The sequence below is a fragment of the Musca vetustissima genome, unplaced genomic scaffold, assembly GCF_032173495.1.
Source record: "Musca vetustissima isolate MV318-11 ecotype Yass unplaced genomic scaffold, APGP_CSIRO_Mvet_v1 utg37958, whole genome shotgun sequence".
NCBI classification, from domain to species: Eukaryota; Metazoa; Arthropoda; class Insecta; order Diptera; family Muscidae; genus Musca; species Musca vetustissima.
In genome coordinates, this window is record NW_026881217.1 from 39,429 (window position 1) to 106,927 (window position 67,499).

The window sequence follows — 67,499 nt, forward strand, 5'->3', positions numbered from 1 at the left end:
CCATAACCAATATTTCGATGAGGCACATTTTCACCATGTTAAAGTGTATACACCCTCATTAGCCATAAGGCTGAGGGTGTAATTATCCATTAAAAATTTCTGAAATTTTTATTATGGTTTACATAATCCGTTTTTAGAAATATCAGTATGGGTCCACTTTTTGGTATGTTCCCTATATTTTCATTTCTATTGGATACTCTCCACGGGTATCCAAAGTTCGGTCCGGCCGAACTTAACGCTTTTTCATTTATTTTATTTAACTTTATTTTTGGAATTCCCCCTTAATCCAATAGGTGATATCCTCCGTCATATATATTCACTTTATATTGTTCACCGGAAATACTCATCAATATTTCGTGGTCTTCTCTTGTTGGATGGCTGACTGACAGTTTCTTTGTTTGTTTCCATCTCAGTGTTTTTAAGTCAATAAAACTTTTGTTGGTGGTTATTTTTCGTATTTATCAATATATTTATATATGTATGTGTGTACATTGTTATTGACAGTGCGGATGAATGTTTTCCAAACAAAAACAGATTTTTTTGTTTACCCCGGTGAAAAATTACGTTGCAGTGGTTACTCGATGTGTGGTTATAGGGGGCTTTTGTGGGTATCTCTCTTTTTGCCCTCCTCTTCGGTGTTCGGTTTTTCGTATGTATTTTTTTTAATATTCATCATTATGGCAATTGACGTCATTTTATTATCTATCATTGACCTGAAGTGCACACTTATGTTGTCGTCGGTTGGTTGGATGGTTCGATGGTTGGTTGGTTGAAGGGCATTCATTGTTTGAAGAAGGACTTCTACCTGGTTATTGATGAAGTGCAGAGTGGCAGGAATGCGATGCATTGATTTTTGTTGTTGTGGGAGAATTTGAATAAAAATAAAGAGTTCCCAATAAAGGTACATAGATAACTGCGTATATTTCATTATCTTTATTTACTTTATCAATAATTTCGAATTGGGGGAAATGTTGATTATTTTTTATTGGCTGGTGTGTAATCGGAAAATGGTATAATTATTTGAGTTATTTGAACAGAAATAGAAATTATGAGAAATGCGGTAAATTATTTACATGTTATGGGGATTTGATGATAAGGGAAATTCCACAAATGAGAATCGGATAATAATAGAATTTCCAGGCACGCTCCAGAAGCATGGATTCGCAAAGAAAAATTTCTTTCATAGAGCTTGAATTTTTGTAAACCATTGTGGTTTTAATAAAATGTTCTCAAGGCCTTACGTGGATTTTTAAAGAATATTTTTTCAAGGCCTTAGGCAAGGTGTGGATTTTTTAAAGAAAATTTTTTCAAGGGTCATCATACAAGGCGTTGATTTTTTAAAGAATATTTTCTCAAGGCCTTAAGCTAGGTGTGGATTTTATAAATAATATTTTTTGAGGCATGGATTTTATAAAGAATATTTTTTCAAGGCATGGATTTTATAAAAAATATTTTTTTAAAGAATAATTTTTCAAGGCGTGGATTTTTTAAAGAATATTTTGTCAAGGCCTTAAGCAAGGCGTGGATTTAGAAAATAATATTTTTTCAAGGCTTTAGGCAGGACGTGGATTTTTTAAAGAATATTTTTTCAAGGCTTTAGGCAGGACGTGGATTTTTTAAAGAGTATTTTTTCAAGGTCTTAGACAAGGCGTGGATTCTTAAAGAATATTTTTTCGAGTCCTTAGAAAAGCCGTGGATTCTTAAAGAATATATTGCATGGTTCTTAGACAAGGCGTGGATTTTTAAAAGAATATTTTTTTCAAGGTTCTTAGACAAGGCGTGGATTTTTAAAGAATATTTTTTCAAGGCCTACTTAGACAAGGCGTGGATTTTTTAAAGAATATTTTTTCAAGGCCTACTTAGACAAGGCGTGGATTTTTTAAAGAATATTTTTTCAAGGCCTACTTAGACAAGGCGTGGATTTTTTAAAGAATATTTTTTCAAGGCCTACTTAGACAAGGCGTGGATTTTTTAAAGAATATTTCTTCAAGGCCTACTTAGACAAGGCGTGGATTTTTTAAAGAATATTTTTTCAAGGCCTACTTAGACAAGGCGTGGATTTTTTAAAGAATATTTTTTCAAGGCCTACTTAGACAAGGCGTGGATTTTTTAAAGAATATTTTTTCAAGGCCTACTTAGACAAGGCGTGGATTTTTTAAAGAATATTTTTTCAAGGCCTACTTAGACAAGGCGTGGATTTTTTAAAGAATATTTTTTCAAGGCCTACTTAGACAAGGCGTGGATTTTTTAAAGAATATTTTTTCAAGGCCTACTTAGACAAGGCGTGGATTTTTTAAAGAATATTTTTTCAAGGCCTACTTAGACAAGGCGTGGATTTTTAAAGAATATTTTTTCATGGCCTACTTAGACAAGGCGTGGATTTTTAAAGAATATTTTTTCATGGCCTACTTAGACAAGGCGTGGATTTTTTAAAGAATATTTTTTCAAGGCCTACTTAGACAAGGCGTGGATTTTTTAAAGAATATTTTTTCAAGGCCTACTTAGACAAGGCGTGGATTTTTTAAAGAATATTTTTGCAAGGCCTACTTAGACAAGGCGTGGATTTTTTAAAGAATATTTTTTCAAGGCCTACTTAGACAAGGCGTGGATTTTTTAAAGAATATTTTTTCAAGGCCTACTTAGACAAGCCGTGGATTTTTTTAAAGAATATTTTTTACAAGGCCTACTTAGACAAGGCGTCGATTTTTTAAAGAATATTTTTTACAAGGCCTACTTAGACAAGGCGTGGATTTTTTAAAGAATATTTTTTACAAGGCCTACTTAGACAAGGCGTGGATTTTTTAAAGAATATTTTTTCGAGTCCTTAGACAAGGCGTGGATTTTTTAAAGAATATTTTTTCGAGTCCTTAGACAAGGCGTGGATTTTTTAAAGAATATTTTTTCGAGTCCTTAGACAAGGCGTGGATTTTTTAAAGAATATTTTTTCGAGTCCTTAGACAAGGCGTGGATGTTTTAAAGAATATTTTTTCGAGTCCTTAGACAAGGCGTGGATTTTTTAAAGAATATTTTTTCGAGTCCTTAGACAAGGCGTGGATTTTTTAAAGAATATTTTTTCGAGTCCTTAGACAAGGCGTGGATTTTTTAAAGAATATTTTTTCGAGTCCTTAGACAAGGCGTGGATTTTTTAAAGAATATTTTTTCGAGTCCTTAGACAAGGCGTGGATTTTTTAAAGAATATTTATTTAATTTAAATTTATTGAAATCTGAAATCTGTAATGTTTTTATCATCAGAAACGAATATACCCCCCATTAAAAAAAAATTCTCAGGAAGAGGACACTCAAAAACCCATCATCACCCCGTATCGTTTGTTTATTTACAACAACATCATCAGCGACAGTCAATGGCAATGAATAAAATAATATAAGAATCTGTAACGACAACAACAACAATAACAACGATAATGGCACGAGGACAATATTGGCCATATCGGCTAGTGATATCATCGCCAGCACGGATACGCGTTACGGACGATGTTAATAAAATATGGAATAGAGGAGGACGAGGATGTTGGTGATTTATCGGAAATCAAGACGGCTAGTTGACAGAATAATATCTATGCTTTTATTCGCCGGAGTGTGGCCTGAAGAGATCTATTTTTATGTTGATGACCATAAAAAGCAGGCTGAGCAGCAGAACCAGGAAAAATATTTCGGTTTAATGACAAATGCCAGCTGATAAATAGAATCGACTAAGAAGAAGAAGAAAAAAAAAACAACACGAAACATTTTGATTTATGCTGGAAATTAAGGCAGACATTTACAAAATAAATGTTATCGATGTAGTTCAGCGGATGAATGGGCTATTGGCTCCTTTTGTCATTTTGATTAGGGAAACGTCTAAAAATAGCATAGCCAGCAGACATTATGTTTTTCTATCTGGCTCATAAATCAAAATTCTGCGATAGAATTTTTGTTAATGGTAGCAATTTTATGGACAGATGCTTAGATTTTTTACTTCGAACAATGACTTGAATAAGTGGCTGTAATGTTGTAGCAGGAAATAAAACGGGAAGGTTGTAATGGGACAGATGTTTATCTTTGTGGTGCTTTAAGGTCCTTAATAGGCGTAGATTTCTAAAAATATTCTTTTAGAAATCTACGCCTATTAAGGACCTTAAAAATATTCTTTTAAAAATCCACGCCTTGTGTGGGTCCTTGAAAAAATATTTTTTAAAAAATCCACGCCTTGTGTGGGTCCTTGAAAAAATATTTTTTAAAAAATCCACGCCTTGTGTGGGTCCTTGAAAATATTCTTTTAAAAATCCACGCCTTGTGTGGGTCCTTGAAAAAATATTCTTTTAAAAATCCACGCCTTGTGTGGGTCCTTGAAAAAATATTCTTTTAAAAATCCACGCCTTGTGTGGGTCCTTGAAAAAATATTCTTTTAAAAATCCACGCCTTGTGTGGGTCCTTGAAAAACTATTCTTTTAAAAATCCACGCCTTGTGTGGGTCCTTGAAAAACTATTCTTTTAAAAATCCACGCCTTGTGTGGATCCTTGAAAAAATATTCTTTTAAAAATCCACGCCTTGTGTGGGTCCTTGAAAAAATATTCTGTTAAAAATCCACGCCTTTTGTGGGCCTTGGAAAAAATATTCTTTTAAAAATCCACGCCTTATATTACTTACTTACTTAGCTGGCTTGTGACAGAACTTTAGTTCCATAAGCGGAGCTTAAAAAAGATTTCCAGGCGCGTCGGTCTTTTGCGCAGGTTTTCCAGTTTGAAAGATCATATACAGCAATGTATTCCACTCTTATTCGTGGCCTTCCTCTTCTGCGTGAACCATCAGTTGGTTCGCTTTTAAAGTCTTTTGAGCTGGGGCATCCTCATCCAATCTCACAACATGGCCTAAGCAGCGTAGTCGCTGCAGCTCAATACGTCTTACTATGTCCATGTCCGAGAATAAATGGTACAGCTCATGGTTCATTGGACGGCGATATTTACCATCTACGCAGATCGGCCTATAGATCTTCCGGAGATTTTTTCTCTCAAACAAGAGCTGCCTCATTTGATTGCGCAAGTACCCATGCTTCAGATCCGTATAACAGCATGGGTAAAATCAGCGTCTGATAGAGTGTGAGATTGGTTTGGTGAGTTTGGTCTGGAGAGAAGTGGCCTTGTTCTTAAAGTGCTTATTCAGATCATATTACCATCTCTTGGCCAACACTATTCTCTTCCGAATTTCAGAACCGAAGTCATTAGATTTATGTATGGCGGTGCCAAGGTATATAGACTCTTTGACTACATCGAAGCTGTAGTCCTCCAGTTCCACAGTTGGTGCGAGTCAACTGGATGTCTTTCGCGTTGATACCATCAGCTTGTTCTTCTCGTCATTTACTACCAGATCCACTTTGTCAGACTTCTTCTCAATTTGTTCAAAGGTGGCTGTTACCGCTCGCAATGTTCGACCCATTATGTCGATGTCGTCGGCGAGTAACATGTGTTGTTTGATGTACAGTGTGTCATTTCTGATCACCTTTGGCTCTCGTATGACCTTTTCGAGCAGGATGTTAAAAAGATTACACGACAAACTGTCACCTTGTCTGAATCCTCGTTGGGCATTGAAGGACTCCGATAGGTCCTTTCCGACTTTAACTGCTGACCTTTGGGCTGTTATAGTTATCCTGCATGGCCTTATTAATTTCGCAGGAATGCCGAAAGCATGGCTTTAAACACCTATGAACGGATAAGGTTGTCAAATGCGACTTTATAGGCAACGAATAGGTGGAATGTGTCAATGTATTTTTCGTGGGACTTTTCCAGAATTTGGCGCAGAGTGAAAAATCAGGTCAATGGTGGATTTGCCAGGTCTGAAGCCATATTGGTATGGTCCAATAATGTCATTGACCACTGGCTTCAGTCGTCCACACAGTACGCTGGATAGCACTTCATATGCGATGGGAAGGAGACTTATTCCTCTATAGTTGAGACATATCGTCTTGTCTAATTGTTTGCGAACGGGGCATAGGATGCTGAGATTTTAATCATTGGACATGCATTCCTCTAGTCAAATTGTACAAATGAGCTGGTGCATGCTCCAGACCAGCATCTGACCACCGGTCTTGAATAGTTCGGCTGGTAACCCATCGGCACCTTATTGTTCGTTAGCCGATTAATTGCCACTCTGACTTCATCTTGGCGGTATACACTCGATACCATCATATCTTATTGGTTCTGGGATATCTTCTTCATCGCCTCTATTTGATACCAGAAGCTATTCAAAATGCTCCTTCCAGATCCTCAGCACGCTGTCTGCATCTGTCACCAGATGTGCCTGCACCAAAGCCTTCGGTTTGCTATTTTACTCTTTGGTAAAGTTTCCGGACTTCATTCTGACTCCTGTACATCTCGATTTGCTCCCGCTCACGTTTTTCTTGTTCTTTTTTCTTTTTTTCTGAAAATACGTTTATCCTTTCTCCTTTTCTCCCGATAATTCTCCATCACATTACGTGTTGCTACTGTCTGCAGGGTTGCCCTATACGCTGCGTTTTTCACATCAGTAGCATTACGACACGCCTGATCGTACCATGGGTTTCTTGGTGGTGGGTCTTGGTACCAAAGTGTTGCTTTTGCTGCAGTTTGTAGGGAGTGGGCAATGTGCTTCTATATTATTATCGGGACAAGGATTCCTTTCGTCAAGCAGGTGGGTAAGTTGAGCGGAGTAGGCTTCTGATATCTGTTGTGTTTGCAGCTTTTCAACGTCGAGTTTCCGTGTTAAAAAAGATCGCACCTTTGCTGCTACATATAGATGGGTGCGAACCTTGGCTGTTTCAAGCTAGTGGTTTGAATCGATATTCGCTGCACGTATCGATCGAACGTCTAAAACACTAGATAAATGAATTTCGTCTATCACAGCTTGATCGATTTGATTTCTCGTTGTTTGATCCTGAGAAATCCAGGTGGCCTTGTGTGTATATCGAGATGCTTGAATCTGGTGCTCCTAACTACCATGTTTTTTGCTGCCACGAAGTCATCGGATGTTTCTTCATGGACGTTGAATTTTCCGACAGTGGGATCAAAAATATTTTCCCTTCCGATTTTTGCATAAAAGTCTCCTAGCAGAATTTTAATGTCATGGCCAGGGCAGCGATCATATGCTGTTTCTATGCGCTCGTAAAAAATGTCTTTGGTCAGCTCATCTTTATCTTCCGTCGGAGCATAGGCGCAAATGAGACTGATGTATAAGTACTTCGCTTTTATGCGGATTATAGCAATTCGCTCATCTACTGGAGTGAATCTGGTGACGAGGTTTTTTCTTCTCATGTTAACCATAAATCCGCATCCAAATTCATGTCTCGTTTCATGGCAGCTATAATACTGGGCGTAAGCATCTGAGGATTTTCCGAGCACTTGATGAACTCGCTCACATCACTATTTCATGAAAGGGTGAAGGAAGAAGCTATCCCAGTTGACACCGCGGGGAGGCCTGTATTCACAATGGAGATGAAAGAGGGATCAAAATAAGCCTGGCTTTGCCTCACCAATCGGTGCGTGTCTATCATCGTGCGGTGTCTATCATCGAAAATTTCGTTAATTAAGATGCGGAGATCATCGCTCTTATTCTGAAGGAACTATTAATTATGGGGCGGAACAGGTGTATCTCAAGGAGTCTGTAAAGACGAGTAAAAGCTCGTGCTGTCTTTAGGCGAACTGAATTTCATAGAGTCTTAATTGATGATCCAAAGGGAGCCAGGGGGTTCATCAGTCTTTACAGATGAACTAAATGGAGTCTTTATAGAGTAGTTGAAGCTCAGAGACTCTTTGTAGGCGAGCTGAGCCTCAAAAACATTTATAGTGTTTATGGATGAGTAGCAAATAGTCTCTATGGACGAAATGGAGGTAGTCTTTATGAAGGGACATTTTTAGAGAGACTCTAATTGTCATATAACGCGAGCTGAAGCTCAGGGAGTCTTTATAAACCACCTGAAGCTCAGAAACGGGGAAAAAGACACTATAGACGAGCTGCATTGACTCTCTATAGACGAGCTGCAGGGACTCTATATAGACGATCTGCAGGGAGTCCCTATAGACGAGCTGCAGGGAGTCTCTATAGACGATCTGCAGGGAGTCTCTATAGACGAGCTGCAGGGAGTCTCTATAGACGAGCTGCAGGGAGTCTCTATAGACGAGCTGCAGGGAGTCTCTATAGACGAGCTGCAGGGAGTCTCTATAGACGATCTGCAGGGAGTCCCTATAGACGAGTCTCTATAGACGAGCTGCAGGGAGTCTCTATAGACGATCTGCAGGGAGTCTCTATAGACGAGCTGCAGGGAGTCTCTATAGACGAGCTGCAGGGAGTCTCTATAGACGAGCTGCAGGGAGTCTCTATAGACGAGCTGCAGGGAGTCTCTATAGACGAGCTGCAGGGAGTCTCTATAGACGAGCTGCAGGGAGTCCCTATAGACGAGTCTCTATAGACGAGCTGCAGGGAGTCTCTATAGACGATCTGCAGGGAGTCTCTATAGACGAGCTGCAGGGAGTCTCTATAGACGAGCTGCAGGGAGTCTCTATAGACGAGCTGCAGGGAGTCTCTATAGACGAGCTGCAGGGAGTCTCTATAGACGAGCTGCAGGGAGTCTCTATAGACGAGCTGCAGGGAGTCTCTATAGACGATCTGCAGGGAGTCCCTATAGACGAGTCTCTATAGACGAGCTGCAGGGAGTCTCTATAGACGATCTGCAGGGAGTCTCTATAGACGAGCTGCAGGGAATCTCTATAGACGAGCTGCAGGGAGTCTCTATAGACGAGCTGCAGGGAGTCTCTATAGACGAGCTGCAGGGAGTCTCTATAGACGAGCTGCAGGGATTCCCTATAGACGAGCTGCATTGAGTCTCTATAGACGAGCCGGATTGAGTCTCTATAGACGAGCTGGATTGAGTCTCTATAGACGAGCTGCAGGGAGTCTCCATAGACGAGCTGCAGGGAGTCTCTATAGACGAGGTAAGGGGCTTAATAAACAAGCTGGGATGAGCGTTTAAAGACGTGCCGGAGAAAAGGTTAGAGAATTTAACGACATGATGAGGTTATACGGAAGAGATTCCTCTAGCCATATAGTATTTCATTCCCTGGTTCTCGGATCCCCCAAAGAGTACATTTTTTATCAATGCTGATTATATGTATATGTATATTTTTGTTGGTCCTTGCGGGCATATTTTAATTTGTTATGGCTACTTTTTGGCAATAGTTTTTTGAAAAAAACATTTCCTTGTCCAACATTGCAAACATTTGCAAAACATGGCCCACAATCGAAAACAAAGCATATAACTAAGACATAAAAATGTCTAAAAATTTATTGCAGTCATAATGTGTTCGTATCTCTGTTGCGAATAGTTCATGGCTTTGGGATGGCCATAATAACTGCTGGTCTGTGCGCCCGTTCGGTGATTGGTTAAGTAAGCCTTTTTTCCATGAACAGCAGCAACAACAACACCGAACCCCCTGAAAGCCTAAAATGTTGAGGTAGCAAAGATGACTACCAAAAAAAAAAAAAAAAATAAAAACAACAACAACAACAACGAAAACAAAAACAGAAACAAATCCTGGCATTACCGAAACAACCATGTTGGCCATAGCAAATGATATGGTCGACATCCTTCTTTAAGCCATAATCTGGGTTAACCTTCATATTGCAGCGGCAGCAGCAGCAGCTGTTCATGGTAGTAAACTTGTGGGTTTGTGGGAGAGTGTGTCTATGGCTGTGTATTGTGCGGTCAATGTATGTGTGCGCTTATAAAAATGAAAATAACTAAAACAACATCATAATTTTATTTACATTCAATGAGTTTTCTGTTTTTGTTGTTATTTTTTTTTTTTGGTACATTTGTTGGCCTGCTTCTCCTCTCATCTCCTCCACAAAGTTCTCTCTAGTTTAGCACCCACTTGTTCTTTTATTTCCTCCAAAAAAGGGGTAGATTACCATGGCCACTCGGTTTTTTGTTGTTCTTGATGTTGGTGTAGGACATTTGTTTTTCTATGTGGCAGCTGTTTGTTTGGAGTGTTCAATGTTTAGATTAAATTTCAATGACGTCGTTTGTTATGATTTGGCCTTTATGTGGCCGGAGGGCATAACCGGCCTTTTTTGGTATCTCAGGCTAGGGAGAAACCAGAAACACTACCATCACCAGAATGCCATTTGCCAAAAATAACAGCAAACAGCAATACTTTGTTTTGCCTTTGTTGTTTGTGTTGTATATTATTCACCATTGTTGGTGTTGTTGTCAAAGTGTTTCTGGCTATGCCTTTTTGATAATAATTTTTGGCTTTACGATTTCGCATAAATTTATTTTATTTCATGGTGGTCTGGAAACACAATTAGAGCAGAGCCAGAAGAATATTGGTCAGGGAAAAAGAAACATTTAAGGCCTTGAAAAAATATCCTTTAAAAATCCACGCCTTGTCTAAGGCCTTGAAAAATATTCTTTAAAAATCCACGCCTTGTCTAAGGCCTTGAAAAAATATCCTTTAAAAATCCACGCCTTGTCTAAGGCCTTGAAAAATATTCTTTAAAAATCCACGCCTTGTCTAAGGCCTTGAAAAATATTCTTTTAAAATCCACGCCTTGTCTAAGGCGTTGAAAAAAAATCCTTTTAAAATCCACGCCATGTCTAAGGCCTTGAAAAAATATCCTTTAAAAATCCACGCCTTGTCTAAGGCCTTGAAAAATATTATTTAAAAATCCACGCCTTGTCTAAGGCCTTGAAAAAATATTCTTTAAAAATCCACGCCTTGTCTAAGGCCTTGAAAAAATATTCTTTAAAAATCCACGCCTTGTCTAAGGCCTTGAAAAAATATTCTTTAAAAATCCACGCCCTGTCTAAGGTTAATTGACTTCGCGGCAGCAAAAAACATGGTAGTTAGCAGCACCAGATTCAAGCATCTCGATATACACAAAACCACTTGGATTTCTCCCGATCGAACAACGAGAAATCGATCATGTTGTGATAGACGGGAGGCATTCATCCAGTGTAGTAGAATTCGATCGATTCGAGGAGCGAATATCGATGCGGACCACTTCCTTGTAGCAGCCAAGGTTCGCACTCGTCAATAATGTTGCTGCAAAGGTAGATTGCACCTTTGCAGCAACATTACACGAAAACTCTACGTTGAAAAGCTGTAAACGGAACAGGTAGCCGAGGCCTAATCCGCTCAACTTACTCACCTGCTTGACGAAAGCACTTCTTGTCCTGATAATAGTATAGAAGCACAATGGCAAAGAATTGCCCACTCACCGCCAAGAAATCTATAGTATGATCAGGAGTGTCGTAATGCTACTTATGTCAAAAACGTAGCGTATAGGGCAACCCTGCGGACAGTAGCAACACGTAATGCGATGAGACAGATACAGTGTGATGAGAATCTGGAAGGGGCATTTTGAAAAACTTCTGGTATCAAATAGTAGCGGTGAAGTGGATACCCCAGAACCAATAAGAGATGAGATGATATAGAGTGTACACCATTTAGCCAAGATGAAGTCAGAATAGCAATCAATCGGCTGAAGAATAATAAAGCAGCAGGTGCCGATGCGTTACAATCCGAAATATTCAAGAATGGTGGTCAAATGCTGGTAAGGAGCATGCTCCAGCTGATTAATACAATTTTTCTAGAGGAATGCATGCCTAATGATTGGAACCTCAGCATCCTGTGTACCGTGTACAAAAAATGGGCTCCCATACGTCCTTTCCGACTTTTCAATACCCAACGAGGATTCAGACAAGGTGACAGGTTGTCGTGTCATCTTTTTAAAATCCGGCTTGAAAAGGTCATACGAGACGCAAAAAGACTCTGTACACCAAACAATATATGTTACTCGATGACATCGACATAATGGGTCGAACATTGAGAGCGGTAACAGCCAGATTTGATGAAATTGAGACGGAGACTTCCAGTAGACTCGGACCAACTGTGGAACTTGAGAACTATAGCTTCGAGTTAGTTAAAAATTTTATATACCTTGGTACCACCATAAATAAACGAATGACATTATTTTTGAAATTCGGAGAAGGATTGTTATGGCCAACATATGCTACTATGGTCTAAGTAAGCAGCTTAGAAGTAAGGCCACTTCCCACCATACCAAGTTCACACTTTACAAGACGTTGATACTGCACGTGCTGTTATATGGATCTGAAGCATGGGTACTTGCGTAATCAGTTGAGGCAGCTCTTGTGGGGTTTGAAAGAAAAATTCTGCGAAAGATCTACGGGCCGATCTGCGTAGACGGTGAATATCGGCGTCGAATGAACGACGAGTTTTACAATTTATTGTATTGAGCTGCAGCGACTATGGTGGCTAGGTCTGACTGATGGTTCCCGTAGCAGGCGAAGGCCACGAATCAGTTGGAAAGACCAAGTAGAAAACTTGAAAAAATATTCTTTTAAAAATGTGGTTCCTTGAAAAATATTCTTTTAAAAATCTACGCCTTGTGTGGCTCCTTGAAAAAATATTCTTTTAATAATAATTAATTTAAAAAATCCACGCCTTGAAAAAATATTAATTTAAAAAATCCACGCCTTGAAAAAATATTAATTTAAAAAATCCACGCCTTGAAAAAATATTAATTTAAAAAATCCACGCCTTGAAAAAATATTAATTTAAAAAATCCACGCCTTGAAAAAATATTAATTTAAAAAATCCACGCCTTGAAAAAATATTAATTTAAAAAATCCACGCCTTGAAAAAATATTAATTTAAAAAATCCACGCCTTGAAAAAATATTAATTTAAAAAATCCACGCCTTGAAAAAATATTAATTTAAAAAATCCACGCCTTGAAAAAATATTAATTTAAAAAATCCACGCCTTGAAAAAAAATATTAATTTAAAAAATCCACGCCTTGTGTGGGTCCTTGAAAAAATATTCTTTAAAAAATCCACGCCTTGTGTGGGTCCTTGAAAAAATATTCTTTAAAAAATCCACTCCTTCTGTGGGTCCTTGAAAAATATTCTTTAAAAAATCCACGCCTTGTGTGGGTCCTTGAAAAAATATTCTTTAAAAAATCCACGCCTTGTGTGGGTCCTCGAAAAATTATTCCTTAAAAACTCCACTCCTTGTGTGGGTCCTTGAAAAAATATTCTTTAAAAAATCCACTCCTTGTGTGGGTCCTTGAAAAATATTCTTTAAAAAATCCACTCCTTGTGTGGTTGGTCCTTGAAGAAATATTCTTTAAAAAAATCCACGCCTTGAGTGGCTCCTTGAAAAAATATTCTTTAAATAATCCACGCCTTGTGTGGTCCTTGAAAAAATATTATTTAAATAATCCACGCCTTGTGTGGTCCTTGAAAAAATATTCTTTAAAATCCCACACCTTGAAAATTTTATTTTTCAAAAATTGTCCCACTGTTCTGCTTCCTCGAATGGGTATCACACAATTCTCACCCAACATCTGTTTTTGTTTGTTTCACATGATACAACTTCATAGCACTTTTATGTCAGCATCATCATCGTGTTTGTGTGCGGACGTATATGTAAGTGTATTTGTTGTTACACATTGTATAGCTGGGGTGCCGTTCGTTGCATGGCAAGGATATGATAATAATTTTGTTATTGACCATGTTCTGTTTCCGTAAGCCGCTTTCTTTTGCCAAGAGTAGCATTGCGGTTATGAATGTGGTCCAACAACAACAGTAGCAGCAACAACAATAACAACAATGCGGCATGTTGTTAGGGTAAAGGATGCTGCTGTTGTTCGATTCTATTTTTATTGTTCTATGTGTTAGTGGGGTTGGTAGTTCTGCATACGCTTAAAGGAAAACAAAAGCCTGCACTTATGAGACAGTGTGTGTGTGTCCTGCCGATGTTGATACTACTGCTCCAGTGCTCCACATTCATTATTTGTGTTGGCATTGTTTTTGTTCTTCGGATTCTGCCTGCAAAAATAAGCATGTTATTGTTTTCGCTCTCTTAGCAGGTGTTCATTTTCCGGTAGTTTAGGCGCCTGTGCGGTGAGGCTGAGAGCCCTACCGGCCACGTGCTTTTGTATTCCCAAAATTGAGTGAATTTTTTGAGTGGAAATTTTTCCCAATGAATTTTCTCTCTCTGTCTCTCTTCGAATAAAAATTCATTGCTGTTTAGTCCACAACCTACCATAGGCAAAACCAAGTCATTACCATTCAGTTCGCTGCCATTTGCGGTTTTTCATTTATTTTTAATTTGTTTTTCGCCATTTCGAGCCGTCGTCCCAAAAGTCATTGAAATGACAAAATTGTCCTAAATACGTGATTTTCATACCAAGAACCCCGAAAATTTGGCAAAAGGATATTTCTGTTTCGAGGGGGATTGAATTCTTATCCTTGTGCGAAATATCAATAGATTTAATATTCTTCGAATGTAGGACATGCGAAAGCTATTAATTGAAGTGATGCGGCAGCCTTCAATATTTTTGTTGACATTTTTTTTTGGGTTTTCAATGAAATAAAGAAGATATTTACGCTATAATTTTAGGGAAGGGGATTCTGGGAAATAGGGACGGGGGATTTTAGTATCCTAAAATAACTCAAATAGCCGTGGATTTATTAAGGAAGATTTTTTCAAGGACCCATACAAGGCGTGGATTTATTAAAGAAGATTTTTTCTAGGACCCAAATAGGCGTGGATTTATTAAAGAAGATTTTTTCAAGGACCCAAATAGGCGTGGATTTATTAAAGAAGATTTTTTCAAGGACCCAAATAGGCGTGGATTTATTAAAGAAGATTTTTTCAAGGACCCAAATAGGCGTGGGTTTATTAAAGAAGATTTTTTCAAGGACCCATACAAGGCGTGGATTTATTAAAGAAGATTTTTTCAAGGACCCATACAAGGCGTGGATTTATTAAAGAAGATTTTTTCAAGGACCCAAATAGGCGTGGATTTATTAAAGAAGATTTTTTCAAGGACCCATACAAGGCGTGGATTTATTAAAGAAGATTTTTTCAAGGACCCAAATAGGCGTGGATTTATTAAAGAAGATTTTTTCAAGGACCCATACATGGCGTGGATTTATTAAGGAAGATTTTTTCAAGGACCCATACAAGGCGTGGATTTATTAAGGAAGATTTTTTCAAGGACCCAAATAGGCGTGGATTTATTAAGGAAGATTTTTTCAAGGACCCAAATAGGCGTGGATTTATTAAGGAAGATTTTTTCAAGGACCCAAATAGGCGTGGATTTTTTAAAGAAGATTTTTTTAAGGACCCAAATAGGCGTGGATTTATTAAAGAAGATTTTTTCAAGGACCCAAATAGGCGTGGATTTTTTAAATAAGATTTTTTCAAGGACCCAAATAGGCGTGGATTTTTTAAAGAAGATTTTTTTAAGGACCCAAATAGGCGTGGATTTATTAAACAAGATTTTTTCAAGGACCCAAATAGGCGTGGATTTATTAAGGAAGATTTTTTCAAGGACCCATACAAGGCGTGGATTTATTAAGGAAGATTTTTTTCATGGACCCTAATAGGCGTGGATTTATTAAGGAAGATTTTTTTCATGGACCCTAATAGGCGTGGATTTATTAAGGAAGATTTTTTTCATGGACCCTAATAGGCGTGGATTTATTAAGGAAGATTTTTTCAAGGACCCATACAAGGCCTGGATTTATTAGGGAGGATTTTTTCAAGGACCCATACAAGGCCTGGATTTATTAGGGAGGATGTTTTCAAGCACCCATACAAGGCGAGGATTTATTAAGGAAGATTTTTTCAAGGACCCATACAAGGCGTGGATTTATTAAGGAAGATTGATACCCTTCACCACTTTGGGAACATACAAGAGATGTTAATATCTACAATATCCTGTAGATAGAACAGACATAGAATCTTTGGAGGACCATCGATATGCAATCGGGCGAAATTATATGTGTTATCTTGTAGGAAAATCGATATGCAATCGATTGAAAAAATCCCATTTCAATGGGGTTCGTCCTTGGGTTAAATAAGTGAACTGTGCCAAATTTCATCCAAATCGGATCATAAATGCGACCTGTACTTTGTTTACAATTTAACATGGACAGACAGACATACGGACGGACGGACATGCATAAATCGACTCAGAAAGTGATTCTATGCATATTCTCAAAAGGAACCATGGGTCTATCTCGATTATTTTTGCCTGTTACAAACATATGCACAAAGTCATAATACCCTGTACCACCATTGTGGTGAAGGGTATAAAAATACCTTCGCTCCAAAATAATGATGCTGAAAACAATCTATCTACCTACGTTTAAAATGCGACGCTTGCTTAGTCTAGCATGCGCCGCTGCATCTTCCAAAAAATTGACAAATTTCGCAAATGTTTTCTCCTTTATGGATTTTTCATCACATACCAGGCGACCAGAACAAAAAGAAATTATTTTTTAAATGAAAAATATACGAATGCAACATTTTGAACAGGAGTTAAATTCTGAGCATACTTTCAGGCGCTTTTGTAAATAAAGCTCATAGGAAGTTAACACACATTAAATGACGATCATATGGAGACTGTTACTCCATTTTTATATCCTCCATCATAAGGTGAAGTGTTCGGCCGTCCGTCTGACTGTCTGTCTAGGGAAATCATGATAGAGATCAAATATTTAAGATAGAGCTTTGGGTGGGATGTTCTTGATATTGAAAACAGGATATATTGATCTGTCCACGTTTTGTTATAACCTCGGATGGGAAACGTCCCATGTTCGGATGATTGAGATAATAGCTGCAATTTCCGCCCAAGAACGAACCCTATTGAAATTGGGAAAAATAGATTCTGATTTAGATATAGCTCCCATATATAGGTTTCGTCCGATTTAATGGAAATGGTGTACCAAAGTCCCTATATGTCCTTCGATTTGCACGAAATTTGGCATTGCATACTGGATTGAGTCTAGAATGATGTGTGTAAAATTTCTTGAAAATAGGTTCAGATTTATATATAGCTCCCATATATAGTTTCGCCCGATTTTAGGTAATTGGTGCACCAAAGCCCCTTAAAAATCATTCGATTTGCACGAATTTTGGCATTGCGCACTAAATTAAGTCTAGAATGACATGTGCTAAGTTTCGTGAAAATCGGTTCAGATTTAGATATAGCTCCCATATATAGTTTCGCCCGACTTTAGGTAAATAATATTCCAAAGTCCCTAAATGTCTTCCGATTTGCACGAAATTTGGTATAGCGTACTGGATTGAGCCTAGAATGATGTGTGTAAAATTTCTTGAAAATGAGTTCAGATTTAGCTCCCATATATATCGGTCCATGAATATCGGTTCCGATTTAGATATAGCTCTCATATATATGTTCATCCGATTTTAAGTAGGGCGCAAATTATGACCATTAGGAACAAAATCTGCTGAAATTAGTACAATATACCCCTTCTGTTAGGATGCATTCGTATAATATACCCATAGTGGTGAAGGGTATCATATAGTCAGTCCCGTCCGACTTTACTACTTTCTTACTGGTTGAAGTCTTTTTCGGTATTTTGTAGGTTTATCAAGTCTGCATTTTGCTTTCTTCGAAGATAAAGAACGTCTTGAAAGGTAATGTATATTTATGGTTCCGATAGATTTTACATATTTTCAAGAACACATTTCATGGAAGAGGGTACAAAGCAAAATATCAAATTACAGACATTCGGTCAAATTACAAGAATGTCAAATTACAAGACCTTTGGCTGAAAAATGTGGTCAGAATTTGTATAAGCCCGAAAATTAAGTGGTTCCTTTATAGTGTGCCGATATATCATTTATAGGGGGCAAAAAGTGGACCGATATATCATAAGCAAACAAATGTCATTCCTTTCATGTTAATTTCCCACGAGTTTGTTTCAAAAGCGCCTGAAAGTATGCTAAGAATTTATGTGCAGTTAAAAATTGTTTCTATCGGACGTACGTTTGTCATTTTCAAAATCATTTTGCTTAAGATTCGTTCTGGTCGCCTGGTATTTGAACAAAAATTAGTAAAGGAAAAACCATTCGCGAAATTTGTCAAATTTCGTGTGGCACATACACGTACGTACGCACTATTACTACGTACGAGAGAAACGAGTGTGTGAATTTTTAGAGATCCTTGAGTTAGATATGAAATAAGACAGCAGCCACAAACATTTCAGGCTTTATGCAGGTCCTTAAAAAATATTTTTTTAAATCCACACCTTTGTATGACTTTGAACATAAATCATTTCTTTAAAATTCACGACTTTGTAGGCCCTTGAAAAATGTTAGGTCGAGGAAAAAGGAAATCCATAAGGCCGGTCGTCGATGAAATCGGAGAAATGATCGAAGTTGACCGGCATGTTAGCAGTTGTAAATATCGCCCAGGAGCTAAAAATCGACCATAATTCAAAAAGAAGCTCGATGTTTGTGTGCCACACCAATTAACAGAAAAAAATTGAATGGATCGAATTTGGTATTTAGGAAGGATTGTGAAAATCGACTACTTGAGTTTTTTGCAAATAGAGAGCAGGCAACAAATCATACAACAAAACGATGCATATTTGGCCCAAATCGGACAATCCGAAGCATGTTAAAGTTATATACAAAAATAATGGATTTCTTTTTTTTCCCAACCAAATATATATTTTTATTCAATCTTTTGTAGGTCCTTGAAAAATAGTTTTTCAAAGCGTAGGCATAGATAACCTTAGAAATTCTTTGAAAGGCGACACTTTTTTAATTCTACCCTTTAGAAGGTTATTGAAAAAATCATCGCCTATTTGGGATTTTGAATAAATATATCTAAAAATCCACAATCCTTAAATAATCCACATCTATTTCGATCCTTGAAAAATGAATCCTCGCCTTTTGTTGGTACTTACAAAATTATCCTTGAAAATTTTAACTTGAAAAAAATCCAGGCTCTTTTAGCCCTAAAAAAATCCACGCCTTGTGAAGGTCCTTAAAAAATCTGCGCCTTGTAAAGTTCCTTAAATAATCCGCGCCTTGTGAAGGTCCTTAAAAAATCTGCGCCTTGTAAAGTTCCTTAAATAATCCGCGCCTTGTGAAGGTCCTTACAAAATCCGCCTCTTGTGAAGGTCCTCAAAAAAACGCGCCTTGTGAAGGCCCTTAAAAAATCCCCACTTTGTGAAGTTCCTTAAGTAATCCGCGCCTTGTGAAGGTCCTTGAAAAAGCCACGCTTTTGTTAGACCTTAAAAATATTGAAGGTCCTTAAAAAGCCACGCCTTTGTTAGTCCTTAAAACTATGTAAGGTTCTTAAAAAAGCCACGCCTTGTGAAGGTCCTTAAAATATCCACGCCTTGTGAAGGTCCTTAAAATATCCACGCCTGTTGTTGGTCCTTGAAACAATTATCTGTAAAAAATCCACGCCTTCTGTTGGTCCTTGAAACAATTATCTGTAAAAAATCCACGCCTTTTGTTGGTCCTTGACAAAAATATCTTTAAAAAATCCACGCCAATTTGGATTCTTGAAAAAATAATTTTTTAAAAATCGACGATTCTGTTTAATCCTTGAAAAATTAATCTTTAAAAAAAATAAGTCCTTAAAAATGAATCTTTAAAAAATCCACGCCTTGTGTAGGTCCTTAAAAATGGTTCATTAAAAAATCCACGCCTTGTGTAGGTCCTTAAAAATGGTTCATTAAAAAATCCACGCCTTGTGTAGGTCCTTAAAAATTAATCTTTAAAAAATCCACGCCTTGTGTAGGTCCTTAAACATTATTCTTTAAATAATCCACGCCTTGTGTAGGTCCTTAAAAATGGTTCATTAAAAAATCCACGCCTTGTGTAGGTCCTTAAAAATGGTTCATTAAAAAATCCACGCCTTGTGTAGGTCCTTAAACATTATTCTTTAAATAATCCACGCCTTGTGTAGGTCCTTAAAAATGGTTCATTAAAAAATCCACGCCTTGTGTAGGTCCTTAAAAATTAATCTTTAAAAAATCCACGCCTTGTGTAGGTCCTTAAACATTATTCTTTAAATAATCCACGCCTTGTGTAGGTCCTTAAAAATGGTTCATTAAAAAATCCACGCCTTGTGTAGGTCCTTAAAAATGGTTCATTAAAAATCCACGCCTTGTGTAGGTCCTTAAAAATTATTCTTTAAATAATCCACGCCTTGTGTAGGTCCTTAAAAATTATTCTTTAAATAATCCACGCCTTGTGTAGGTCCGTAAAAATTATTATTCTTTAAATAATCGACGCCTTGTGTAGGTCCTTAAAAATGAATCTTTAAATAATCCACGCCTTGTGTAGGTCCTTAAAAATGAATCTTTAAAAAATCCACGCCTTGGATAGGTCCTTAAAAATGAATCTTTAAAAAATCTACGCATATTTTAGTCCTTGAAATAATATTCTTTATAAAACGCCTCAGTTGGTCCTTAAAATATTCTTTAAAAAAATCACGCCTTGGGTTGGTCCTTGAAAAAATATTATATAAAAAATTTATACTTACCTTTGTTTCCTTATAGAATAAAATACAAAGTTTTTATTTTCTAATTGTTTTAATATTTGGTATTTCATTTTTTTATTATTTGTTTATTTATCTTCATTTTACTTTGTTGTTGTTGTTGTTTCTGTTAAAACATGTAATAAATTATTAACTAGATACGATACGCTAAACGTTACATACAAATATATATATAAACTAATTTCATAATAATAATTATATATGATAATGTATATATAAATATAAATAAATTGGAACTAAAACCATATATTTTTTTAAATTGTTTATATATATATTTTTTTTGCATTGGTGATATTCATTGTAAGATATTTAAATTTTTTCCAATCTCTAGTATACTTAACTCCATGGGAGTAACAATAATGTGGGTGGAAGAGAGTACATAAAAATATAAAATGGGTGAAAAGAAATAAAATTGAGCATAAAAAATAAAATATTTTTGTTTTTAATTTCAAATTAGTTAATTGAAAAAATAATAAATAAATAAAAGAAGTAATTAAAATTGTTTAAAATAATATTTTTTATCTTTTTTTAACCAATTTTATTTAGAGGGCCTAATATGCGGTGTTAAAATGAAATTGAAATTTTAAACTACTGGAAATTTAGATTTGTTGTTTTTTTTTCATTATGAAGACCTCCATTTTTGTGCGTCCAAATGTGCACAATTAATTATTCATTTTTATAATTTTTAAAAAATAACCCCAGTGTTTTGTTATGAGATTTTTCAAAAGTATTTTCTTTTATAAAGTTTCTAGTGTTTTATTTTGAAATCATATACTACTGTGCAACATGGAAATCTCCGTTTTTTTTTACCGTTTGAAATCAACCCGCCGAAATGGAATAGCAATTGATTCCTTTGACCGAAAAAATTCGTTGCCCACAATTGTTGTTAGTATTTTCTCTTTCCTCTCGTTTCGTTTTCATTTTGCTTCTTAATTATTTGTCTTTTCTTTTATTTCAGTTTGGAGATCATTTAATGTGGAAAGATAGAGAGAGAGCGAGAGAGAGAAAAGTTTCTATATAAAGTTAAAAAATCATTATTAAACTAGATTACTGTTTTCTTTAATTGTTTATAATTGAGTTTTGTTGTTATTATTTATTGTTGTTATGTTTGTTTTTTTATTTGTTGTTATTTCTGCTAAAAGAAAAATTTTGTTCTTATTTTTTTTCTATTTAACTTTTTATTATATTTCTGTTATTTATTATTTTTTGTTTTTTCATAAAATGTGGCACCTTTTTTATTATTATAAAGCTACAGGGTTGTTGTTATTGTAACGATTTATTTGTTCTGCAATATGGTGTTAGACAATTTGGTTCTAGGGATGTGAGTAGAATAAATCATGGTAAATTAAAGAAACTTGGCACACAGTATTTAAGAGGGTATAGCCACTTTTGATCACTGAAAATCTATTTTTTGTTTTTTACAAAAATATCTACCAATTTTTATGACAAATCTTAAGGACAAGGTTTATGAGTATGTGTTTAAAAATTCCATAAGAATATATAAAGATCCGATTATGCGATTTCGAGCTATAGTGGTGTGAATGTGTACCTTCATGTACAAACAACGCACCAGTTCCTATTTTGAACATTCATATCTCAGTCAAATTTTTGTCGGTTATACTCGAAAATTTTCAAAATGAACAATAATATAATTTCGATTAGAAATTGTATTTTCGATTTGAAATTAGATTTTCGGTATTTTGATCGATTCAAGGTAGATTAATAAGGTAACCGTAGCCAGGCAGCTGTTGGTAACATTATATGTCAAATAGAATTTTGTTATTTAAATTCGCCGTAGGTAGAAAAATAAATAAAATTTTAAATGAAAAACAATACAAAAGATTGTTGAATAAATGGTATGAAATTGTTAAAAAACAATATAGTCAGTTTGGCAAATAATATGATACTGAACCATTGGAGCTGAATCCAGATTATATTCAAACTTGTCCGACAATTGCCTCATATTTGAGGTCCCTCCAAATATACATTTTTGTGGAGTTCAGTTTATAATTGGGACTTTCAAAGCCTTTAGAATATTGCAAGTCCCTTACATGATATCATTCCAAAACTATTGTAGTTGTCTTTGAACAGAACCGAAAGAGCATTACACATTTTGGTTCATAATTGGTACATAACTTTTATTATAATGTATAGACTGACGGACACATATAGCGTTAGTCTAGGGCCAATATTTCGTGGCACTATATCTTTAATTTTGAGTTTTACAACAACAAACAAATACACAAATTTTACTCTCAAGGATTAGGAGAAATTTTAATATATAGAGGAACATTTCATAGGCCAAAGCGGAAGATGTTCGATTTATTATTAAAATGCCAGTACAGAGACTCCCTTGACCTTTTCCAAAATGTGCACCAATATGTTCCATTCTACTAGAAGTTATGTCTTTGGAAACGTTTATGGCTCCAACTGTTCTGTAATGGTTTTACCAGGTTTTATATGACGATTTTGAGATTTTGTATACGTTAAGGGCTCCATTTTATAGTGAAGTATGAATGGATCTGAAATCAATATTCGTTATTTACATATATCACCCTTTTTGTTCTCACAAAAATTAATTCTGACAGGCAATAAAATCGCCCGAAAAACATGTTCAGCATTGGTCCATCTCTTGGCATCTACAACAATTCATGTCGTCCAATCTCTTTAATAGTATTTCAAGCGCATATTGTACCCTTAAATATATTTTTAATTCATAACTTTAGGATTTAAATAAAATTATACAATTTAATCAAAAATGTAAACAATTTTTTAATACTTCAAAAATTCATTGTTCTGATTGGTGGAAAAAAATTCGCTTCAAATTTGATATGTTACGGCGAATTAATTATTATTCGCCTCGCTAACAATTCGCCGATGCGGCTACCTTATATATACCTTGGATCGATTTATGCCATGTTCTGACGGGCATTCGAACAACGTTGTTCGCTCTCAGAAGTACGTGCATGAATTAACCCGTTCATACAACACTATTCTTAATTCATGTCTTAAAGTTTTTTATTTCAAACTTTTTGTTTCTTACTTTACGCCGAAATTCTAACATATTTGCATGAATCACATAGGGATCTAAATAGAAAAATTATTTCTCTTTCTCCTGACTATAGCATGAACCCATATACATATATATTTACTTTTAATTCCTGTTTTCCATTTTTTCTGAAAATATTGTTGGTTTATTTTTTATATTTTCTAAATTCAAATGTCACATATAAAAATTTTGTATGGGGAACTAAGTAATTACTTCATAATTAAGGGTCGAACAACGAATGAGAGAGCGAACAACGCTCGTCTGTACATGACATTAAATTCATATTTCGGAATCAGTTTGAGAAGAAAATATTTTAATTTGTCTGGTTTTGAAAATGAAACGTGTTAAATTTTGGAACAAAAGCAACTTCGCATAGGCATTGCTTAGGGCCTGTAGAACAAAGTGATTACCTCAAAGGGTTATAATTGGTGTCGAGTCATGGGTGTATAGCTATGAAATTGAAACAAAAGCCCTCTAATCCCAAAGGAAACGTTCAGAAGTGGCCAGACTGAAACAAACGTGTCAAGTTAAATCAAATGTGATAATTTTGCTAATTGTTGTACTCGGCTGATACGGCGTGGTGCATTATGTATTCTTGACACATGATCGATCAGTCAATAAGTAATACTGCCTTGAAGTTATGCAAAGTTTGTGCGAAGCAATTCTCAAGACACTCACAAAAGTATGAAAAACAGTATTTTAGTTTTCGCAACATGGTGAATTCCATGATTGTGCGTAAGTTTTTGGCCAAAACAAACCCGATATTATGCCGTATTCATCGGACACTAACATTTTCCTCTCCACCAAATTTGAAGACAGCGTTGAATCAAAAGTTCTTTGCTGCGATTGCTATACCAAAACGAACGTTCAACAAATGCTTCGAAATTGAAAAAATTGGCATAAATTTTATTAAATCTAATCATAATTTAACCAAATTTTAACTTTTTTTAAAGACGGCTACGATCTTCAAAATATGAAAAAAGAAGATCAGAATTATTGGAGGGGATATTATGCTCAACATAAATCTATATTGAAAATTTTCTGCGATTAGGTCTATTACATTCAGAAGCAACATTATAGTGGGACCTTTAAAATAACAAAAATGAGTCATAACCTTTATATGAGACTTTGTCCAAACTTGGATTTAAAATTATGTCAGATGTAGAAATGTGCACCGAAAGGTGGAGTATATTTAAAATTTGTCATTCTGTTTACATCACCAGGAAATATTCACCGAAGACCCCTTAAAATATACATATTGTTGATCATAAAAAAGACATGGCTGTCTGACTGTTGAAATCATGACTGGGTTCCGAATATTGAATATAAAATTTGTCCTTGGATGTTTGTAAAATATCGACTCACATTTTGGTATAATTCCCCCAATATTTGGTATTTGGGCATATTGTTTTCAATATAGGTCCACTTTTTAGGGCACATGTTGCCACCAAAATTTTAGTAGATTATTGTCAAAAACCTTCATATCAAAAATGATCAATATTGATTCAAGTTACTAAATAGGTTACTAAGTAATATATGCATACGTAAATGTTTTAGTGTAACTTCCACAACCGAGTACATACGAGAATATAATAGGTGTCAATTTATAGGTCAACCACTCCTCTTGGATATACTATCAACTTCACGTGTCCTTCAGGGCTCAATATATATGCCATAGAATACAAATTTTGTCATTTTTCACACAAAAGTCAAGGTCCATTTGACCCTCTAAATATTAACCGATCTTTATCAAAACAGGCATGCTTATTTTTTGACTCGATCCCCTTCTGCATGTAAAATTTCACGATGTTCGGACTATCGTGGCCTCTGGAGCGACCATAAAAACAGACAAAACAAGTTTTTGGTCCATTTCAGCCCCTAAATATTAACCTATATTTACCAAAAACATTGGCCAGAACCCATCCTACATGCAAATTTCGTGACGATTGGTTCATAACTGTGGTCTGTATCGTGTTTACAAACAGACTCAGCTAGTCGAGATATGATGATCGGTATACTTAAAGGTGGGTCTAGGACCAATATTTAGAAACTGTTGGGGCTGCACAAAGCTATTAAGGTATATTTACATAGTCGATTGTGGAAAATTAGGCCTTCAGAATACTTTAATTCGTACTAGAATAACATGAAAAGTACCAAATGTGGTACGATTTGTATTTGGTGAACCCATAGATCTGGAACTTGGAAATTTGGAATGAGGGTCACTAATGTAGGTTAGATGTACCAACAGGTTTTTTTGAAAGTCAAACTATAAGTATCCGAAAAGTACCAAAATGTACTAAATTTGGTGCAATTTCGTAGCAGGTGAACAGATAGAATTAAAATCTTGAAAATTGGAATGCGAATCAAGGCTGTGGAGATGTAGGGTCGATATAAGGAGGTCCTTTTGAAACTGTGTACTCATGTTTTCGAAAAGTACAAAATTTAGTACAATTTGAAGGAACGGACGGCGCAGGACTCCTGAAAATTGAATTTTATTATCGTCGGATTGTAGGATTGGGTTATGGGGGGCAGTTTTGAACATTTTTACTTATGTATAAGAAAAGTACTAGATGGTACTATATTTGGTACAACTTGGATTGGTTCGAACAAATCAAATTTCTACCAAATCTAGTACCATTTAGCACACATTAATATAAATTACCATAACTACCTACCTCAACAATCCAATTGTAATCTTAATTCTAAATTTCAGGATTTAAGCTCTATCGGCTCACATAAATCCAAGTTACATCAAAATTAGTAACATTCATATTGCCTCTCTCATAGAAGTTCTGCTCTCTATTTGCAAAAAAATCTAGTAGTCGATTTTCACAATTCTCCCTAGATTGCAATTTTGTATATCAAAATGGCTTGTTGCCAAGGCCGGACTGGTATGGACCGGTATTGCGGATGCATTAAAACTTCCCAACCAAGCTACCGAACACGACACCTCTCCTGTTTCCTGTCCTGTTTCTGGTTAATTGCTATCTACAAACGGTTCAGTTGTGACAGTAGCGATAAGAATTTAGGGGTTGGCCATATGGAATCAACTTATAATAAATAATCCCCTTCCAGTCCCACCAAATGCATAGCAGAACATTCATGCCCGTAAGTTCTGGTTTGGCCACCGTTTGATGTGCTTCACCGCTCTTTGACCATGTTATAGTATGTGATACATTTCCCATCTCCAGTCATCATCCGTTTAAGAAATGGTCCTATCACATTCCGTTTGGCCAAGGCTTCGCAGATGGAAATTCGATCCACACTATGCTGGTCAACTTCGATCATTTCTCCGATTTTATTGACATTTTCATAATGGATTTCTTTTCCCCCCAACCTAATGAACTAGGATAAAGCCAATCGGTGAAGATCTTCCTAATTTCCCGACTTGGATTGCAGTAAAAGCAGACGATTTTAAAAAAATATAATTTTCCAAGGTCCGACATTTTGCTAGTTTTTGAGCGAAGTCAATAAGTTTATTTCTAATTGCGTTGGAATTTTGGGATTCAGATGTTCCAGCGATCGATGGAGGGCATCATCGTAAAGAAGGACTTTTCTTTAATTACAAAAAAAATCGTTTAAATTCGATCGAACCGCCACCCTGAGGTGGACATTCAAAATTCCTTAAATCGATAGGGGTTTTATATTAGGTCTATGACATAGTAAATTGCTAGCACGAGAAAACGAAATATCTAATAAAAGCCATTTAGGTTGGAAATATTGACTGGGACCTTGAAAATACGGAAAAGGTTGGGTGATCTTTCTAGAGGGGTTAGTGGAAATATGTATAATATTCGAGAAGAAATTGCTTACAAACCAAGGACCGGAATGCTGGGACCATCAAAATTCCTATAAAGATGCTGTAACTTTATTGAGGAACTAAATCCAAAGATCGATCGATATGTATAATTTTTAGGTATGCAAATATACAACCCAAAAAGAGAACATATGAGATCAAATTAGAGCCAAGAACCAACAGGTCTGAAATCTGCGAAAAAAAAACATTTAAACAAATCTGAATCTGGAAAAATCTGAAAAATTCACTCTTTGTCATCTTTGTAATATTAAAAACCCACGTTTTAAAATTTCCAGAGAAGAAATCTTCAGAATTCTATTTGGAATATCTCATCATATATCGAAAAAAAATAATATTTTTTAAATCTCATCCTCAAAATACCATATTGCAGAAATCGTTAACTGGTTTTTCGTAACCCTCGTAAAATTTAAAACTACCTGTTTTATTTTTAATTAATCATAGAAAAAAAACAGACCAACGGACTATTTATACTGTCAGTACACATCACGTTTTGTTTAAATTCTTAGTGTGGAAATCTATTTGGATTTTGTTATCATGTTTTTTTTTTTTTTTGGGTTTGAAATTAGTTTTTGTAAATATTTGACTTGTTTTCGAGGACTACCAAAAGCAAAGGATGGCGAAAGTGCCATCCCGATTTCATTTTTCTAACATTCCTGAGGTTATACCCCATTTTTTCGTTAATTACCCGTTCGTTCATCCTTACAGTATGCAGCAGGAGCGTTCAATTTTCTTTTCCGTTTTGGGCATTTCTTGCAGGGCCATTTCGACATGTTTGCGGGCCAACCAGGACTGTTTCTGCAAACGATTGATGACAATGCGATAGGCACCAATGATATCACTTCGTGGACCATTCTGAGCGGCTTGCATCAGCATTTCTGTTGTTATGCCCAGCTCTTCGAGAATTTGTCGAGCCTCCTGTTCGAGAGGTGTTAACTTACTCATATCCTCCGTATCTGTGGGAAACATTATACATGGCCCGGTTTCATTATCATAATTCTTAAAGAGTGGACATTCGGGAGGTACTGCAGCCAAAATATTATTCCATTGTAATTTCTGTTGACCCAGTGTGCCATTATTGAGCTGTCTTTCATTTTCCGTTTCCATGGGACCGACTTTCTTTTTCAATGTGCCACATAAAAACGAACGCTTGGGGGTATTGCTACGCGACTGCTCCTTAATCGGTTCCAGGGGTAAATCTTTGGCCAATTCTATGGGTTGTAGGAAATTATCGACGAAAAATCCGTCTGTGCGTTTTGTGTTCATATTTATTGGCGGTTTATTGGTTAACTCCATGTAGCGTTCGCGCAGCGAATATTGTTTGCGCATGCGTCGCGATTTGGAACGCACCCAAAAGCCGGAACGTTTGGCAGATTTGGTGCGTAAATTAATTTCGTGTTGCATCAGTTCGGCACTAAGTTTTGGATGGGTTATAAATTGACTGTTCAGCATGTCATCGATGGTGGGTCGACGCATTGGGATATGGATTAAAATACGTTCTGCAGAGGGGGGAGGAAGAAAAAAATAATACAGATAATAGGAAGGAGGGTCCATAAATATGTGTGTGTGTCTGTTTGATTTTTAAATGTTATACTTACGTATTAGTCTTATACATGGCAGACTCAGTTGACCCGGCAAGAGATAGTCTCCTTTGAGTATGGCTGCCTTCAGTCCCGGTATTGTGGGGGCCCGAAATGGCATATTGCCCACCACCATAAAATACAATAATATACCCAATGCCCATACATCCACGGGAGCTCCAATATAGTGGTCATCCGAAAATAATTCTGGTGCAGCATAGGGTGGCGAACCACAGAATGTATCAAGTTTTTGATTGGGGCCTAAAAATAAAACAAAAAACCAAATATTTTTAAAAATTTCTCGACTTACGTAGGACTTGGAAAAATATTATAAAAACTTCTCGGCTTCAGCCTGGCTGAATTAAAGTTTCTATAGGAAATCTTTAAATCGACAAGCTGAATTAAGGTTTCTATAGGAAATCTTCAATTCAGCCTGGCTGAATTAAGGTTTCTATAGGAAATCTTCAATTCAGCCTGGCTGAATTAAGGTTTCTATAGGAAATCTTCAATTCAGCCTGGCTGAATTAAGGTTTCTATAGGAAATCTTCAATTCAGCCTGGCTGAATTAAGGTTTCTATAGGAAATCTTCAATTCAGTCTGGCCGAATTAAGGTTTCTATAGGAAATCTTCAATTCAGGCTGGCTGAATTAAGGTTTCTATCGGAAATCTTCAATTCAGCCTGCCTGAATTAAGATTTTTATAGGAAATCTTCAATTCCGCCTGGCTGAATTAAGGTTTTTATAGGAAATCTTCAATTCCGCCTGGCTGAATTGGGGTTTCTATAGGAAATCTTAAATTCAGCCTGGCTGAATTAACGTTTCTGTAGGAAATCTTCAAGGTTTCTATAAGAAATCTTCAATTCAGCCTGGCTGAATTATGGTTCCTATAGGAAATCTTCAATTAAGCCTGGCGGAATTATGGTTTCTACAGGAAATCTTCAATTCATCCTGGCTGAATTAAGGTTCCTATTGGAAATCTTCAATTCAGCCTAGCTGAATTAATGTTTCTATAGGAAATCTTCAATTCAGCCTGGCGGAATTAAGTTTTTTCAATAATTTTTCCGTTATCCTCTCAGCTTCTGACATTTCAAAAAAGAAAAACACAAACTCTGACAGTTTTCTCGTTTCCTAGAACTGACAATAATACAATGTTACACAAAGTAGCCTGGACTAGTTCGGGAAAGTGGGGGGTCATTAACCTTTCATCTAAAGCTATGAAGTCAAATTACAACCCGAAATATATATGTATGTGTATTTATGTACTCACCATTAAGTAATTGTGTGCTAAAACCAAAGTCAGCCAACTTTAGACGATCCTCTGACAGGAGCAGAACATTTTCGGCCTTTATGTCACGATGAACAAAACCCAAACTGTGCTGTTGTTGTTGGAGAACAAGAAAGAGAAAAATAACAACAAAAAGAAGACAAACAAATTAATGAAAAGATGTAAAGACAACAACAAATAAATTGCTACAACAAAGGGCAATTAGAAACGGACGAGTAAGTAATAATTTCTTACACACATACAAGTACACAGACACACACATTGACACTTTTGAAAAAATTAAAAAATTTTTTGGCGAGTAATAACCTTTTGAGAGGAGTCACGTGCTGGCATTGCGAGAAATACGATTGTGAGTGTGTGTTACAGATGAATACAAATATACTCTTGTAACTACAGTCAGCTCCGGATAAGTGCAAAGGGAAACTTTTATTGCATAAATATAAAAACTCAATTTCTAGTCATCCCTTAGGAAAGAATCTTTGAGACCCTGGAGCCCCTTTTTATTTTATTTCCCAAATTCCATTTATCCGGATCCCACTGTCTCACTGTGTTTAGCTAATAAAAAACACCAACAAACACGGCACTTTAACTTACCATATGTTTCACAGCCAATAACAATTGTTTAAAGAGGGGAGCTGCATGAATTTCACGTAATGGACCACCTTGGGTAATATGATTGTATAATTCACCACCACGAATCCATTCGGTGACTAGATAGACACGACCCAGCGTTTCGACTACCTCAAAAAGCCTATACAGCGGGTAACCACCAGCAGTGACATTAGCATACACAATGACATTTTTATATATTCACAGAATCCGCACAGCAGGGCAGAATTTTATAAGGAAAGAGAAAAAGAAGAAGAAGAAAAACATTCGTATAAATAAATTAGTAATAAAGTACGTGTTTAGTTTTGTTGGTTAGATTAGATTCCTGAAATAGTAAAAGTTAATTTTAGGCTAGTATAAAAATAGGCCTTGAAAAAATATTCTTTAAAAAATCCACCCCTTGTCTAAGTAGGCCTTGACTAAAATATTCTTTAAACCAGTAAGGAAAGTAGTAAAGTCGGACGGGGCCGAATATATGATACCCTTCACCACTATGGGTATATTAAACAGCATTATTAACATGAAATTGGATGAAATAACATATGTGATATTTTTCTAAGTGTGAATCGGACTAGATCTATCCATAAACATGTCATTCGTTTGGGACAAAAGTATGAAAATCGACTTCAAACTAATCGACTTCAAGAAAACGTAACTACGTTATTCTAGGCTCAATTTTGTACGTTGTGCAAAATTTGATGTCAATATGACAAACATGAGGAGTTGGATGTACAATTTACTTAAAATCGGACGAAAATATATATGGAAGCTATACTAATATATGAAACGATTTCAACGAAACTTGTCACAGGTTAAGTTATACTAATTTCGGTACGTTTAGTTCCTATCAGCCATATATTGGTTTTTTGGTGCTTCAATTACTTCATATCAGCTATATCTAAATATCAACCGATGGCACACAAAATTCTGGACTAAATTCAGTACGCTATGCAACATAAGAACTTTCGCACATTATTTAAATTAAATCGGACAAAAAATATATATCTAGATCCGAACCGATTTTCACGAAACTTGGCAGACATCGCTCTAGGCTCAATTCAATACGTCATGCTAAATTCCGTGCAAATGGAAAGATATATAGGGACTTTGGCGCACCATTTACATGAAATCGGACGAAACTATATATGGGAGCTATATCTAAATCTGGACCGATTTTCACGAAACTTGGCAGACATCATTTTAGACTTAATTAAGTACGCTGTGCCAAATTTAATGCAAATCGAAAGAAATAGAGGGACATTGGTGCCCCATTTACCTTAAATCGGACGAAACTATATATGGGAGCTATATCTAAATCTGAACCGATTTTCTCGAAACTTGGCACACATCATTCTGGACCTAATTCAGTACTCTGTGCCAAATTTCATGCAAATCGAAATATATAGAGGGACTTTGGTGTCCCATTTACCTTAAATCGGACGAAACTATATATGGGAGCTATATCTAAATCTGAACCGATTTTTCCGATTTTTCAATAGGGTTCGTCCTTGGGCCAAATAAGTGACTTGTGCCAAATTTCATCCAAATCGGATTGTAAATGCGACCTGTACCTTGTTTACAATTTAACATCTACAGACGGACAGACGGACGGACGGACATGCATAAATCGACTCAGAAGTGATTCTATGCATATTCTCAAAAGGAACCATGTGTCTGTCTCGTTTCCTTTTGCCTGTTACAAACATATGTACAAAGACATAATACCCTGTATAAAAATCCACGCCTTGTCTAAAATATTCTTTAAAAAATCCACGCCTTGTCTAAGTAGGCCTTGAAAAAAAATATTCTTTAAAAAATCCACGCCTTGTCTAAGTAGGCCTTGAAAAAAAATATTCTTTAAAAAATCCACGCCTTGTCTGAGTGGGCCTTGAAAAAATATTCTTTAAAAAATCCACGCCTTGCCTAAGTAGGCCTTGAAAAAAATATTCTTTAAAAAATCCACGCCTTGCCTTAGTAGGCCTTAAAAAAAATATTCTTTAAAAAATCCACGCCTTGCCTATGCAGGCCTTGAAAAAAAATTCTTTAAAAAATCCGCGCCTTGTCTAAGGTAGGCCTTGAAAAAATATTCTTTAAAAAATCCACGCCTTGTCTAAGTAGGCCTTGAAAAAAATATTCTTTAAAAAATCCAAGCCTTGCCTAAATAGGCCTTGAAAAAATATGTGTGTCCTTTTGTTTAATTGTCCTTTCGGACTAAAACAATTGTATCACTTCAAATCCTTTCAAAATACTTCAAACATTTTTCGAAAGTGTTATTTATCTAATAGGAGAAAATAATGTCAAGTACTTAGGCAATTACCACACTTCAAAACCTACAGACGAACATTTACACATACACAAATACTAACCTTAAAATATTAGGATGATGAACACATTCAAGTGTGGCAATTTCACTTGAAAGCATACGCAATGCTTTGGCATCCAGTCCAGCTCGGTCAACTACTTTGATGGCAACTTTGTCTGTGTGGTCAGGACATCAGGCGGACAACAAATGATTTACATGCAGATGAGTTCCCAGAAGAAGAATGCATCGGCACACGCACACATTTAGATCCATAAAGCAAATAGTCAGGATATCGTTGGTAGACCACAAAATGCAAAAGAAAGAAAAGAGATAAAGAGAAGCAGAGAAAAGACAAATAAATAACACATGAAATAATTTCATTTCAAAGTCATATTTCAAACTGGCAGCAGAAGCAACAACAACAATAGTTTTAGTTTCCACTATTGTTTTGTTTTTGTTTTTTAATTAAACTAAAAGCCACACATACTACTAATGTGCGTATCCATCCATCTATTGGCCATGTTTTATAAATTATTTATATTTCAGTGTGTGCGGGTTGGTTGGATGGAATGCCCGTCTGGTTGGACTTACCTCGTGTTAGCTGGTGTACAGCTAATTTGACTTTGGAAAAATTGCCACGTCCTATATCGCCACAAAATCTGTAGAGACCAATGCGTCGGCCAACAGTTACCTGCAAAAATAAAAAATAATAGAAAAAAAAAAAATAAAATTGTATTTTCATATAATTGTCTAATTAAAAATGTGTAATTTAATTAGAATTTTGTTGTAGGTGGTGTTTTGATGAAATGTTCAAAATTGAATTTTTAATATTTATTTTAAGTAGGTGTTGTCAACGAAAATTAAATTTCATTGAATAATGTGTAGTTTATGTATTCAGGGGTTATACAATTATATTTTGAAATCGACTTTTACAAGGGTCAATATTGGCGTTGTATTATACGTTTTTTTTTATCTAGTGGAATGTTTATACTCTGAGGGAAATAAAATTTCAAATTGAAGACACTAAGGTTGTAAAACTAGGCTAGAAACTTTAAAATAGCAACTATTAATCAGGACCCCTGTATGTATTTACAAATTTTAACCAATTTCAAAAATTTTTAAGCGATAATTATTTTTTTGCCATGAAACTGGAACTTTAAACTTTTGTGTCGCCTCCAAATGTCAGCCTTCAAAACCCTGAAATGCCAGTTGGAGACTTTTCGTTTAGAAAACGCTCCTACAAGCCTCAAAATTCCAAAAGTAGGGTGAGACCTTTATTTGAAGGCTACATAAAGACATGGACCAGTATTGATCCTTTTTTTCTGAGCAGATGTTTGTAAGTCTACAAAACCTCAAAATCCCAAATGAAGCCACAATCAAAATACCGGAAATTGGCCCGGTTTTTTATGGGGCTATGTGATAACATGGCCCTATAATGATTTTCTGCACAGATTCAAAATTCTACAAGGATTCTAAAACTCCACAATGCCAAATACAGATAATTGGGCTGGACCATGGCCCAGGTTTAATAATTGCCGGCACATATGTATTTTGGTTTCTAAAAACCCGATATGCGATTTCGGTCGGAAAATCCGCCTAAAATCCGTAAAATACCGATATTTGCCAAGACCCGCTACATGGGAGCTATATGCTTTTGAAAATTCGAATTAAGGGGACTCACCCATTCTTGGTGTCAAAAATTTTTATTTAGTTTTTCGAATCTACACTAATTCAAAAATTTCAAGTGAAAATCTCAAGAACTCTTCAAGATAAAGTCGATGATACAATAACATCATCAAGTGACGGCAAGAGTGATTCTCAAACTTTAAACGCATTTTTCTTGAATCGGTGTTTTACGAATGGCGGTCACGATAACTCAAAAACAAATTATTCGATCGATTCCAGAGAGGAGTTATCATGCCCGCCATCAAAAATATGTACTTTTCTTTAATCACAAAACATCAACAAAAAATTTTGTTGTTTTGAAAATTATTTTTCCCTTAAATGTGTACTAAAAATTATTAAATTTTTTACATTTGAATTTTAGTGAAAAAATAGAACATGCAATTTTGTTTAAGAAAGGACATTATTTAACCAAAATAACTGGAATTTGGGTTCACAGTAGGTAGAAAACATCTTTGTAGAAATTTTCAGTATAGGTCTATATATGACTATTTGTAGATATAACCCCCCATTTATTTGTTCTGATCCATTTTCGATATTTTAAAGTGTTAACCGCATTCTCCAAACGACAGGGCTATTATTTGGCTATCCGAGTTCTTTAAGGCTGGCATACATCAATGGGGAAAACGGCCTATATATGGTCCATATTTTGAACGGCACCTCCTCCACAAAAACCTCCACAACCTTTTTGGTATTTTGAAGGTTTTTATCGTATATCCCACCAGAGTAGATTCAATTTGGCATTCTCATTAATTAATTTTAATAAATGAACCTTGACATATTTTTATACCCTCAGCCGTATGGCTAATGAGTGTATATACACTTTGATACGGTGAAAATGTGCCTCATAGAAATATTTGTTTTAGGGCCATGTTTCTTTGGACCAAATCCGTTTCAGAAAATTTGGAGTCGATTTACACATGTCCGGCCGTCCGTTGTCCGTCAATCTGTTTGGCTGGTACGCACGATAACTCCCGACTTCATCCAAACTTTGCAAATCTTATTATTTCTTCCAAACTTAGTCTAAGTTCGATGATGGGGAATATGGGTCCACTCACCCACAAATTGTCAAAATTGTGCTAAAAATTAGTTTTATAATATTATGCGAACGGACTATCCGATTTGAACCAAAGCTATAATACCCTGACAACTTAGTTGTGTAGGGTATAAAAATCAATGCCTGTTGGCCTTTGAAAAATATGTCTTAAAGAATCCACGCATCTAGGGTCTTAGAAAAAATGTCGATTGAAACCCCACATCCCATTAGGTTCTTCTTTAAGAATTCTACGTCTGTAAAAGTCCTTCAACCAATATTAATTTAAAAATCCACCCTCAGTTCAATATGGACCTAATTCAGCACGCTGTACAAAATTTTGTGTCAATCGGCCTAATTTTGGGAGCTATATGTAAATCTGAACCGATTTTTCCCAATTGCAATAGCGTTCATCCTTGAGCCAAATAAATAAGAGGAACCAAATTTCATCCGAATCGAATAATTAATGCGACATGTACATTGTTTAGATAATACCCTGTACCACAGTGTGGTACACACACACTCTCTTCGAGAATTAACAACGACTCCAAATTGTCTGAAACAGATTTGGTCCAAAAAGTTGTAAAACCAATATTTCGATGAGTCACATTTTTTCGTATAGGTCCTTCAAAACATTTTCTTGTAGGACAACTTGAACAAATGTTGTTTCAAACCAGTAAGGAAAGTAGTGAAGTCGGACTGGGCCGACTATATGATACCCTTCACCACTTTGGGTATATTGTACATATGTATCCTAATAATTGCATCTCTATGTTCCCTCTTTCTTCAATCTGTCCTAACTTTAATTTCATTCGAGCAGATTTAGAGCCGCCTGCGTAACATGGGGAAAATTTATGGAAAATGATTTATTGATACACGCTATTCGCTACGCCGCGGTGTTAAAAAATACAATCTATATGTGGTAGCTATATCTAAATCTGAACCGATTTTCACGAAAATTAACACACATCTCTCTAGACTTAATACAGTACGCTATGCAAAATGTTGTGCAAATCGAAGGATATATATAGGGACCTTGGTGCACCATTTACATAAAATCGGACGAAAATATATATGGGAGATATGTCGAAATTTAAACCGATTTTCTCGAAACTCACTACTCATCATTCTAGACTCAATTCAGTACGCTATGCCAAACTTCGTGCAAATCGAAGGATATAAAGGGACTTTGGTGTACTACTTACCTAAAATCGGACGAAAATATATATGAGAGCTATATCTAAATCTGAACCGATATCCACGAAATTTAACACACATCGGTTTAGACTTAATTCAGTACGCTGTGCCAAATATCGTGCAAATCGAAGTATATATTGAGACTTTGGTACACTATTTACCTTAAATCGGACGAAAATATATATGGGAGCTATATCTAAATCCGAACCGATTTTCACGAAACTTAACACACACCGTTCTAAGCTTAATTCAGTACGCTGTGCCAAATTTCGTGCAAATCGGAAGATTTATAGGGACTTTAATGCACCATTTACCTTAAATGGGACGAAAATACTTATGGGAGCTCTATCTAAATCTGAACCGATTTTCATGAAACTTTGCACATATCATTCTAGACCTAATTCCACGAAATCTGAACCGATTTTCACGAAGCTTAACACACATCATTCTAGACCTAATTCATTACGCTATGCCAAATTTCATGCAAATGGAAAGATATATAGGGACTTTGGTACACCATTTACCTTAAATCGGACGAAAATATATATGAGCTATATCCAAATCTGATCCGATTTTCACGAAACCTTGCACACATCATTCTAGACCTAATTCATTACGCTGTACCAAATTTCGTGCAAATCGAAAGATATATAGGGACCGTTTACATTAAATCGGACGAAAATATACATGGGAGCTACATCTAAATCTGAACCGATTTTATCCTTTCCTTTTGCCTGTTACAAACATATGCACAAAGACATAATACCCTGTACCACAGAGTGGTGAAGGGTATACAAATCCACGCCTTGTGGGACACCTAGAAGAAATATTCCTTAAAATCAACGTCTTGTGGGACAACTTTAAAAAATATTCTTTAATATCCACGTCTTGTGGAACACATTGAAAAAATATTTTTGTATAAATTCACGCCTTATGTAGGTCCTAGAAAAACTATGTAGTTCGTAGAAAAAATATTCTTTAAAAAAATCGCGCTTTTTGTAGTTTCTAGAAAAATATTCTATAAAAAGTTCCAAGAAAAAATATACTTTTTAAAAATCCACGTCTTTGTTGGTCCTTTAAAAAATATTCTTTATAAAATCCACGGTTTTGTTGGTCCTTGAAAATATATTCTTTATAATATCCATAACATTTCTTTATAAAATCCAAAAATATTCCTTAACAAAAGCCCTCAATTATTTTTGTTCATTATATTTAAAAAATTAATCACATTGTTTTACTTTCCAATTTTCTGGCTTAATGTAAGATTATTTTTGTTCTCAAAAATAATTGAGTTCCTTAAAATTACATTACATTCGTTAAAAAATGCTCTTTTAACATTTCCAGGAATTATTCGCAATTATGAATATTATTACAATGTTAAAAACAAAAGAGTATATAAGGATATGTGGAAATTTACTGTCAAACGTAAACACATCTAATTAAAATGTATTTTTAGTGGTTCTTTTGATTTGCATTTCAAAAATTTATTCACAGAAATTTATACGTTTTCCTTAGAGTTTTCATTTGTCAAGGTCGTTTTATTTTTTTAAATTTATTTATTCTTAAGAAATTTAATCTTTGAATTTGTAAAATCTTCAAGATAAGATGTATTACAAATTTATTTTTGCATTGAAACAAAATCGTACCGTCTCATCCTGCCGCACATCAGGTGTGGCCTAAGGTATACACACATTATAATCAAAAGGCTAATTTAGTATAACATTTCAACCTCACATTTCGAACAAAATGAGAAATGTTAACCACAAATTGTTCCAGAAATTAGCATTTGACGTGAATATAATAATTTGTATGTTTGGGAAAAATCCGAAAAATAGGCTTTGCACAACCGAACCACAAAAGAAAATGAATATTGAAAAGTGGACCACCCCACAAAACCGTAGTGAAAATTACAACACACAAGAAATATCCCCGAAAACCACACAATACACACATGCACCAACTCATACATAAACATTGAATTCATCTCGAACACACGTTTGGGTGTATGTGTGTGCGACATTATTATTCATTCATATTAAAACTTTACACACACACGAACTAAGAAATCAAGTGGTGTCTTAAGGAACATCTGATATCCTGACACATTTACGTAAGTAAGTATACACGTGAGTATGTGTCAGTGTTATAGCAACAGACATGTCTGTAACCAGTTGTTGCTGCTGTTGTAGTTGTTGTTGTTTTTGGTTCAAGGTATTCATTGTTAGTTTATCTCCTGTAATTGAAATTGACAGTGACATGGATATGGTTATGGATTTTTACCTTGGTTATTTTTGATGAATATTCATGACAATGCAGACACACACATACATCGCAACAACCATGCAACCACATAAATATAGGGATTCTCATTTATGTGTTATGTCGCAGATAAGAAATGATTTTTGCAAGGAAAACTATTTTTTAAATAATTAAAAATGGGAAAATGTGGGACCAAAAAAATTCTTTATAAAATCCACGCCTTGTCTAAGACCCGAAAAAAATATTCTTTTTAAAATCGACGCCTTGTCTAAGGCCTGAAAAAATATTCTTTATAAAATCCACGCCTTGTCTAAGACCTGAAAAAATATTCTTTATAAAATCCACGCCTTGTCTAAGACCTGAAAAAATATTCTTTATAAAATCCACGCCTTGTCTAAGACCTGAAAAAATATTCTTTATAAAATCCACGCCTTGTCTAAGACCTGAAAAAATATTCTTTATAAATTCCACGCCTTGTCTAAGACCTGAAAAAATATTCTTTATAAAATCCACGCCTTGTCTAAGACCTGAAAAAATATTCTTTATAAAATCCACGCCTTGTCTAAGACCTGAAAAAAATATTCTTTATAAAATCCACGCCTTGTCTAAGGCCTGAAAAAATATTCTTTATAAAATCCACGACTTGTCTAAGGCCTGAAAAAATATTCTTTATAAAATCCACGCCTTGTCTAAGGCCTGAAAAAATATTCTTTATAAAATCCACGCCTTGTCTAAGACCTGAAAAAATATTCTTTATAAAATCCACGCCTTCTCAAAGACCTGAAAAAATATTCTTTATAAAATCCACGCCTTGTCTAAGGCCTGAAAAAATATTCTTTATAAAATCCACGCCTTGTCTAAGACCTGAAAAAACATTCCTTAAAAAATCCACGCTCTGTCCAAGGCCTGAACAAATATTCTTTATAAAATCCACGCCTTGTCTAAGGCCTGAAAAAATATTCTTTATAAAATCCACGCCTTGTCTAAGGCCTGAAAAAATATTCTTTATAAAATCCACGCCTTGTCTAAGGCCTGAAAAAATATTCTTTATAAAATCCACGCCTTGTCTAAGGCCTGAAAAAATATTCTTTATAAAATCCACGCCTTGTCTAAGGCCTGAAAAAATATTCTTTATAAAATCCACGCCTTGTCTAAGGCCTGAAAAAACATTCCTTAAAAAATCCACGCTCTGTCCAAGGCCTGAACAAATATTCTTTATAAAATCCACGCCTTGTCTAAGGCCTGAAAAAATATTCTTTATAAAATCCACGCCTTGTCTAAGGCCTGAAAAAATATTCTTTATAAAATCCACGCCTTGTCTAAGGCCTGAAAAAATATTCTTTATAAAATCCACGCCTTGTCTAAGGCCTGAAAAAATATTCTTTATAAAATCCACGCCTTGTCTAAGACCTGAAAAAATATTCTTTATAAAATCCACGCCTTCTCAAAGACCTGAAAAAATATTCTTTATAAAATCCACGCCTTGTCTAAGGCCTGAAAAAATATTCTTTATAAAATCCACGCCTTGTCTAAGACCTGAAAAAACATTCCTTAAAAAATCCACGCTCTGTCCAAGGCCTGAAAAAATATTCTTTATAAAATCCACGCCTTGTCTAAGGCCTGAAAAAATATTCTTTATAAAATCCACGCCTTGTCTAAGACCTGAAAAAATATTCTTTATAAAATCCACGCCTTCTCAAAGACCTGAAAAATATTCTTTATAAAATCCACGCCTTGTCTAAGGCTTGAAAAAATATTCTTTATAAAATCCACGCCTTGTCTAAGACCTGAAGAAATATTCTTTATAAAATCCACGCCTTCTCAAAGACCTGAAAAAATATTCTTTATAAAATCCACGCCTTGTCTAAGACCTGAAAGAATATTTCTTAAAAAATCCACCCTCTGTCCAAGGCCTGAAAAATATTCCTTAAAATATCCACGCCTTATCTAAGGCCTGAAAAAATCCCCGGCTTGTCGAAACAACCATGCAGCCACACAAATATAGGGATTCTCATTTATGTTTTTTGTTGCAGATAAGAAATGAGTTTTGCAAGTTTATTATATAGTTCGGTAGACAGGATAAATGAAAATTGAATTCCCAAGAAAGAAGGGAACGATGATATGACAACTATAACGCTAGGCGGGAATGCAGGAAAAACATTTTAAATAAAAATATTGAAAATGGAAACCCAAGTACGATCAGGAGCGTCGTAATGCTAATGATGTGAACACCGCAGTGTATAGGGCAACCCAGCACGCAGTAGCTACACGTAATGTGATGGAGAATTATCGGGAGAAAAGGAGATAGGTGAAACGTGTTTTCAGAAAAAAGAAGAAAGAACAAGAAAAACGTGAGCGTGAGCAAATCGAGATGTACACGACTCAGAATGATGTCCGGAAATTTTACCAACGAGTAAAACACCAAACCGAAGGTTTTGGTGTAGGCACATCTTCCTGTAGAGATAAAGAATGAAACCTGGCGACAGATACAGACAGCGTGTTGAAGATCTGGAAAGAGCATTTGGTATCAAATAGTGGCGTTGAAGAAGATACCCCAGAACCAATAAGAGATGAGATTGTATAGAGTGTATACCACCTAGCCAAGATGAGGTCATAAAAGCAATTAATCGGCTCAAGAACAATAAAGTAGCAGGAGCCAATGTGTTACCAGCCGAACTATTCAAGACTGGTGGTAAGATGCTGGTCAAGAACATGCGCCAGCTGATTAGTACAATTTGGCTAGAGGAATGCATGCCCAACGATTGTAACCTCAACATCCGGGGTCCCGTGCACAAAAAAGGAGACAAGGCGATATGTGCCAAATATAGAGGAATTAGCCTTCTTCCCATTGCATATAAAGTGCTATCCAGTGTGCTGTATGAAGGATTGAAGCCAATGGCCAATGACATTATTGGACCATACCAATGCGGCTTCAGACCTGGCAAATCCACCATTGACCAGATTTTCACTCTGCGCCAAATCCTGGAAAAGACCCACGAACAACACATCGACTCCTACCACCTATTCATATTAAGCAAATGAATGTGAATGCCCCCGCTCAAAAGGCATATAAAAGCGAGCCTACTGATGGTTTCCGTAGAAGGGGAAGGCAACGAATTAGATGGAAAGACCAAGTAGAAAACAACAAATATATTCCTTAGTTAAAAATCCTTGCATTGTCTAATGGCAGAAAAAATATGGTCCTTAAAAAACTACTCCTTGTCTAAGACCTTAAAAAAGTATTCTTTAAAAAATCCACGCCTTGTGGGACACCCTGAATAAATATTCTTTAAAAAATCCACGCCTTGTGGGACACCCTGAATAAATATTCTTTAAAAAATCCACGCCTTGTGGGACACCCTGAATAAATATTCTTTAAAAAATCCACGCCTTGTGGGACACCCTGAATAAATATTCTTTAAAAAATCCACGCCTTGTGGGACACCCTGAATAAATATTCTTTAAAAAATCCACGCCTTGTGGGACACCCTGAATAAATATTCTTTAAAAAATCCACGCCTTGTGGGACACCCTGAATAAATATTCTTTAAAAAATCCACGCCTTGTGGGACACCCTGAATAAATATTCTTTAAAAAATCCACGCCTTGTGGGACACCCTGAATAAATATTCTTTAAAAAATCCACGCCTTGTGGGACACCCTGAATAAATATTCTTTAAAAAATCCACGCCTTGTGGGACACCCTGAATAAATATTCTTTAAAAAATCCACGCCTTGTGGGACACCCTGAATAAATATTCTTTAAAAAATCCACGCCTTGTGGGACACCCTGAATAAATATTCTTTAAAAAATCCACGCCTTGTGGGACACCCTGAATAAATATTCTTTAAAAAATCCACGCCTTGTGGGACACCCTGAATAAATATTCTTTAAAAAATCCACGCCTTGTGGGACACCCTGAATAAATATTCTTTAAAAAATCCACGCCTTGTGGGACACCCTGAATAAATATTCTTTAAAAAATCCACGCCTTGTGGGAGAGCTTGAAAAAAATATTCTCTAAAAAATCCACGCCTTGTGGGAGAGCTTGAAAAAAATACCTTCAAAAAATATTCTTTAAAAATCCACGCCATGTGTAGATCCTTGAAAAAATATGCTTAAAAAATCCACGCCTTGTGGGACACCCTGAGAAAATATTCTTTAAAAATCGACGCTTGTGTAGGTCCTTGAAAAAATATGCTTAAAAAAATCCACGCCTTGTGGGACACCCTGAGAAAATATTCTTTAAAAATCGACGCTTGTGTAGGTCCATGAAAAAGTATTCTTAAAAAAATCCACGCCTTTTAAGACTCCTTGAAAAAAATATTCTTTAAAAAAATACACGTCTTGTGGTACCCCTTAAAACTGTTTTTAAAAATCCAAGCCTGTAGTAGCCCTTGAAAAAATATTTTTTAAAAAATCCACGTATATTGTAGCCCTTGAAAAAATATTCTTAACAAAATCCACGCCTTGTGAGACACCCTGAAAAAGCATTCTTTAAAAAAATACACGTCTTGTGGTACCCCTTAAAAATGTTCTTAAAAATCCACGCCCATTGTAGCCATTGAAAAAATATGCTTTAATAAATCCACGCCTATTGTAACCCTTGAAAAATCCTCGCCTTTTGAGGTGCTTGTAAAAAATCTAAAATCTGAAGTACTCACCTCGTGTCCGCATCTTGGATCGCATTGCAGAGCTTTGGTAAGCCTCTGATACGGCGGTGTGGTATTGGTGGGACACTTTGGCACGGACGCTGTTGGCTCTATTAAATCACCGTGGGTATCCACGACTGCTGTTTTTTATTGATGATTTTCAAATGTGGAGTTTGAATGTCGTCGCTTGTTCGGGATTGTTTTTTTCTCAATTGAAATCAATATTTCTTGTTGCCTTCTGGAAGAGACACTTTCCGAATGAATTATAAGCGATTGAAATATTGAACATAAATTCAAACATGCGTTGCGATTTTGAAAACGTATTTTAAAAATTATGTTGTGTGTGTGTTCTGCTTTGGCTCCCTTTTGAGGTATTTGTATTGCCACGTGCTTGTTGGCTTGCTGGCTTCCTTGTGTAGCCTTTGCCTTTGGCTTTGGTTTATGGGTTAGTATGCTGCTTTTGACTTTGGCATTTATGTGCAAAATAACTTTGGAGGTGATTTCTATGTTGGCTTTCCGGTTAAATGCCTTGTGTACTTTGCTTTGAACTGCTGATAACCAACAAGAAATTATTGCTGTAGATATGGCTCCGCCGCACACACACACACACACCTCAGTTCGCTTTACCCCTTCGTAAAACCACAGCTTGTTTCAAACTCTTTTTTATCGTTCTTCTTCTTTTTCTGTCTTTGGGGTTTTACACCTTCTGTCGTTCGTTCTCACTCCTCTTCTCTTTACGCGGAATTTTCTCTTGACTTGACTAGAACATTAAATATCATGTTTTATTGCCTGCACATACATACACCAATACAATGACGCCGATGATGATGGTGGTGTGAGTGCGTGTTACATCGACTGATGAATTTTTATGTGGATTTTTGCTTTAATTTCTTTGGGTGTTGTTTTTATTGTTGTTGCTGTTGTTTTGTGATCCTTTTGTATGTTTTTTTATTTTTGTTGTTGTTGTTGCTTCTATTAACCTTTTATGTCTTCATTTAATAGCTGTAATGATATGAAGAGGAACATAAAAAAAACGGAAATTGTTACTTTTTAATTCAACACTTTTGTAGTATTAAAATGTTTGTGTATGTTTTTTTCTAAGCATTGATCGGAATAGGCAATTTAAGTAGGCAATAAATATCGATTTTTAAGTAAGACTTATTAACATTATTTATTTTCATTGAAAATTAGGTATTAAAAAAGCGCACAGTGGTTGCAAAAAGAAAAAAAAACATAAAAAATTCAACGAGTAAATTTTTGGTAAATTTGGTAAATTTTTGTATAGTCATCTTCAAATCCACACTTATAGTTCCATTTAAAAAAAAAGTTTCAAATCACCTTCCATCCCAATTTTTATTTATAGATATTTTATATACTCGCCTATAATCCCTAGTCCTTCTGTGCATATGTTTGTAACAGGCAAAAGGAAACGAGATAGACACATGGTTCCTTTTGAGAATATGCATAGAATCACTTTTTGAGTCGATTTATGCATGTCCGTCCGTCTGTAGATGTTAAATTGTAAACAAAGTGCAGGTCGCATTTATGATCCGATTTGAATGAAATTTGGCACAAGTCACTTATTTGGCCCAAGAACGAAAATCGGTTCAGATTTAGATATAGGTCCTATATATAGGTTCGTCCGATTTAAGGTAAATGGTGCACCAAAGTCCCTATATGAAGGATATTGAAAGAAGTCCAATAGTTCTAAAAAAATCCGCGATTATTATAAATTTCCACACCCTACGGTACCCTGGCCTGGCTATTGTTTAAATATCTACGCCTCGTGAGGGATCTTGAGAATATTTATAAAAAAAATCTACGCCCAGTGTTGGTTCTTGAAAAAATATTATTGTGCCTTGCCTTGTGCCTTTTAAGCCCTTGAAAAAATATTCATAAAAAAATCCACGCCTTGTGCTTTATAGGCCCTTGAACAAAATATTCTTTAAAAAATCCACGCCTTGTGCCTTATAGACCCTTGAAAAAATATTCATAAAAAAATCCACGCCTTGTGCCTTATAGGCCCTTGAACAAAATATTCTTTAAAAAATCCACGCCTCTTATGGACCCTTGAAAAAATATTCTTTAAAAAATCCACGCCTCTTATGGACCCTTGAAAAAATATTCTTTAAAAAATCCACGCCTCTTATGGACCCTTGAAAAAATATTCTTTAAAAAATCCACGCCTCTTATGGACCCTTGAAAAAATATTCTTTAAAAAATCCACGCCTCTTATGGACCCTTGAAAAAATATTCTTTAAAAAATCCACGCCTCTTATGGACCCTTGAAAAAATATTCTTTAAAAAATCCACGCCTCTTATGGACCCTTGAAAAAATATTCTTTAAAAAATCCACGCCTCTTATGGACCCTTGAAAAAATATTCTTTAAAAAATCCACGCCTCTTATGGACCCTTGAAAAAATATTCTTTAAAAAATCCACGCCTCTTATGGACCCTTGAAAAAATATTCTTTAAAAAATCCACGCCTCTTATGGACCCTTGAAAAAATATTCTTTAAAAAATCCACGCCTCTTATGGACCCTTGAAAAAATATTCTTTAAAAAATCCACGCCTCTTATGGACCCTTGAAAAAATATTCTTTAAAAAATCCACGCCTCTTATGGACCCTTGAAAAAATATTCTTTAAAAAATCCACGCCTCTTATGGACCCTTGAAAAAATATTCTTTAAAAAATCCACGCCTCTTATGGACCCTTGAAAAAATATTCTTTCAAAAATCCACGCCTCTTATGGACCCTTGAAAAAATATTCTTTAAAAAATCCACGCCTCTTTTGGACCCTTGAAAAAATATTCTTTAAAAAATCCACGCCTCCTATGGACCCTTGAAAAATATTCTTTAAAAAATCCACGCCTCTAATGGACCCTTGAAAAATATTCTTTAAAAAATCCACGCCTCTTATGGACCCCTGAAAAAATATTCTTTCAAAAATCCACGCCTCTTATGGACCCTTGAAAAAATATTCTTTAAAAAATCCACGCCTCTTTTGGACCCTTGAAAAAATATTCTTTAAAAAATCCACGCCTCTTATGGACCCTTGAAAAATATTCTTTCAAAAATCCACGCCTCTAATGGACCCTTGAAAAATATTCTTTAAAAAATCCACGCCTCTTATGGACCCTTGAAAAATATTCTTTCAAAAATCCACGCCTCTAATGGACCCTTAAAAAAATATTCTTTAAAAAATCCACGCCTTGTGCCATATAGAACCTTGAAAAAATATTCTTTAAAAAATCCACGCCTTGTGCCATATAGAACCTTGAAAAAATATTCTTTAAGAAATCCACGCCTTGTGCCATATAGAACCTTGAAAAAATATTCTTTAAAAAATCCACGCCTTGTGCCATATAGAACCTTTGAAAAAATATTCTTTAGAAAATCCACGCCTTGTGCCATATAGAACCTTGAAAAAATATTCTTTAAAAAATCCACGCCTTGTGCCATATAGAACCTTGAAAAAATATTCTTTAAAAAATCCACGCCTTGTGCCATATAGAACCTTGAAAAAATATTCTTTAAAAAATCCACGCCTTGTGCCATAGACCCCTTGAAAAATAATTTTTAAAAAATCCACGCCTTGTGCCAGACCCCTTGAAAAATAATTTTTAAAAAATCCACGCCTTGTGCCATATAGAACCTTGAAAAAATATTATTTAAAAAATCCACGCCTTGTGCCAGACCCCTTGAAAAATAATTTTTAAAAAATCCACGCCTTGTGCCAGACCCCTTGAAAAATAATTTTTAAAAAATCCACGCCTTGTGCCAGACCCCTTGAAAAATAATTTTTAAAAAATCCACGCCTTGTGCCATATAGAACCTTGAAAAAATATTCTTTAAAAAATCCACGCCTTCTGCCATATAGAACCTTGAAAAAATATTCTTTAAAAAATCCACGCCTTGTGCCATATAGACCCTTGAAAAAATCCACGCCTCTTTTGGACATGTGAAAAAATCCACGCCTTTTATGGATCCGTAAAAAAATATTCTTCAAAAAATCCACGCTTCTTATGGACCCTTGAAAAAATATTCTTTAAAAAACCACGGCTCAGATAGTCCCTGACAAAATATTCTTTAAAAAATCCACGCCTCAGATAGTCCCTGAAAGAAAATTGTTTAAAAAATCCTCGCCTCAGATAGTCCCTGAAAAAATATTCTTTAAAAAATAAGTTGGTCTTGGTCTAGAAAAATTATAGCTACATCTTTTGTAGGTCTTTAAAGAGATTCCTTAAAACTTCCACATCTTGTGTTACTCCTTTGATAAACTTTCCAAACGAAATGACAAAACTTAAATGCCCTCCCCTTCTTAAGGTGAAGGGCATACAAACGTAAGGAAAGGGCATTTTTACATTTACAAAGGTCTTGATTAATTTACCCTTTTATGCCCTCATTAGTTAAAAAATAATGAATCCTTTATTTGCTCTCATCCACTATCTTATATCTTGCTCCTTATCCATTATGGTCATGCTTTAATTTCCCAAATCAATTAGATCAACTTGAGCCAACGACCTTATCGACAACAACAACAAATAAAGTCAGACACAAACCGTTATCTAATTCAAGTTTATTATCCTTGTGCTGTATCTTTTCCCATACCGCCTCCATCTCTCCCCCTCCTTCATTATTGTCATCTGAGATTGGATTGGAAATTTTTGCAGAAGCAGAACTTTGTTTAGTTCGAAGAGTCAACAACATGGAGTTCTGGTAAAAAAAAGTCATACAAAAAATATCAAACAGGATATGACAACAAAATCTACTCCACAACAATCAAGAAAATACAAAAAAGACAATTCCAGGAAGTTGATAAACAAACACACACACACAAAATGTGAAATGAAGTGTAGTCCATGAATCTTCAGTCCATGAGATTCAATTCATGATGTTATTTTTTTGTGTGTAACCAAAAAAAATGTGTCCGTTGTTACATAGAATTCTTTGTGGAATATTTTGAATTTATATGGAAACAAAATGCAATCAGGGTACTTTGGAGCTTAGGTAGAAGATTCGGAGAAAAATTTCTAAATTTCATAGACAGACTAGAAATATGTATTCTGGAAAGAGTATGGAAAACAATTGGCACAAATCGGGGAAAAGCTGAAGTATATCTTCTCACCCACATACAGATTAGTTAAAAACGAACTCAGTGTTCGTTTCGCCCAATAAAATCTTCTATAATAAATAAAATATTCCAATGTGGCGTATGAACAATATAATCCAAAATTGTCATAAAGTATACGCCATCACTGTCTACGTTCATAAATGTCTATTCAAGGAAGAAATTTTTCAGGGACTATCAGAGGCGTGGATTTGTCAAAGAATATTTTTTCAATGACTATCAGGGTGAGGATTTTTTAAGGATTATGTTTTTAGGGGTATTTTTTCAAAGGGTCTATAAGCGGGGATTTTGTAAAGAATATTTTTTCAAGCGTCTATAAAAGGCGTGTATTTTTTAAAGAATATTTTTTCAGTGACTATCAGAGGCGTGGATTTTTTACAGAATATTTTTTCAGTGACTATCAGAGGCGTGGATTTTTTAAAAAATATTTTTTCAAGGGTCATCATACAAGGCGTGGATTTTTTAAAGAATATTTTTTCAAGGGTCATCATACAAGGCGTGGATTTTTTAAATTATATTTTTTCAAGGGTCATCATACAAGGCGTGAATTTTTTAAAGAATATTTTTTCAGTGACTATCAGAGGCGTGAATTTTTTAAAGAATATTTTTTCAGTGACTATCAGAGGCGTGAATTTTTTAAAGAATATTTTTTTCAGGGACCTAAACAAGGCGTGGATTTTTTAAAGAATATTTTTTTAGGGACCTAAACAAGGCGTGGATTTTTTAAAAAAATATTTTTTTAGGGACCTAAACAAGGCGTGGATTTTTTAAAGAATATTTTTTCAGGGGCCTATACAAGGCGTGGATTTTTTAAAGAATATTTTTTCAGGGGCCTATACAAGGCGTGGATTTTTTAAAGAATATTTTTTCAGGGGCCTATACAAGGCGTGGATTTTTTAAAGAATATTTTTTCTGGGGCCTATACAAGGCGTGGATTTTTTAAAGAATATTTTTTCAGTGACTATCAGAGGCGTGAATTTTTTAAAGAATATTTTTTTCAGGGACCTAAACAAGGCGTGAATTTTTTAAAGAATATTTTTTTCAGGGACCTAAACAAGGCGTGGATTTTTTAAAGAATATTTTTTTAGGGACCTAAACAAGGCGTGGATTTTTTAAAGAATATTTTTTCTGGGGCCTATACAAGGCGTGGATTTTTTAAAGAATATTTTTTCAGGGGCCTATACAAGGCGTGGATTTTTTAAAGAATATTTTTTTCAGGGACCTAAACAAGGCGTTGATTTTTTAAAGAATATTTTTTTCAAGGGTCATCATACAAGGCGTGGATTTTCTAAAGAATATTTTTTCAGGGACCTAAACAAGGCGTGGATTTTTTAAAGAATATTTTTTCAGTGACTATCAGAGGCGTGGATTTTTTTAAGAATATTTTTTTCAGGGACCTAAACAAGGCGTGGATTTTTTAAAGAATATTTTTTCAGTGACTATCAGAGGCGTGGATTTTTTTAAGAATATTTTTTTCAGGGACCTAAACAAGGCGTGGATTTTTTAAAGAATATTTTTTTCAGGGACCTAAACAAGGCGTGGATTTTTTAAAGAATATTTTTTTCAGGGACCTAAACAAGGCGTGGATTTTTTAAAGAATATTTTTTTCACGGACCTAAACAAGGCGTGAATTTTTTACAGAATATTTTTTCAAAGGGACTATAAGAGGCGTGGATTTTTTAAAGAATATGTTTTCAAAGGGACTATAAGAGGCGTGGATTTTTTAAAGAATATTTTTTCAAGGGGACTATAAGAGGCGTGGATTTTTTAAAGAATATTTTTTCAAAGGGACTATCCGAGGCGTGGATTTTTTAAAGAATATTTTTACAAAGGGACTATCCGAGGCGTGGATTTTTTAAAGAATATTTTTTCAAAGGGACTACCCGAGGCGTGGATTTTTAAAGAATATTTTTTCAAAGGGACTATCCGAGGCGTGGATTTTTTAAAGAATATTTTTACAAAGGGACTATCCGAGGCGTGGATTTTTTAAAGAATATTTTTTTCAAGGGTCATCATACAAGGCGTGGATTTTTTAAAGAATATTTTTTTCAGGGACCTAAACAAGGCGTGGATTTTTTAAAGAATATTTTTTTCAGGGACCTAAACAAGGCGTGGATTTTTTAAAGAATATTTTTTTCACGGACCTAAACAAGGCGTGAATTTTTTACAGAATATTTTTTCAAAGGGACTATAAGAGGCGTGGATTTTTTAAAGAATATTTTTTCAAGGGACTATAAGAGGCGTGGATTTTTTAAAGAATATTTTTTCAAGGGGACTATAAGAGGCGTGGATTTTTTAAAGAATATTTTTTCAAGGGGACTATAAGAGGCGTGGATTTTTTAAAGAATATTTTTTCAAGGGGACTATAAGAGTCGTGGATTTTTTAAATAATATTTTTTCAAAGGGACTATAAGAGGCGTGGATTTTTTAAAGAATATTTTTTCAAAGGGACTATAAGAGGCGTGGATTTTTTAAAGAATATTTTTTCAGGGACCTAAACAAGGCGTGGATTTTTTAAAGAATATTTTTTTCAAGGGTCATCATACAAGGCGTGGATTTTTTAAAGAATATTTTTTCAGGGACCATCCAAGGCGTGGATTTATTTTTTAAGAATATTTTTTTAGGGACCAATACAAGGCGTGGGTTTATTAAAGAATATTTTTTCAGGGACCATCCAAGGCGTGGATTTATTTTTTAAGAATATTTTTTTAAAGGGACTATAAGAGGCGTGGATTTTTTAAAGAATATTTTTTCAGGGACCTAAACAAGGCGTGGATTTTTTAAAGAATATTTTTTTCAGGGACCTAAAAAAGGCGTGGATTTTTTAAAGAATATTTTTTTCAGGGACCTAAACAAGGCGTGGATTTTTTAAAGAATATTTTTTTCAGGGACCTAAACAAGGCGTGGATTTTTTAAAAAATATTTTTTTCAGGGACCTAAACAAGGCGTGGATTTTTAAAAAATATTTTTTTCAGGGACCTAAACAAGGCGTGGATTTTTTAAAAAATATTTTTTTCAAGGGTCATCATACAAGGCGTGGATTTTTAAAAAATATTTTTTTCAGGGACCTAAACAAGGCGTGGATTTTTTAAAAAATATTTTTTCAGGGACCTAAACAAGGCGTGGATTTTTTAAAGAATATTTGTTTCAGGGACCTAAACAAGGCGTGGATTTTTTAAAGAATATTTTTTTTTTCAGGGACCTAAACAAGGCGTGGATTTTTTAAAGAATATTTTTTTCAGGGACCTAAACAAGGCGTGGATTTTTTAAAGAATATTTTTTTCAGGGACCTATACAAGGCGTGGATTTTTTAAAGAATATTTTTTCAAGGGGTCTATAAGAGGCGTGGATTTTTTAAAGAATATTTTTTTCAGGGACCTATACAAGGCGTGGATTTTTTAAAGAATATTTTTTTCAGGGACCTATACAAGGCGTGGATTTTTTAAAGAATATTTTTTTCAGGGATCTATACAAGGCGTGGATTTTTTAAAGAATATTTTTTTCAGGGACCTATACAAGGCGTGGATTTTTTAAAGAATATTTTTTCAAGGGGTCTATAAGAGGCGTGGATTTTTTAAAGAATATTTTTTCAAGGGGTCTATAAGAGGCGTGGATTTTTTAAAGAATATTTTTTTAAGGGGTCTACAAGAGGCGTGGATTTTTTAAAGAATATTTTTTTAAGGGGTCTATAAGAGGCGTGGATTTTTTAAAGAATATTTTTTCAAGGGGTCTATAAGAGTCGTGGATTTTTTAAAGAATATTTTTAAGTGACTATCAGAGGCGTGGATTTTTTAAAGAATATTTTTTCAAAGGGACTTTAAAAGGCGTGGATTTTTTAAAGAATATTTTTTCAAAGGGACTTTAAGAGGCGTGGATTTTTTAAAGAATATTTTTTCAAAGGGACTTTAAGAGGCGTGGATTTTTTAAAGAATATTTTTTCAAAGGGACTTTAAGAGGCGTGGATTTTTTAAAGAATATTTTTTCAAAGGGACTTTAAGAGGCGTGGATTTTTTAAAGAATATTTTTTCAAGGGTCTTTAACAGGCGTGGATTTTTTAAAGAATATTTTTTCAAGGGTCTATAACAGGCGTGGATTTTTTAAAGAATATTTTTTCAAGGGTCTATAACAGGCGTGGATTTTTTAAAGAATATTTTTTCAAGGGTCTATAACAGGCGTGGATTTTTTAAAGAATATTTTTTCAAGGGTCTATAACAGGCGTGGATTTTTTAAAGAATATTTTTTCAAGGGTCTATAAGAGGCGTGGATTTTGCGGCCAATACCAAACTGATTTTTTATTCCATCAGCAATGTGGGAAGGGAGCTGGCAAACAAACATCCATGATATTCAAATTATGCATAGCTCCTCATCATCTCTCCTTCTTGTCTGTAAGGGCCAATTAAAGGATTCCTTCCAATTGCTTGTTAAGTATTCTGCTTAGTCATTAAAATATTTCAGCTGTAGTTCTGTTTGTTAATTAAGTTCAATCATTTTAATTATTATTGAGAAGGCAAGCAGAGCGCGCACCAGACAAAACATTTACCAATTAATTGGAAAATGAAAGACAAGGATCAGAGGATTATTTACACATAGTTCGCAAAAGAATTTCAACTCCAATCTTTGAATGGGGCGGTACTTGTGCAAAAGTTTTCAATTGCTCAAAGGCACAACACAAGGAAAAATTCCAAAATGTTTTGGTTGAATAAGAAGAGATTTTTTATTTTTTGCAAAAAGTGTCCGACAAGATTTACAAAAACAAAACAAAAAATGTTTGCATAATATTCACATTATGAATAATTAAAGGAATTTTCCAGATTTTCATCTTGCTGGCATGGTACCATGCTACCAGGCTGTGCTCATGGTTGGCGCTGGAGCAGGACGAGCAGCTGTAATACAAACGTTGTTGTTGGTGTTTTTTTTTTTTATTTTTATATATTACTGCAGGGTCCATACATCATCCGATGGCCATGTACTGGAAAATTACTCCTCATGAGGAGCAGGAGGATGCTTGTCATAAAAATACCCTGCACACAGCTATTAAGACGAAAAGACAACGACGAATATTCCATTACGGCTGTTGTTGTTACAAAAAATAATAATCCGTTAAATGTTATCATAAATTTTACAGATTACGTTTTTTTCCTGCATATCCAACCAGAGAAATGAAACGGATTACATAGTGAGAATATAAACGGAATTATGAATGGCTTATGGTTGCTTGGTTGGGAGTGAGTGTGTGTGTGTGTCTGCAAGGAGTATGAGAATTTGGCCAAGGTGCTGGAAGCTGTACTTCAGGTAAAATAGTAAATTACAATTTAATGGGTATTTTCGTTTTTTCTGTTCGGTACAAATAACTGGAATGAGTTTTGAAACATTTTCATGGTCGGGTAATAAATTATAAAACTGAATGTTGACAAATTAGGACATAATCTTGTGTGACAGATATTATGTGGTTATAAATTCTATATTGGAAGGAATTAAATCAGTTTCATACAAAAACAGATGAGAAGGTATGCGTTGATTTTTAAAAAAGGTGTGGATTTTTAAAATAATTATTTTCAAGACCGTATATAAGGCGTGGATTTTTTAAATAATTATTTTCAAGACCGTATATAAGGCGTGGATTTTTTAAATAATTATTTTCAAGACCGTATATAAGGCGTGGATTTTTTAAATAATTATTTTCAAGACCGTATATAAGGCGTGGATTTTTTAAATAATTATTTTCAAGACCGTATATAAGGCGTGGATTTTTTAAATAATTATTTTCAAGACCGTATATAAGGCGTGGATTTTTTAAATAATTATTTTCAAGACCGTATATAAGGCGGTCTAAGGTCTTTAGAAGACCATGGAATGGGGCGAAACTAAATGTGTGATCTACATAGATATTTCATGAAATCGGAGGAAACTATATATGGCGCCTATATCTAAATCTGGACCCATTTTCTCGAAACTTAGCAGACAGGCTAATTCAGACACGTTATGCCAAATTTCGTGCAAATCGAAAGATAATAGGAACTTTGGTGCACCAATAACATAAAATAGGACGAAACTATATATGGGTCCTATATCTAAATCTGAACCGATTTTCACGAAACTTAGCACACATCATTCTGGACCTAGTTCAGTACCCTGTGCCATATTTCGTGTAAATCGAAAGATATATAGGGACTTTGTACATAAAATCGGACGAAACTATACATGGGAGCTATATATACATCTGAACCTTTTTCACGAAACTTGGCACACGTCATTCTGGGCCTAATTTAGTAGCCTATGCCTAACTTCGTGCAAATCGAAATATATATAGGGACTTTGGTGTACCATTTACATAAAATCGGACGAAACTATATATGGGAGCTATATCTAAATCTGAACCGATTTTTACGAAACTCAGTACACTTCATTCTAGGCTTAATTCAGTACGCTGTGTCAAATTTCGTGCAAATCGAAAGATATTTAGGGACTTTGGTGCACCATTTACATAAAATCGGACGAAACTATATATGGGAGCTATATCTATATCTGAACCTATTTTCACGAAACTTGGCACACGTCATTCTGGGACTAATTTAGTAGCCTATGCCTAATTTCGTGCATATCGAATGATATATAGGGACTTTAGTGCACCAGTTAAATTACATCGGACGAAACTATATATGGGGGCTATATCTCAATCTGAACCGATTTTTCCCAATTCCAAAAGGGTTTGTCCTTGGGCCAAATAAGTGACCCATGCGAAATTTCATCCAAATCGGATCATCCATGCGACGTGTTCGCAAAAATACATGGACGGACATGCGTAAAACGACTCAGAAAGTGATTCTATGTATATTCTCAAAAGGAACCATGGGTCTATCTTGTTTCCTTTTGCCTGTTACAAACATATGCACAAAGACATAATACCCTGTACCACAGTGTGGTGTAGGGTATAAAAATCCACGCCTGTGTTGGTCCTTAGAAAAATAATTTTTTTTACATCCACTCCTGATCAACACCTAAAAAATATTTAAAAAATGCACGCCTTGGATGGTCCTTGACAACATGTTCTTAAAAATCCACGCCTTGGATGCTTCTTTGAAAGCATATTCTGAAAAAAATCCACGGCTTGGTTGGACCTTGAAAACACATTCTTAAAAAAATCCACGCTTTGTCTAAGGCCTTTGAAAAAATATTCTTTAAAAAATCCATGCCTTGTCTAAAACCTTTGAAAAAATATTATTTAAAGAATCTACGCCCAGTCTAAGGCGTAGGTCCCTGAATAATATTATTTAAAAAGCAGTGAGCGGGGCCGACCATATGATACCCTACACAACTACCACGAAGAGCTAACTTTCTGCGCTTTTATATTCTGAGCCTGGGCAATATTTCCCAATACTTGCACCCTCTTTACCGACTTTAGGTGAACAACTCCACTTTCTAACCCTGGCATATTTTCCAAATTTGGTTTTTCCTAGGCAAATATTAACGCCATAAAATAAAAATTTTGTCACTTTAGATTTTGTTCGATGTGATCCTCGGAATATTGACCTATCATCATCTTAACAGCCGTTCTATGTATTTGGTCAGATCCCCTTCACCGTAGAGGGACTAGAAAATCTGACAAAATAAATGTTTTCGCTTCATTGCACCCCCTGAATATCATCTCAACTTCACCGAAAACTATATGCGTCGTCTTTGACCATAACCTGAACTTCATGTACAATTTCAAAGCGATCAGCGCAACATTTCCGTCCTCCAGTGGAGAATAGTAATACTAAGCACATAGTCACCTTTAAATATTTACGTATAACTCCCAAATCAGGGTACATACTGGCATATCATTCGTATCAATTTGAAGGTCAACAACTCTTCTTAGACAAAATTTGTTCTTCTCGGAGAACAAATTTTGTCAATTTTCACACAAAAGTCAGGGTCTATTTGACCCCCTAAATATTGGCCGCTCTATATGCGGCCTATGGATCGACCAGAAAAACCGACAAAAATTAAGTATTTGGTCCATTTCATCCCCTAGATATTAACCGATCTTTTCTAAAAACAATAGGGGTTTATATTGGCCAGAACTCATCCTACATGCAAAATTCCTTGAAGATTGGTCCATAACTGTGGCCTGTATTGTGTCTACAAATTATATTGGACAGACGGACGGACATACGGACACACATGTCTAGATTGACTCAGTTAGTCGAAATATGACGATCGGTATAGTTAAAAGTTGGGTCTACGACCAATATTTCGCGGCGTTACAAACCTGGACAAAGCTATATACTCTGACAACATAGTTGTGTAGGGTATAAAAATCGACGCCTTGTGTGGATCCTTAAAAAAATTTAAAAAACCACGCCTATAGAATTTGCTGGAAAAATCTACGCCTTTGGAAGTCCTTGGGTTAGTATTACTTTAAAATTGGTTCAGATTTCTGGAATATATGGCATTACTTAATACAGTAAAATCCCGATAATTCGTAATGTCAAGGGACCGACGGTTTTATACGAATTAACGAGGTTTTCGAATTAGCGGGGATTCGAATTAGCGGTAGGAAGCAAGAAAAAATACGAATTAACGAGGTTTTTATTCAATCGTGAGTATACATACGTATTTAGGTACGTAAACCATGCGAGAAGTCAATCCTTAAGCTCCACGAATTCGCCTCCTTTTTTGCGAGACTCGCTACATACATTTTTTCACTCATTAATGATGTCGAGCTTTGTGCGAATAGATAGCGCCTAGTAGTGTTATCGTTTTGTGACATTTGAATTAAATTAACTGAGTTGCAGAAAAATAAAATAAAGTAATAAAAGTTAGAGAAAGGCACACGCAAAAACAAATGTATTGCCACTTCAGAGCAGAGAATCACTAGTCAATGGTTTCCCGTTAATGTCGCACTATGAGCTCAAAAAACTGGGTTTCCTACAAAGAATGCGGCGCCCGCTACTTTAAAATGCACGAACGAAGAGAAAGAGATAAATAAACCAATTTAAGTTTACGAATTATCGAGGTTTACGAAGACAAATTACGAATTATAACAGGTATTTAGGCATTTCGTTGGAAAAAAATTTACGAATTATCGAGGGGACCGAAATGTATGGGATTTTTACGAATTATCGCGGTTTTTCCAAGGGACCGGCATTTTGTTACGAATAAGCGGGGTTTACGAATTAACGGGGTTACGAATTATCGGGATTTTACTGTAATATGATTAAATAATTTCCTGTCTTAGAGAACAACTTCTGTTCTTCCAAAAACTTCTCATGCGACATGGAGGAGGATGATATATAACCTTCTTTATATTTGTCAAATATAAATCCGATTTTTATTTGTTTTCAAAAACGAGGCAAACTTTTTTTTTTTTTTTTATTCATATGAATCTTAGCAAATCTGTAGAACCACTCCGCAAATGTTATGTGAAAGCCAAAAATATAAAAAAAAGAACAGCAAAAGGGAAAAACTTTGTGCTGTGTACGTGGCTCATAATGTTGTGGAGGAAATACGTGTTACACATATTCTGGCAAAGAAAATCATTTTATTACTTCTGTCTGAGCATTTGTTTTTTTTTTCGAAAACTTCTTTATTTTTTTCTGTTCAAATACATGACTATATATATTCTGACTGTTTGTCAGTTCTTTTTTTTTTTGGTAGACACTTCATGTTGTCTTTTCATCACAGAGAGTTGTTCTTTTGTTTCTCTTCCTCCTCCTCTATGGCTTCTCGACCAACTCCAACACATACTGTATGTGTGGGTGTCTATATGAGTGTGCTTGTGTGGGCTTTGCTATTTTATAGATGGAAGTAGGAAAAGTTTACTGATGTTTTTAGTATTTTTTATTTCCGTTTCCGCAACGGGTGTCGGTGTTAGAGGAAGTGCAAGAAAAACACACATAGAGATTGCACACGAACGGCAATAACAACTAAAACAACAACAATAATGCCAACATGAAACCTATAGCCACCAGCTAGCCACCCAGCCAGCCTGTCAGTACATAAATACATTCATGCATAGATACTGGGTAAAAGTTTAGCGATAGTTTTATATATTGTCGCAATAGTTTAATTTCTTCCGGCTGAGTTTTGTTACTCGACTTTTTGTAGTTTTATTTTATTTTTCTTCATTATTTCCTTTCCCGCATTTCGTCGAATGTTTGTCTAAATGTGTTTCTGGTCGATTGAATGTCACGCACATATTTGGTCAAATAAATATTAATTATTGGAAATAATTCGGATTATTGAAAAAAGGAAAGTAGTAAAGTCGGAGTGGGCCGAGTTTGGTGGACGCAATCTGAGCCGATTTACATGAAATTTTACACACATCGTTCTAAACTTTATTGAAAACGCTATGCCAAATTTCGTGCAAATCGAAATATTTATATGGGTTTTGGTGCACTGTCGGGCGAAAATATATATAGGAGCTATATCTAAATTTGAACTGATTTTCACGAAATTTTACACACATCGTTCTAGACTTAATTCAGAGCGTTATGCCGAATTTCGTGCAAATCGAATGATATATAGGTACTTTGGTGCACTATTTACGTAAAATCGGACGAAAATATTTATGTGAGCTATATCTTAATCTGAAGCGATTTTCACGAAATTTGAAACAAATCGCTCTAGACTTATTTCAGTACGTTATGCCGAATTTCGTGCAAATCAAAAGTTATGTAGGGACTTAGGCGATTATTCACCAAAAATCGGACGAAAATATATATAGGAGCTATATCTAAATCTGAACTGATTTTCACGAAATTTTACACACATCGTTCTAGACTTAATTCATTACGTTATGCCGAATTTCGTGCATATCGAAGGATATATAGGTACTTTGGTGCACTATTTACTTAAAATCGGACGAAAATATATATGGGAGCTATATCTAAATCTGAACCGATTCTCACGAAATTTTACACACACCGTTCTAGACTTATTTTGACTATTATTTACCTAAAATCGGACGAAAATACATATATGAGCTATATCTAAACCTGAACCGATGTTCACGAAATTTTACTCACATCGTTCCAAACTTATTTCGGTACGTTTTGCAAATCGAAGAATATTTAGGAATTTTGGTGCACTATTAACCTAATATCAGACGAAAGTATTTATGGGAACTATATCTAAATCTGAACCGATTTTCACGAAATTGTACACACATCGTTCTAGGCGTATATCAGACGCTATACCAAATTTCGTGCAAATCAAAAGTTATGTAGGGACTTTGGTGCACTATTTACCTAAAATCGAACGAAAATACATGTGGGAGCAATATCTAAATCTGAACCGATTCCCACGAAATTTTACATACATCGTTCTAAACTTATTTCAGTACGTTGTACCGAATTTCGTGGAAATCGAAGGATATATGGGAACTTTGGTGCACTATTTACCTAAAATCGTGCGAAAATTTATATGGGAGCTATATCAAAATCTGAACCGATTCTCACGAAATTTTACACACATCGTTCTAGACTTATTTCAGTACGTTGTGCCGTTGGACTTTAGTACACTATTGACCTAAAAACGGACGAAAATATAATATATCTAATTCTGAACAGATTTTTTCAATAGGGTTCGTCTTTGGGTCAAATAAATGAGCTGTGCCAAATTGCATCCAATTCGAATCAAAAATGCGACCTATACTTTGTTTACAATTTAACATGGACAGACGGACATGCATAAATCGATTTAAAAAGTTATATGAAAGTTTATATTCTCAAAAAGAACCATTTGTTTAGCTCGTTTAGTTTTGCCTGTTACAAACATATGCACAAGGACATAATACCCTGCACCACAGTGTGGTCGGACGGGGCCGACCATATGATACCCTACACAACTTCCACGAAAATCTAACTTTTGTGGTTCTATATTCTGAGCTTGGGCAATATTTCGCGATATTTGCACCCTCTTGACCAACAAATATATTGACCTCAACAAATATATCTAATATTCAGTAGACGAGGGCTGTACTTGTCCAGATTCTCTTTACAGTGGGTTATAATGATGATGTTGGGCTTTCAATTGTGGCCTATAGATCGACTCAAAAAAAACACGAACACAAAAAAATAAAGTTTTCGGTCCACTTCATCCCAAAATTATCATCTGATTTCATCACCGAAAATTATACGCGTTGTCCTTGAACATACTTGCAACATCATGGAAAACGGATGTTATTTCCGCCCTCTAGTGTGGTAATGGGCTACTAAATAATATCTCAGTACGTAAGCACCCGTAAATATTTAAGTGTAACTCCCACATCTGAGTCAATTCAAAGGTCCACTCCTCTTGAACATACTATCAACTTCTCGGATCTAGGTCTTTAAGGGGCAAATATATTCGCCATAGATTACAAATTTTGTAATATTTCACACAAAAGTTAGGGTCCATTTGACCCGCTAAATATTGATCAATCCTTATCAAAACAGGCATGGTTATTCTTTGGCCCGACCCCCTTCTCCACCGGTAAATATGCCCGGGAAAATATTATGTAAAAAATCCACGCCTCCATAGTCCCTTAAAAAATATTACTTAAAAACAAATCGGCGGTTCTCATAGTCCTTGAAGGAGCTCCTGATAGGTACTCATATTGCAATTTCAATACTTTTTTCGCTTTCTCCCTCTATTCTTGGAAAAGATAAATACCAAAAAACAGAATGGAATTTTTCAACGATTTGAAGGTTTCCTTATTTGCTAATATTTTTCCTCCGTTTGTAATCTATTTTACTTCCTTAAATAAACATCTTGTTTTGTGTATCTGAAGGATTCTTGGCTTGAAGGAATATTTTGTTGCAATTTTTTGTTCTGTTTATTTATTTTTTTTTGTTTTTGATGAAGGAAGAGTGGGGTGGGGGTGCTGGTACGGGATATCTATCATCTGCTCTTGTACAACAAGCTCCACCTTATATTTTACTTTTATTATCTACCTTTGCCATTTATTTGATTCTTTCGCTTTGTTTTGTTTGTCTTTATTCGACTCTCGGCGGAATGTGATATTTACCGAACAAATAAACCCGAACGTGAATCCATTTACCTTATTACTTTAATCCTTGGCATTACATCCAAATGCTACATCCTCCGGTATTGGCTTGCTTTTCGTAGCAAAGAACAACAACAAACTCGGCAATATCCTTTACCAAAGAAGAGGGTAGGAGAAATGGATGGAGATTCCTCCGGTTCATATTATATTGCAGTTGTAACAACAGAAATTTGAAAGACATTGTCTGCTCCACTCCCTCTTCTTCTTAGAATTTTTATGATTGTTTATTATTTGTTTGATGGTATATGAACGTGAATGTAATTGCAATATTATCCTGTGTACTGAAAGAAGAAGAAGGACATGTTGGCATGGACGGAGATGTTCTATTTAACAATGACACGTTTATTTTGTCGTATGTTACCGGTAATTTAGATTGAAAATTAAATAATTTGTTATGATTGCAGAATTTTCTATTAAATGTTTGATTAGAGAAATTAAAGATTTGGAGGCGTGGACTTTTTTCACGGACATACATAAGGCGTGGATTTTTTAAATAATATTTTTCAAAGACCAAGAGGAGGCGTGGATTTTTTAAAGAATATCTTTCAAGGACCAAGAGGAGGAGTGGATTTTTTAAATAATATTTTTCAAGGACCAAAAGGGGGCGTGGATTTTTTAAAGAATATTTTTCAATGATAAGGCGTGGATTTTTTAAAAAATATTTTTCAAGGACCTACATAAGGCGTGGATTTTTTAAAGAATATTTTTCAAGGACCAAGAGGAGGCGTGCATTTTTTAAAGAATATTTTTCAGGGACCAAGAGGAGGCGTGGATTTTTTAAAGAATATTTTTCAAGGACCAAGAGGAGGCGTGGATTTTTTAAAGAATATTTTTCAAGGACCAAGAGGAGGCGTGGATTTTTTAAATAATATTTTTTCAAGGATCAAAACAGGCGTGGATTTTTTAAATAATATTTTTTCAAGGATCAAAACAGGCGTGGATTTTTTAAATAATATTTTTTCAAGGATCAAAACAGGCGTGGATTTTTTAAATAATATTTTTTCAAGGATCAAAACAGGCGTGGATTTTTTAAATAATATTTTTTCACCACACTGTGGTAGAGGGCATAGTGTCTTTGTGCATATGTTTGTAACAGGCAAAAGGAATCAAGATAGACCCATGGATCCTTTTGAGAATATGCATGGAATCACTTTCTGAGTCGATTTAAGCATGCCCGTCCGTCTGTCCGTCCGTCCATTTATTTTTGAAAAAAAAAATCGGATCGCATTTATGATCCGATTTGGATGAAATTTGGCACATGTCACTTATATCGGTTCAGATTTAGATATAGCTTCCATATATAGTTTCGTCCGATTTTAGGTAAATGATGCACCAAACACCCAATTTTGCACAGAGTTCTGAATTAAGTATAGATTGATATATGCCAAGTTTTGTTGAAATCGGTTCAGATTTAGATATAGCTCCCGTACACAGTTTCGTCCTAATTTAGGTAAATAGTTCTGAATTAGGTCTCGATTGATATATGCCAAGTTTTGTTGAAATCCCATATATAGTTACGTCCGGTTTTTTGTGAATGAAACACCAAACTCCCAGCAGAACTATTCAAGACTGGTGGCCAGATGCTGGTCAGGAGCATGCACCAGCTGATTAGTACAATTTGGCTAGAGGAATGCATGCCCAATGATTGGAACCTCAGCATCCTGTGTCCCGTGCACAAAAAAGGAGACAAGACGATATGTGCTAACTATAGAGGAATAAGTCTCCTTTCCATTGCATTTAAAGTGCTATCCAGTGTGCTGTGTGAACGATTGAAGCCAATGGACAATGAAATCATCGGACCATACCAATGCGGCTTCAGACCTGGCAAATCCACCATTGACCAGATTTTCATTCTGCGCCAAATCCTGGCAAAGACATACGAAAAACACATCGACACATACCACCTATTGGTGTTAAAAGCCATGTCTACGTTCGGCATTCCTGCAAAATTAATACGGCTATGCAGGACAACTTTAAGTGGCACAAGGTCAGCAGTTAAAGTAGGAAAGGACCTATCGGAGCCCTTCAATACCGAACAAGGATTCAGACAAGGTGACAGTTTGTCGTGTGATCTATTTAACATCCTGCTGGAAAAGGTCATACGAGACGCAAAGGTGAACAGAAATGACACTCTGTACACCAAATAACACATGTTACTCACCTACGCCGATGACATCGATATAATGGGTCGAACATTGCGAGCGGTAACAGCCACCTTTGATCGAATTGAAAAGGAGTCTACCAAAGTGGGTCTGGCAGTAAACGGCTAGAAGACCAAGTTGATGATATCAACGCGCAAGACGTCCAGTAGACTTGGACCAACTGTGGAACTTGAGAACTACAGCTTCGAGGTAGTTAAAAACTTTATATACCTTGGTACCGCCATAAATAAAACGAATGACATCAGTTTAGAAATTCGGAGAAGGATTGTGATGGCCAACAGGCGGCGTGGATTTTTAAATAATATTTTTTCAAGGACCAAAAACAGGCGTAGCTTTTTAAAGAATATTTTTCCAAAGACCAAAAACAGGCGTGGATTTTTGAAAAAAATAATTTTCAAATACCAAATTTAAATTATTATTATTAACAGTAAATTATCTACCACTCAGTCAGCAATTATACACCTTTTTCACCAAACAGGAAATTACAAATTTAATTAAAAATTAATTAAAATTTTATATTCTATTATTTTGATTAACAAAGGATTAAACAACCACACACACATACATTGGCACACATTCCTCCCATAATATGCTGACCTCATTTCAGATCCCTTTTTGCCCTATGAGCAAAAAATTCCGCACATGTATGGCATCCTCACAGCACAGGAAATTGGCCTTCTGGAAAAAAGGTAAAACAGACTCGAGTGTTTAACTCCTTTTTGTGGTTTCTATGAATAATAGCACCCAAAAATAAAATGTTTAACCAATAAAAGACTAAAAAAGAACACAGACACACCTGCAAACAAATGAAATAAATTTTCTTCGAAAAAAGGAGGGGTTTATCTTTTACAACTTTTGAATGAAATTAATGATGAATAAAAGAGGCGAGGAGAGCGGCTATACAGTTGGAGGGTATGACTTACTGTTAGTCTACGTGTGTGTGGGTGGCAGGACAAAGTGATGTTATGGCAAAAGGTATACATGAAACACCACAAAATCCTTGGCAATGAAGAGGCAAAAAATGACAGAACACAGAACACAAAAGTGATACGAACTCCAGGAGGTACGTGCCAACATCTGTAGACCAGAGATACAATTTGTAAATACCCAAAGTGTGCAAAGTGCCATCCATGTAAGGTAAAACAGAAGTGTTGCTATAACTGGCTTAGTCAATAAAACACAAATGGATGATTGTTTAAATGGATGAACTTTTACCTGGAAGAACAAGGACCTACAAAAGGCGTAGATTTTTTAAAGAAAAAATTTTCAAGGCCTACTTAGACAAGGCGTGGATTTTTTAAAGAATATTTTTTTGAAGGCCTACTTAGACAAGACGTGGATTTTTTAAAGAATATTTTTTTCAAGGCCTACTTAGACAAGGCGTGGATTTTTTAAAGAATATTTTTTACAAGGCCTACTTAGACAAGGCGTGGATTTTTTAAAGAATATTTTTTTCAAGGCCTACTTAGACAAGGCGTGGATTTTTTAAAGAATATTTTTTTCAAGGCCTACTTAGACAAGGCGTGGATTTTTTAAAGAATATTTTTTTCAAGGCCTACTTAGACAAGGCGTGGATTTTTTAAAGAATATTTTTTTCAAGGCCTACTTAGACAAGGCGTGGATTTTTTAAAGAATATTTTTTTCAAGACCTACTTAGACAAGGCGTGGATTTTTTAAAGAATATTTTTTCAAGGCCTGCATAGACAAGGCGTGGATTTTTTAAAGAATATTTTTTCAAGGCCTACTTAGACAAGGCGTGGATTTTTTAAAGAATATTTTTTTCAAGGCCTACTTAGACAATAATATATGATAATATATGATCCCCCTTAACAATTGAAAACATTTCGGAATTTTTCTGCACAACATTTACATTAACTTTTATTGTGCTAGGTGAAATAAATTGTTGTTTTCAGTTTCATGTTCTACTTTATCCTCCCCACATCCTTTATATCTAACTCCATGAATTTAAAATTGTCAATTTTTTTTTCGTTTTTCTTTTACCTTTTTCCTGTTGTCTCGAATTCGGTCTTTATTTGCAATTTAGTTAAGTGTTAATACGTGTAGTTTGTGAAAATAACAAAAAAACAAACGAAATATATTCATGGCAAAGGGTTTTAGTGTGTGTGTGTTTGTGTGTGGGAGGAGATACTTTTGTTTATTGTGTAAGGGATTTGAAGAGCTTAAATTGTGGGTTTTTATGTTGTTATCAACACCTTAACAGGTATCCTTTTTTTACAATTGTTGCTGTTGAGAAAAGAAAACTGGAATTCATTATTCTATTCACAACCATAATTTGAGGTTTATTTCGGTTGGTAATGATAGTTGATATTTTGTGTTAAACTGTTGCAGAATAGGAGATATGAGAAGAGAATTATTTTTGCAATGATTTTAAATAAGGCATGGGCGAAATATATAAACTTGAAGGCGTGAACTTGAAAGTGATAGTACTTATATATTTTTTTACAAATCTCCACAGTACATAAAAACATATTTTACAAATCCAATAGACAAATAAAAGATATGTTCCCGAAAGATATATACCCTCAGCATATGACATACAGGATATACTTATCCTGTCTTTTGTCAGCTATTTTGGTCTGAAATTCCTGTCTTCTTTCGAAGTGGTGGGCTTTCTAAATCCATGGTAATTATAACTATTAACTTTTTACGAGCTAAAACCTAACAGTATTCATTCGCTGTTTAAAAATATTTCAAAAAATCCACGCCCTGTGTGGGTGCTTAAAAAATGTATGTAGATCCTTTAAAAAAATCTTTTAAAAATCCACGCCTAATAAAAGACCCTAAAAATTTACGCCTAATAATGGACCCTAAACAATTATTAAACAAAATCACGCCTTATGTAAAAAAATACTCATTCAAAATATCCAAAATATGTAGGTCCTTTTTTCCACGTCAATTTTGGACCTTTATTCTACCCCAAATATGGACCTTTATTCTTTAAAAAATTCACGCCAATTTTGGTCCTTTATTCTTTAAAAAGCAAACACGCCAATTTTGAACTTTTATTCTTAAACAAGTAAGGAAAGTAGTAAAGTCGGACTGGGCCGACTATATGATACTCTTCACCACTTTGGGTATATTGTACGTATGTATCCTTACACTTGCAATGTCAATGTTCCTTCGAATGAATGTACTCATGTCTTTCTGCAACCTGTGATAAATTTAATTTCATTCGGCAGATTTTGAGTCGTCTGCGCACCATGGGAAAAATTTATAGAAATCGATTTATAGCAAATTTGATGCACGCTATTTGGTACGCCGTACTCTTAAAAATTTAATTTCAATCACACACCCG

At 35.2% G+C, this 67,499-nt stretch overlaps 1 protein-coding gene across 1 annotated transcript; it reads right to left on the reverse strand.

Moving 5' to 3' along the window:
- Positions 1 to 27,959: 27,959 nt before the first annotated feature.
- Positions 27,960 to 44,002, reverse strand: LOC133327220 (MAP/microtubule affinity-regulating kinase 3-like). The gene is made up of 7 exons (XM_061535782.1): positions 43,871 to 44,002; positions 33,625 to 33,724; positions 33,098 to 33,209; positions 30,717 to 30,873; positions 30,105 to 30,213; positions 28,857 to 29,099; positions 27,960 to 28,757 (listed from the first exon to the last, which is right to left on the reverse strand). The coding sequence occupies exons 3-7, from the start codon at positions 33,151 to 33,153 to the stop codon at positions 27,961 to 27,963; spliced, it is 1,362 nt and encodes a 453-aa protein (XP_061391766.1). The 5' UTR covers positions 33,154 to 33,209; positions 33,625 to 33,724; positions 43,871 to 44,002; the 3' UTR covers position 27,960.
- Between the last annotated feature and the right edge of the window lie 23,497 nt (positions 44,003 to 67,499).

Bases quoted from the DNA above. Each gene is read 5' to 3' on its own strand.
- LOC133327220 (XM_061535782.1), bottom strand. From the start codon at position 33,153: ATGCTTTCAAGTGAAATTGCCACACTTGAATGTGTTCATCATCCTAAT. The intron at 30,874-33,097 runs GTTAGTATTTGT...CCCGCTGTATAG, and splicing joins CATCATCCTAATATTTTAAG to GCTTTTTGAGGTAGTCGAAA. The intron at 29,100-30,104 runs GTGAGTACATAA...TTTTATTTTTAG, and splicing joins TAGCACACAATTACTTAATG to GCCCCAATCAAAAACTTGAT.